The 55178-nt window shown below is 51.7% G+C and overlaps 5 protein-coding genes across 7 annotated transcripts; 3 read left to right on the top strand and 2 right to left on the bottom strand.

Moving 5' to 3' along the window:
• The first annotated feature begins 715 nt into the window (after nt 1-715).
• KLHL11 (kelch like family member 11) lies at nt 716-11682 on the top strand. The gene is made up of 2 exons (XM_042917223.1): nt 716-1456; nt 6221-11682. Exons 1-2 carry the CDS (start codon nt 912-914, stop codon nt 7800-7802), a joined length of 2127 nt encoding a protein of 708 aa, XP_042773157.1. The 5' UTR covers nt 716-911; the 3' UTR covers nt 7803-11682.
• A 181-nt stretch (nt 11683-11863) lies between these two features.
• KLHL10 (kelch like family member 10) lies at nt 11864-17517 on the bottom strand. The gene is made up of 5 exons (XM_042917224.1): nt 17153-17517; nt 14514-15003; nt 13183-13800; nt 12521-12670; nt 11864-12278 (listed from the first exon to the last, which is right to left on the bottom strand). Exons 1-5 carry the CDS (start codon nt 17344-17346, stop codon nt 11904-11906), a joined length of 1827 nt encoding a protein of 608 aa, XP_042773158.1. The 5' UTR covers nt 17347-17517; the 3' UTR covers nt 11864-11903.
• NT5C3B (5'-nucleotidase, cytosolic IIIB) lies at nt 15002-26247 on the top strand. Of its 2 annotated transcripts, none has more exons than XM_042917227.1 (9): nt 15002-15104; nt 18517-18615; nt 19194-19263; nt 19350-19396; nt 21442-21527; nt 22016-22105; nt 23038-23200; nt 24323-24523; nt 25640-26246. In XM_042917227.1, the coding sequence occupies exons 2-9, from the start codon at nt 18529-18531 to the stop codon at nt 25772-25774; spliced, it is 879 nt and encodes a 292-aa protein (XP_042773161.1). In that variant the 5' UTR covers nt 15002-15104; nt 18517-18528; the 3' UTR covers nt 25775-26246. The 2 variants fall into 2 exon arrangements, with proteins under 2 accessions (XP_042773161.1, XP_042773160.1); XM_042917226.1 differs by lacking the exon at nt 15002-15104 and adding an exon at nt 18163-18268 and having other exon boundaries at nt 25640-26247.
• A 2015-nt stretch (nt 26248-28262) lies between these two features.
• Nucleotides 28263-37640, bottom strand: FKBP10 (FKBP prolyl isomerase 10). The gene is made up of 10 exons (XM_042916592.1): nt 37321-37640; nt 33336-33481; nt 32707-32896; nt 32442-32587; nt 31862-32051; nt 31561-31706; nt 30645-30837; nt 30089-30231; nt 29725-29888; nt 28263-29363 (listed from the first exon to the last, which is right to left on the bottom strand). The coding sequence occupies exons 1-10, from the start codon at nt 37563-37565 to the stop codon at nt 29178-29180; spliced, it is 1749 nt and encodes a 582-aa protein (XP_042772526.1). The 5' UTR covers nt 37566-37640; the 3' UTR covers nt 28263-29177.
• Nucleotides 37641-38725: 1085 nt separating this feature from the next.
• P3H4 (prolyl 3-hydroxylase family member 4 (inactive)) lies at nt 38726-44994 on the top strand. Of its 2 annotated transcripts, XR_006196655.1 has the most exons (9): nt 38726-39225; nt 39581-39733; nt 39858-40029; nt 40703-40831; nt 41755-41900; nt 42546-42629; nt 44092-44236; nt 44551-44716; nt 44815-44994. XR_006196655.1 is itself a non-coding variant. In XM_042916805.1 (8 exons), exons 1-8 carry the CDS (start codon nt 38746-38748, stop codon nt 44571-44573), a joined length of 1332 nt encoding a protein of 443 aa, XP_042772739.1. In that variant the 5' UTR covers nt 38726-38745; the 3' UTR covers nt 44574-44994. The 2 variants fall into 2 exon arrangements, 1 of the variants encoding a protein (XP_042772739.1); XM_042916805.1 differs by having other exon boundaries at nt 44551-44994.
• Nucleotides 44995-55178: the final 10184 nt, after the last annotated feature.

Below are 55178 nucleotides of genomic sequence, written 5' to 3'. Positions count from 1 at the left end.
AATAAACTTCTTAAAAATGTTGGGAAAAAAACAAAAAAAACAACCCTGTCTTCTCCCTTGAATCGGTACCTCTCCATTTTCAGTAAATAGGAACAAAGCTGTAACCCGGATGCTTAAGCCAAAAGCTCAAGAGTCCTCCTCTCCTCCACTTCTGTGGTTGTCCCACCTTATGGATTCAGCCTTTCATTATCCCTCTGATCTATCTATATGCTAACTAATGCCCCTACTTCCACTTTTTCATTATTTCTTCAGCCACCAATGATATTTTAAAGCATGCATCTAATGGAGCCACTCCCTTGCTTAATAAAACCCCAAAGTGACTTTTATTCATCTTTTAAACAAGTATGTTTGGAACAGTAACTACGGACCAAACATTACGTAAAACACAAGCATCCCTAAGCGTTCTCCTAACAGATAACTATCCTATTTGTAGAAGATGAATTGGTTCCGAGATACTGAGTAACTTGCCCGCCCTCGTCCACTGAGCGGGGGCTCAGTTTCAAGGTTTTTTTTCATGTTTACTCCAAAGCCATTTTAAATCTTGAAAAATCCACTGTCGCCACCCGAGACACTAACAATGGGTGACGGGCCAGGGTGGCTTTTGTCCTACAAAATGACCACGAAGAGCGTGCCACTCTGACGGGAAGGAGACCCGACACGTGGGAGGGAGGTCGGCGGGGAGGGGGGGGGGGCAGCCCTACCCAGCCCTCTCCAGCTCTCTCCAGCTCTCTCCAGCTCTCTCCACCTCTCTCCACCGTGGCGCGGCTCCGGGCGGGAGCGGCCGCGCGTGCGCACACTAGCCGCGCCCAGCTCCGCCCTGCGCCCACTATTTATTCCCAGAATTCCTCTGTGTCGCACCAGAACGGCTGAATCGTTCCGAGACTGCGGAGGTCGGGCGCGGCGGCGTCAAGATGGCGGCGGCGGCGGTGGCGGCGGCGGCGGCGGCGGCAGCGGCCGCATCTCTTCAGGTGCTGGAGATGGAGAGCATGGAGACGGCCGCCGCCGGATCGGCAGGGCTGGCCGCCGAAGTCCGAGGCAGCGGCACGGTGGACTTCGGGTCCGGGCCCGGCATATCTGCAATGGAAGCGAGCGGGGGCGATCCGGGCCCGGAGGCCGAGGATTTCGAGTGCAGCTCTCACTGCTCGGAGCTGTCGTGGAGGCAGAACGAGCAGCGGCGCCAAGGCCTCTTCTGCGACATTACCTTGTGCTTCGGCGGCGCGGGCGGCCGAGAGTTCCGGGCCCACCGCTCGGTGCTGGCCGCCGCCACCGAATACTTCACGCCCCTGCTCTCGGGCCAGTTCTCGGAGTCCCGCTCGGGCAGGGTGGAGATGCGCAAGTGGAGCTCGGAGCCCGGGCCCGAGCCCGACACGGTGGAAGCCGTTATCGAATACATGTACACCGGGCGCATCCGCGTCAGCACGGGCAGCGTGCACGAGGTGCTGGAGTTGGCCGACAGGTAGGCGGGATGCGGGGGGCCGCGCGCGGGGCGGCGGAGAGGCTCGCCCACCGAGGGCCGCATCCCGGGAGGGGGCGGGGGAGGCGGGGAGGCAGGGCCTGCGGGTGGGACTCGAGGGAGCCCGTACGAGATGCGTTTGTTTGCGGCTTGTTGAGCGTCTACTGTGTGCGGTGGGGCGGCCACTGCGCTGGGCACCGAGGATGCGGCCGGTCTGACGAGGGCGCCCTGCGCTTAGGGAGCTCAGATTCCAGGTGGAGGGACAAAGGCAATGAAAAAGAAAGTCTGCCTGTAATCAGCGCTGTGTTGACATTTAAAAAGGATGAAAGGACAGTGATTGGTAGAGGAGAGACCTTTCTGAGGAGGTGACGTTTAGACCCATCTCTAAACGGCAAGAAAGAACTGGCCATGCAGAGATGGGGGATGAACATTCCAGGCAGAGAGCGCCAAGGCCCTCAGTCAGGATCCAGTTCGGCTTAAAGAACTAAAGGAAATACCCAATGGAGCTGGGTCTAATGGGTGAAGGGTTTGCGAAATGCGCTGGAATAAGGAATTTGGTTTTTACTGTGAGGTGGGAAGCTGAGTAAAGAAACTTCCTGATTTCATTATTTTATTTTATTTTATTTTTAATTTTTTTTAACGTTTATTTATTATTGAGAGACAGAGAGACACCAGAGTGTGAGCAGGGGAGGGGTAGAGAGAGGAGGAGACACAGAATCCGAAGCAGGCTCCAGTCTCTGAGCTGTCAGCACAGAGCCCGACGCGGGGCTGGAACTCACAAACTGCGAGATCATGACCTGAGCCGAAGTCAGATGCTGAACGGACCCAGCCACCCAGGCGCCCCTGATTTCATTATTTTAAAAGAGGATTCTGCTACAGTGGAAAATGGATTGTACGGAGCAGGAACGGATGCTTCAGAGACTGGTTAGGAGGCAGGTGAATGCCATTTTTAGAGATGTGGAGGACTCCCTTTTGGCAGTATTATATTACCAGGAACATGATTTTAACAAATACCTATTGAGTGCCTGTTAATGCATCAGATCAGACACTGGGTTCTAAGGTGCTGGGACTTCCCGGTGAACAAAACAGACAAAAGTCCCTTTCCTCGTTGCGCTCACACTGGTAGATGGGCAATAAATAATTAAAATAGATGGCATGTTGGACGATTGTTACGGCTTTGATGAGAAATTCAGCATAGAAAGTGCTCGTAGAGAGGAGCTGTGTTTTTTAATTGGGTAGATAGAGAATGCCTCATGAAGAAGACATTTTGCAAAGAACTGAAGGAGGTGAGGTAAAGAGTGCTTCAGGTTGAGGACACAGGTGGAAAGGCCTGAGGTGGGGCTTATCTGGATGTCAGAGAATAGCGGGAGGCCAGCATGGCTAGATCAAATGGGTGCAGGTTGAGAGGGGTGGGAGAGGCCCCAGGGTGGTGATGGGGGATGGATCCAGATTCCATAGGGCTTGTTGGCCTGGTGAAGGACTTGAGCTCTTATTTTGAATGAAAGAGGAAGGTTTGGGGCAGAGGAACAATGAAATGTGATTTGAAGAATTCTGCTGTGATGAATAAAGGATGGGGCAGTGAGGAAGGGGCTGCAAAGGCAGAAGCAAAAAGATTAGGGGGTTGTTGGAATGGTGACAGAGGCTTGGATTGAAGAAGGAGAAGTAAAGATGATAAGTGCTTCAGTTCTAGATATGTTTGGAAGGTAGAGGGGACAATTTTGCTGATGGATTTGATACAGAGTGTAAGGGAAAGGACTGCTGGTTTTTGATACAAGCAACTGGAAAGATGGAGTTATTTATTTATTAAGATGTGGGAGAGTGTAGGAAAGCAAGTTTGGGAAGACCAGGAGTTTGGTTTGGGTCCAGGAAATGTCTGAATAGGCAGTTGGATATAAGAACATTGGGAGGAATATGGCATATAAGATGGTAATTAAAGCCATGGGACTGGATGAAAAATTACTTAGGAAGAGAGTGTAGACAGAGAAGGGGCAGGATTGAGCCCTGGGGTTCCAAAATGTTAAAGAGGAACCAGTAGAGGAGATGGGTCTCACAGGAAGCCTTTAAAAAAAAAAAAAAGGTATAGAGGAGGGAGTAGCCTATCCTGTCAACTGTCAACCGTAAATGATCCCTGCATTTGGCAATATAGAGACCCTCGATGGCATTAGCAGGAGCCATTTAAGTTAAGTCTTCCTATAAAGAGGGTCAGAATAATGGTACACATGGAAATGTTTGGAGAAGAGTCCAGGGAGGTCTTTTTCCCCCATCTAAGATAGGAGATACTAGAGCTTGTTTGTGTGCTGAAGAAAAATGAATCAGTGGAAGAGGAGAACTTCATGTTACAGGAGTGGGGGAATTCTTGCAGGAGCAAAGTCCTTGAAATCAAGAAGGGGATAGAATCAGTATTAATAATGGAAAAGTTGGACTGGGAAGGCAGAATATAGGGTAAAGCTACAGGCACATTGGGTGGTGGTAAGATGAAGTTTCTGATTGCTTGTTTTCTCATAGCCCAAGTTTGGGTCGTTCATGAGAGGGTGGGGTAGGGTGGGGCAGGTGTAGATTTGAGAGAGAGGTTTGTTGAATGAAAATGAGTAGAGAAAGGTCATTGCACCCACTCAAGCTATCTTTGTGTCTCACGTGGGCTCATTTTTCAGATTTGCTCCTGCTTTATAGGGGAGTTGGGGGTTAGGAGAGAACATCTCAGGCAGTTGAACTTCTGTCCATCTGTCAGCTGCTTGAGCAGCTGCCTTGTGATGGGCACTAAGTGCCTGGCAACCGTCATATCTAACCTTACCCATGAGCTCTGAGGCAAGAGCTCTCTCCCTACCGCCCGACTACTCTGTCGATCATACCTACCTTCAAGGGCACTTACAAGGAAATAATAGGAAGTGCCTAGCACATGGAACATGCCTAGTATACATTAGCTCTTATTGTCATCGAGCAATGTTTCTAAACACCCTATCCAAGGGAATATGTGTCAGAATTATCTGGAGCGCCATGCCAAAGATAGGAGTTCCAGGTAGGGGGTGCGAGCAGCCTGGGAATCTAGTGACCCTGGCACCCAGACATCTTTGAGAGTCACTAGAGCTCTTACCACTCTACCTTGTCTTTGTCTTCTAAGATGGCATGTTCCCTGAAGATGGTGAAGGAAGCCTGTTGTACTCATCTTTATATCCTAGTTAGATGGGTACTAAGCGCGATAACTGTAATAACAAATGGTTGAATTGAGAGCCCTGGACTGATAAAGTCCATATTTTGTTTAAAGTTCTCAGTTCTGGGGACTTACTCTTGTTAAAGCAGTGGTCTCAAAGTGGCCATCCTTGGGACTGAGTTCTGCTAGATTTATGGATTTAGCTGAAACTTGTGGTATGTAATTTAACTTCAAATGAATTTAGGAGGGCAGACAACTTCTAGTCAGCAACATGCCAGACCCCTTCCATATGTTCGTTACTGTTGTTTGAGTTTGCCTTGCCATCCCCTCCCCCCATCATCTGCTGCCCAAGGAGAAAGCTGTAGTGAAGAGGAGATTGAAACCTTCAACACAAGGCCTCCACTGCTCTTCCTTCTGATATTTGAACAGACAGAGCCTCCCAGGAACCACAGTTCCTATACCATCTAGTCAAGGCTTAATAAAGTATCTTGCTGAGACCCTGCCTCAAAGAAAAGGCTGGTGACTGACAAGGGATTAGGACAGGAATAGCATAGACAAGTTTGGATTGGGAATTGCCTTTGCCAATAAAAGTAAAGTATGGAACTATTGTACTTTATTTTTTATTGTTTTTTTTTTTAAGTTTGTTAATTGATTTTGAGAGAGACAGAGACAGCACAAGTGGGGAAAGGGCAGAGAGACAGGGAAAATGAATCTCAAGCAGGCTCCGCACAGAGCCTGATGCAGGGCTCGAACTTGAGAAACTATGAGATCATGACCTGAGCTGAAACCAAGATTCCGACGCTTAACTGCCTGAGCCACCCAGGTGCCCTTATTAAGTTAATTTTAATTCCAGTATAGTTAACATACAGTGTTATATTAGCTTCAAGTGTATAACATGGTGATTCAACAAGTCTGTACATTACCCAGTGCTTACCATAATAAGTGTACACTCCCCAATCTCCATCACCCATTTCACCACCCCCCCACCATCAGTTTGTTCTCTGTAGGTAAGAGTCTGTTTCTTGGTTTGTCTCTCTTTTTTTCCCCTTTGCATGTTTGTTTTGTTTCTTAAATTCCACATAGGTGTGAAATCCTATGGTATTTCTTTCTCTGACTGTTGTACTTTTTATTAAAGGATATGTTCCAGAAAAACTTACATAATGAAAAGCACCACTGTGTGTATGTTACATGTATCATGTATAGTTGTATATATATTATATAATATGCATAATTTAAATATATATATATATATATATATATATATATATATATAAAGATGACTGTATATATGCTTTTAAATATACTTTTCAGCATAATGGGGCGCCTGGGTGGCTCAGTCAATTGGGCATCCGACTTCGGCTCAGGCTCAGGTCATGATCTTGTGGTTCATGAGTTTGAGGCCCGCGTTCGGCTCTCTGCTGTCAGCACAGAGCCTGCTTCAGATCCTCTGTCCCCCTGTGTCTCTGCCCCTCCCCTGCTTGTTCTCTCTCTCCTCTCTCTCAAAATAAATAAACTTTAAAAAATTATTAAAAAATAAATACGCTTTTCAGCATGTTCTCAAAATGCAGCCACATAAAATGTGCACATTTGAAAATTCTTGTTTCTTTTCTTGATTTTAGGTTCCTGTTAATTCGTTTAAAAGAATTCTGTGGAGAATTTCTCAAGAAGAAACTTCATCTCTCTAATTGTGTGGCCATTCATAGCTTAGCTCACATGTATACTCTGAGCCAACTTGCTCTGAAAGCTGCCGATATGATACGGAGAAATTTCCACAAAGTAATTCAGGATGAAGAATTTTATACTTTACCTTTCCATCTCATTCGAGACTGGCTCTCGGACTTGGAAATCACGGTTGATTCTGAAGAGGTTCTCTTTGAAACAGTGTTGAAGTGGGTTCAGAGAAATGCTGAAGAGAGAGAGAGATACTTTGAAGAACTGTTTAAATTGCTCAGATTGTCCCAGATGAAACCTACTTACCTTACTCGGCATGTCAAACCAGAGAGGCTGGTGGCCAATAATGAAGTTTGCGTCAAGTTAGTGGCCGATGCAGTGGAGAGGCATGCTCTGAGAGCTGAAAACATACAGTCTGGCACCTTCCAGCATCCTGCCTCTCATGTCTCATTATTACCTCGCTATGGGCAAAACATGGACGTGATCATGGTTATTGGAGGCGTGTCAGAAGGAGGGGATTATTTAAGTGAATGTGTGGGGTATTTTGTCGATGAGGACAGATGGGTAAACCTGCCCCATATTCATAATCACCTTGATGGACATGCCGTTGCAGTAACAGAGTCCTACGTGTATGTTGCTGGATCGATGGAACCAGGGTTTGCTAAAACTGTGGAGAGATACAACCCAAATTTGAATACGTGGGAACATGTTTGTAGTCTGATGACAAGGAAGCATTCTTTTGGGTTAACAGAAGTCAAAGGGAAGCTCTACAGCATTGGAGGACATGGCAACTTCAGCCCTGGCTTCAAAGACGTGACTGTTTATAATCCTGAGCTTGATAAATGGCACAACTTGGAATCAGCACCAAAGATCCTCCGGGATGTCAAAGCGCTAGCCATCGAAGACCGGTTTGTGTACATCGCTGCCCGCACTCCCGTGGACCGGGACACCGAAGATGGGTTAAAGGCTGTAATTACCTGCTATGATACGGAGACTCGACAGTGGCAAGATGTGGAATCTTTGCCGCTTATTGACAATTACTGCTTTTTCCAAATGTCTGTGGTCAATTCAAACTTTTACCAGACGGCATCATGCTGTCCCAAGAGTTATTCTTTAGAAAATGAAGAGGCAGTAAGAAAAATTGCCAGCCAAGTGTCCGATGAGATCCTTGAGAGCTTACCTCCCGAAGTCCTAAGCATCGAAGGAGCGGCTATCTGCTATTACAGAGATGACGTTTTCATTATTGGAGGCTGGAAAAACAGCGATGATATCGACAAACAGTACCGGAAAGAAGCCTACCGATATTGTGCTGAAAGAAAGCGGTGGATGCTTCTTCCTCCCATGCCACAGCCTCGTTGTAGAGCCACTGCTTGCCACGTGAGGATCCCGTACCGGTACTTGCATGGCACACAGAGATATCCTATGCCTCAAAACTTAATGTGGCAGAAGGACCGCATCAGACAGATGCAAGAAATACATCGGCACGCCCTGAACATGCGAAGAGTGCCAAGCTCTCAGATTGAATGCTAGGTGCTCTAATAGGTGCAGCTTAAAACAGTTGTACCTGTCTTGTGAGGCTGAAGATCCCCAGACTGTTACTTGAAAAAGTATGTCGATAACTTATTTTCTACCTAACCTGATTATTGCCCCATATAAAGGAAACACAGTTAAAAACTGAAGAATGGGAAACACGATTTAATATGTGGTAATTTTTGTTGGTGTGCAGTCTTTGTCTGTCTTCGGTTTGTGTGGATGTGCTAGCCAAGTTAGATCTTATGACAAGTGGAAGAACCAGGTATAGTTACTTGGCTGTTTTTCTGCCAACAAGCGAAAACTCCTTTGTCTTAGGGACTTGATGTTTTGAACATGCTTTAAGCAACAGTTTTATTTGCACGTTTACTTTGATACTCCTTTTAATTTTTTCCTGAATGGTTGGTGGTTTTGAAAAGAGCAGAACTTACGCATTGAGCCCTCATCTGCAGGAGGTATGTGCAATAGTGAGACTGAGATTTGAAGGGAAAAGCACAATGTTTCGGCAGGATGGTTTCTGAATATTTGCATTGATGTTTTGTTGTATGTGTTTATCTAGAAATGCTGTTTTGTTTATTTTTAGAAGAGATGACTGGTGAGAAATTTGTGATTGGCCCCATTATTTTTTGAGTATTTTCCATTTCTTCAGCAACCGTTCTAGACCGGGAGCCATCACTCTCAGATGATGGTAGTTGGCAAGAGTGTTGATCTTTAGCTCATTGATTTAATACAGAGGACGTTATGTATATGAAATCTGTTTTTCTAAGAAGAAAAGTAGTATTATTAGGTAGACTGAGCAAAGGCATTAAAACATGTAAACACTTTTTTCAGAAGTTGCAGGAGTATTTGAGGATAAGTTAATGAGTGTAAATAATGCCTATGACAATCGATACAACCATGCCTTCAGTTTTAAATTGTCCTCTAAAGTATATTGTATAGCGTCCTCTTCATTCTTTCTAAAAGAAACTTTTCTCAAAATGGGAAGGAAGTGACAATTGAGAGAAATGTTGCGTAAGAGAAGCCTTACTGTTTCTCAGCCCTGACTGTTCTAGTAGTTTATCCAGTTTCCCTAGACTTTTATTCAGACTTTACCTGAGCCTCGGATACCAAATTTAGGTGCATAATTAAGGCTCTTAAAAATTTATTGCTTTAGTTATCTTTTATTTATTTTTATGCATTCTTCTGATTCTCTAACACACTCCCAAGTTTTATGCAAGTGAGAACTCAGTTAACATAAAGGACTCCTGCTCTAATGGTTTGCAAAATGGCTCCATTATATATGTTTCTTATTTCTTTCAGAATATCATCTTCTTAGACATTCCAGGATAACTGTTTTAGGAGTTGAACTCCAAGTGCAGTGATTATTTTTTTCCCTAGACCATTATACTTAACCTTCTTACTGTATCAAACATCAAAAGGAAAAAAGCACAACCAGAAATTTTGGCTCTCAATTTACTGCAAGACTATTAATATCTAGTCCCTGGACTCTATACTAAGAGCTTTCCTGAAATTTTTAAGTTGGTATCCTTGCCTAGGACAAAGTTTTTCAATAAATGTGTCGGAAATCTGCTTTAAAACCATTTAATTTAGATTGGAGTGGGGGTCGTAAACTTCAAGTCCTATTTCTGTATGAGGATATATTATCCTACACCACCTCTACCATTTTATCAATTTCCATTTGTAGTTATTTTAATAAAAGCCATTTCAGTCCTGAGAAGTCCTCATTCTTAGTTGTGAGAGGTCTGTGCACGTGAGGCAGAAAAGCTTGTTGAGTGATGTTCTCATCTCTGATAGACTATGCCGCCTAGCAAACTTCCTCTTCTTAGTGGTGAAGTAACTCAGCAGCTCACTAAAATGGCAGTTTCTGTCCAGGAGGTGTGATGTAAGGTTTTTGGATCTTATCTCTGAGTTGTCTTCTAAGACTGTCACTACCAAGTTTTTGGAGGGTGGCCTTTTTTCACATGATGCGACAAATTGTAACTCATAAGATTTAGGTATAATCTGGTTCTGAAAACTTGATTGAAACTGTTGTTTTTTAACTCAGCAGGCAGCGTAGGCCATGGCTGAAAAGAAGGGGTAAGTCCTTCCTTGCATGATGATGTGTGCAGGTTTTCCTGATTACTGAATTTCTAATTTTCATATTTGAATTCACACGTGTGACTTCACATCAATAACTTGTGTCTCTGAAATATCCTAACTAACTTGTTAATAGGAAAGGAAACCAGATTTGCTTAAATCTGTTCAAGGCTGACATTCTGAAATTCTAAACTGGAAATAACTTCCAGAGTATTTGGAAAGGTTTTGATTATGACAACCAGCCTAAAGTGGCTCTTTGGGAAAGAAATTTCCTTTCTGATGAAAAATTTAAAGAATGTGTTTGGTCATTTAAACTTCTAAAAAGACAGCTTCACACGTATTCAAGCGAACCTTTTGTTGTTGTTGCTTTTGTTTTTGTTTTGTGGAAGGATAAAAGAGGACCAAAAAGTAATACCTTTACCTAATCCCTAGCGTGACTTGTATCTTGGAATGGAGGTCCTCCACCTCCACCTACCCCACCGTGGTTTTTAAAAAAACAAACCCGTGGTGTATATTGAGAATGTCAGTCATGAGCTTAGTGTGTAAGTAGTACATCTCACTTGCAGACGTTTGCATGATGTCTTGTAGATCTTGTATATCCAACTTTGCTTTTGCTGTGCCAACTCAAAAATATTTTGCTAAAAAAAAATCTCAAAATTGATTGACATCAGTTTTGCTTTTATCACTTAGTTTTATATAGTATTGCTGGGACCAAAAACTTTTAAAATACATAGAACAGAAGTTTGAAGTTGGAAAGATAGTGTTGATCGAAGACTTGTGTGCTTTTGCTCTTTAAACTCTTCAGGCTACTGGTAAGGCAGTTTCTAGGGCACTCTTTTTTCTCTGTTTCTTGACTAGCGTAGCATGTCATATGTTTAAAATACTTCATTCTCTGCTTCATAATTCTAATGAGACACTGTACTGTAGGTAGACAAGTAAACTAAACATACATTTTAGTTACTTGGCCTAATCAAACATAGATAAAGGGACTTTTTTGTACTTTCCTCAAATTAAGCTTAAATTAAAAGGGTGTGTTGGCCACATTTCCTGTCTTTTGAAAGTCTACAGAATTGTGAAGTAGGTTCCCTGCCTCCATTAGCAAAATAGGGTATTTCTAGGTTGCCATTTAACTGTAGAATACTTGAGAAATGCTTTGGTCTCTCCTTTAATTATCAAACATTTTGGCACAGTCCATCACTCCAGTTTGTTGCTTTCTTGAGAATAGTCCATTTTTGTTGTTATAATGCTTACATTATAACGTGCTCTGGTCATTGGAAACCAAACAGCTCATAGTTGAGTGACATAATACAATAACATAATATAGTAGCCATCTCGCTTCAAGGAATTTAATTAGATAGCCAAATAACTGCTCTTTGTTGATTACCTTCGTAGGGCTTTTGTCTTACTCTCTGAGCATCACTACGAATGTCTGACACTGAAGCACATACAGTAGAGCACTTGTTCACTTAATCCTCCTGCATAATGCACTTGTGAAAAATTAAGCTTGCTAGATGTTTGAAGACTATGGTCCATGTGCTAGGGCTCACTGAGTTATTTGTAAAATACATATTTAGTTCAAGCTGATACACAGTGACTTTTGGGGGCTATCAGTATCCAAGCCCCTACTCTACTCAAAGTATAATCTTGGCTATCTCCCTTTAAGTCAGAGGAGATGTAGAATTTAGGACGCTTTTGAGACATCACATTGTAAAATAGCCTGTTTTATGTTCCTAAAACTATCTTGTTCTGTGTTGAAGCTATCAGTTGTCTCAATGTAAGTTTTAAATAAACATATTTCTTTAGAGCTGGTTTGTACCGTGTGACTTTTCCCTTTTAATGATACACTGTTGGATACAAATGCTTGCTTCCTTCCCTCTTACTCCCTCATTCATCCAACCTTTGGCTCCCTTAAGTTGAACATTTTCCAGTACTCTTACAAGTTTAAACACTGCATTTATTTAAAAAAAAAAAAAAAAAAGAGGTAATTCTTATTGCTTAGACTCTTTATTAGCTAAATGAAGAGGCTCATACAGGTAGGGTACTTGTCGAAGCGGAGTATTTTACTTCATCTCGCAGTGCTAATCCTGTGAAGTTGTCCCGTCTAGCCGCATATTCCCCGACGTTGGCCAGCCCCGGCACCACACAGCAGCTCAGGGCGCTGCGGTAGATGCTCATGTCATGGGCGTCATACCACTCGTCTGTCTTTTCATCATAGCATTCCACGTTAAAGGTGGTGGTAAAGCCATTAAAGCCGCCCACCACAAACAAGAGGTCGTCTACCACCTCGATGCCAAAATTGCTACGAGGATTAAACATAGTGGGTATCGTGCGCCAAGTGTTAGCTACTGGGCTGTAGGCTTCCGCACTCCTAAGTCGATTTGCTCCGTCAAAGCCACCTACCTATGGACGGCAAGGGAAACATGGTTGACTGTGAGCCATTGCTTCTGTTCACCAAGGAAGAGGCCTTCTTGGGGCGGGGGGGGGGGGGGGGGGGGGGACGACCAGTGATTTCATACCTCCCGCTTTCCATTATTCTCCATGGAAAAAAATGCTTTCCAAATGCTGGCCGATAGTAGCGTAAACCAATTTGCGAACAAAAAAATCCAGAGCTATCGTTTTTGTGTGGTACAAGATAAACTCACCGCATATACGTGTTCTCCGTAGGCAATTACGCCTATTCCACTCCTCCTGCTTCTCATGGGTGCTATGACTGTCCACTGATTGCTCTCAGTGTTGTACACTTCTGCTGTGAACAGGCACTCATTTCCATTAAAACCACCACATATGTAGACCTGTGTGACGAGCGGCCCATGGTTATTAAAATCGTTACTTCTGGGGAGCAGAAAGAAAGGGTGTACGCATGGTGGTGGCAAAGGGACCCCTCTGATACCAGTCCGTACACTCTGAGTATCTTTTTCCCACGTGTGCACGCGTCGCTTTTTTCGTTGAATGTTTATTTTGAGAGAGCGTGAGAGGGGAAGGGGCGGGGCGGGGGGGAGAGCAGTGGACAGAGGATCTGAAGCGGGCTCTGCACTGACAAGAGAGCCCAATGTGGGGCCGGAACCCATGAACCGTGAGATCATGACCATCATGACCTGAGCCGAAGTTGGACGCTTAACCGACTGAGTCACCCAGGTGCCCCGCCCCGCATGTATTGGTTTTTAGTGAGTAAAACCTAAAAGGACAGTTACAAAGGGGCACTAGTTGCGGAGTCAGTACTGCAGCGTGGGTGCTGCCACGTCTATTTTCCATCCACCCCCAAACAAGTACTTCTGGGCCTGGTCTGCCCCCTCCCAATTCTTACCTTCCCATAGAGCGTGGTGGCACTGGCGTCACTCCTCTGCTCGTGCATGGGGGCGATGAGCGTCCACTGGTTGGTCTCTGGTTCATAGCGCTCAGCAGTGTTGAGACGCACGTAGCCGTCAAATCCTCCCATGGCATAAATAAAATTGCTGAGGACTGTCACACTGACGTAACAACGACGGGAGTGCATCGGGGCCACCTGGTGCCACGTTTTCTTGACTGGGTCAAAACGCTTTACGCTATTGAAATAGTCTACACTGTCAAACCCCCCAATGATATAAACGTAACCTTTCAAATAGGCTGCCCCATGGTAGGCACGGGGACTCTCTTCCTCACAAGTGACATTCACCCATCTGTCTGCCCGAGCATCATATGCCTCAATGGCATTGGTGGGGCTCCCACCACTCCAGCCACCAATTGCAAATAGGATGGCGTAGGGCAGGCGGGGCCTGGTGAGTGGGTTGGTGAAGTCAGAATTGGAGGGTCCATTCATGTTTAGATCATACATGGCCTTTAGGGCATTAATGATGACTGGCTTGCATTCCTCGCTGTCTTTGACGTAGTCGTTCATCTTAACGTTGTTCATGAAGTACTCAGCATGCATTAGGGCCAGGCGAACCTGAGAAGGAAACACAGAAAGTCAGATGAGGTGAAGGTACCTGGAAAACCCATGTCCTTAACTCCCTGTTTACAGTCTGCCTTTGAATTGCAGCAGGGTCCTATTTTACTTTGTGTTTGTTTACTTGTGTTTACTTTGTGTTTACAGCTCACAGTTTTAAATATTTGTTTTTCAGATGTGGTATACATTTGGATGCTGACAATGAGCTAGATAGAAGGTCACAGAGCTAGCCCCTTCCTTGGCCACTGGGCAGTACTATTAGACCATAAAAGGCTGTGGCAATTGTTCAGTCATTGAATATTTACGTTTCTCTGTATAAGTAACCCAAATTAGCCCCGGATGGCTACAATTGTGTATGACACTCGTGGTTTGGTGTCTAGTCCCACTTCTGCCTGGGGTTTGGGGAAACTCACAATAAAAAAGGGTGAAAAGAAGGCCCTTTAGAATTCTTTTGAAGGCCTTGCCGTCTCTTTCCCCCACTACCAGGGAGAATTTTGGTCAAAGAATATAACAGAAGGAACTAGCAATGCCAAGAGCAAAGAAAATTGCACAATTCCGCAGAATAGTAGGAGATGGCCTTCTATGTAAGTGTGTGTAAATACAGCCCCGGAATCTGCCAAACATCTGAACGCGGCTCTTTGCACAGTCCCTCCGGGATAAATGAACCAAACATGAGCAAGTAAGCATCCCACAAAAAAATAACTAAACTTGACCTTGGGAAGCAAAACTGAAATATGCTGCTTCCTGTTTTGGGGGTCATGAGAAATCCATTTTAAAATGGCCTCAAATACAGCATCTTCTTGTTTGACGTTGAGCTCGTCTTTCTCAATGATATCCTTCAGTTCACTGACTGAGAGCTCTAAAAACTCGGCCGAGACTTTCACCATCTCCTCAAAGTTGTGCAGTATGAACATGTAGGCCTTCTGCCTCAGCTCGGGGCAGTAGTAGTAGTCTGTGAACTTGCAGATGCCGATACAGTTATCCAAACACAGCTCCGACTTGAGGAACTCACAGCAACCCCTAACAATACCCATGATGTTGAATTGGTCTGCAGCAGCCAGCAGTTTCTCCACATTGTCCGGCGTGATAGGGATGGTCCGGGTGTATGCATATTCAATAATTAGCTTCATCATGTCCGGGGAAATGCCAGGAATGTTGTATACCTTCTTTTCAGTGTTGTTCCAGCCACTTGTAAACAAAGCTCTGGAAAGAAGAAAGAAACTAGTAGCCACTGAAACATTTCTCTCCAGTTTCTCTCCCACCTTTGTTTGTTGAGAGTTTGGAAATTTCTCAGCTAGTGCACAGTGAGTATGCTGGAAACAAATTGGTGTGAAGAAGGGGAAGGGGAGGGTAGAGTGCGTGCTTTATACAGTGGGCAAGAGAACCTTGCCAAGAACTTTGACTTCGGTCACTCTTCTTCTCCTCATGGTAACTAAAACTTTCCCCCATTTTGTGGATGGAAAAATTGGGCTCTAGACCTGGAGGTAAGACCTAGGTCTCTTCTATCCCAACTGAAGTCTACCTTCCTTCAGGAAATTAAACTTGAGCAGTAACGCTTTTTTAATGAGCACTGTTAAATTGACACATAACCCAGAATCTGATCACACCTCTTACTGCTATCTCCTGGGTCCAAGCCACCACCATCTCTCACCTAGATGATTGGGAGTAACCTCCTAACTGATCCCCGTGCTTCTGCCGTTGATGCCTCTGGAGTTTACAGTTCTACCCCAACCTCCTTACGAGTTTATGTTCCTCTTCCACTCAGAACCTTCCACTGAGATCCCTTCTGGCTCAGAGTATTATTATACAAAGCGCTTCTCAGGGAACACAGAAGTCCTCTGAGATCTGGACCAGTAATACCTCTGGCCACTTCCTCCCACCTTCCCCCTTATTCCATTCCAGTCCCACTCGCCTTGCTTTCCTTGAATGCACCCAGAGGTGCTTCATTTTTGGTCCTTTGTACATGCTGTTGCCTCTTCCTGGAAGGCTCCCCCTGTGCAGACCTCATTTCTCACTCCCACGTCCCCTTAAAGTCTTTGCTCAAATGTCATTTTGTCCGCAAAGAGATCATCCTATTTAAAATCTCCACCCTCCTCTCCATACCTTCCTTTTTTCCCCCAGCACTTAATCTGCTTTGTGTTTTATTTATTGAACGCCTGTTCCTCCTACTAGAAGGTAAGCTTCATGAGAACAGAAATATTTCTCTCTTTATTCATCATTTCCAGTACCCAGAATAGTGCCCGTCACAAAATAAGCACTCAATAAATAATTATCGAATGAACAAATGACTACGATCCCAAAACTATGTATTGGGCTCCTACTGTATAGCTAGGTACTTTTTAAGTTGTTGAACAAGACAGAAGTCCCTACCCTGATAAATTTTTGCTTCCTTTTTCTAGGTGGTTTAAAGAAATATGGATCAGATTCTTCTCTAGAGCAGGGGTCTACAAACCTATAGCCTCTGGGCCAGATTCGATCCGCCTCTTTTTTTTGTACCGCCCATAAGCTAAGAATGTTTTTCACATTTTTAAATGGGGGGAACAGAATACAAAGATTCTGTGACACCTGGAAATTGTAATAAATTCAAATTTCTGTGTCCGTAAATAATTTTTTTGGAACACAGCCATGCCCTTTCATTTAGTATTGTCTATGGCTGCCCTCCCACTATAAAGGCAAAGTATAGTCATTGTGACAGAGGCCGTATGGCCTGCAAGCCTTAAAATATTCACTCTCCGGTCTTTTTGTAGACCCTGTTGTAGGTCTAGATGAATGAGCATTTTTAGCAACAGATGGGACACATTTATCATATGTTCATCGGAATAGATTACTCAAACATTTTCGGCTCATGAACAAAATAGCTCTGCCATTTCCTGGGTGACAGTGGTTGTGGCCTAAACTCCCTTTATCTTCTGGTAAATATTTCCTTGATGCTTTCCCGCATCCTCCTTCCCATGTCCTCAATCCTTGTTAATTTATCACCCTGTTTGAGATGGTCTCTACTGGGATAGGGGCACACGGGGCAGCTGAAGGGGCACTGTCCTCTAGGTTTAAGTAGGAAATCCAGTATGGTTGCCTTCCCAAAGGTATGCTAGGGTGAGAATCAAAGGGAAAAAAGCACCTGGCCCACCAATAGTTGGTTGGAATCCAGTTGAAAACCAGAGAGAAGAGGCCCCAGCCCCAGTTGTGTCTCTTCAGAAGAGACACAGGAAGACAAAGGAACCAGGCTACAGGAGCCCAGGGTTTTGACAGTGTCCCTCATGTAAGGTGACAGGTTGGGAAACATGAAATGAACCAAAATGTCTCAGAATAAGCCCAAGCACCCCTTCGGCTTAGTTTGGCAACCCTGTTATACCTAAAGTAGGAACTGCAGCTACAGAGGATGTTCTTGTGGGCATTGAACTCAAAGCCATTGACCTTGATGACCACGTCGCAGAGCTTGCCCTCCAGTCTAAGCTCGTTAAAGATCTCACAGGTCATCGCGCTCATCTTCCTCTCCATGTGAGGCTGGTGGAAACGTGTGGAGGCCACCGCGCTCTCCATCTCCATGGCACCCTGGGACCAGCGGAGAGAGACTGCTCTCCTAGGGTGTCGGGAGGGTTGTGGGGGGCCCCTTTAGCCTGCTGTCACTCCTTTTCCCTACTACATCTTTCATATAGGGCCCATCAGGCAGCCCAAGTTCCAGGATCCTGGGCTCGCAGTGAGCTCACTCTCAGGATTGTGCTCTCAGATTCTGGAACTCTCTCCTGTCCCTGTCTTCCTTCCTTCTCCCCTCCCCCACCATTCAGGCTGAAGGCCACCCCACACCTTCCGAGCCCTTGAATCCAGTACAGGACTGTGATCACCCGCACCATAGAAGAGTTTTTATTTATTCTAGTTCCTGTTGCCCACTTCAGTTGTCCAGTTCTGGATGAGTGTAGCATCAAGCTACCCTCTTCCACTGCTGAGCACTTGTCTCCCCAGACCCTCAATTCCAGGAAACCAAGTCAGAGGAGGCAGAAGGGAGTAAAGCTGATTAGAGTTAACGCTGGCCCAGCTGTCCAGGGCCTTCCTGCCCTGCGGACTTGTGTCAGCCGCGCGTTTTCTTCTGTGATGAGGAGTGGGGCCGGTTAAGGACCTTCTGGATGTTTTCCAGAAATCACTCTATGGCTCCTTCAGATCCGCTCCTTTCCTGCGGCTTTTTTGTCATGCAAACTTTAAGTCGGGAAACGACCTCTCCGGCCAGGGGTTTTGCTCTAGGCAGTGGTACCCGGTAACCCCAGCTCTTGGGACCCTCACCCGCCTCAACACAGAGCCCTCAGCCGGGGTGCTCCCCGGCGCGGGCGCCTCCCGCCCCCGGCCCCGCCTGCCGCCCGGCCCTCGGCCCGCGGTCCCTCGGCCACCGGCGGCCGGCGACGCCTGCGCAGTGCGGCGGCGGGGCGGTCGTTGTCCCGGCGCCGTCGTCCCGGCAGCGAGCGCCATGGCAGAGGAGGTGAGGCGGGAGGTAGCGTCCGGCGTGGGGCGTGGGGCGGGCCCCGACCCCCGGGGCGCTCCGAGGCCCCCAGCGGGCCGCCTGGGCCGCGCCGCGCCACCCCGGCCAGTAGGCGCCGCGGGCCAGGCCGAGCCCCTCCTCCGCTCCCCGCACCCCGCCCGGCCTCGCAGGCCTGTCGAGCCGGCCCCGGGCTCCCCCTGGGCCCAGCGCGGTGCGGGGGTCAGCGCTTCTCTCGGGTCTCGGGACAGGTGAGCACCTTGATGAAGGCCACGGTCCTGATGCGGCAGCCCGGGCGGGTGCAGGAGATCGTGGGCGCCCTCCGCAAGGGCGGGGGAGACCGCTTACAGGTACGGCCCGGGGGCGAGGTGGGGCGGCTGGGGAGGTGACCTGCCCAGGGGGCCTGCCGGCGCTGCGGTGGACACTGCATGCCCTCATCCCCTAGAAATGGCCAGCGGCCTGGGGGGCAAGCAGGCTGCCCCGCCCGATTTGCCCTGGGTTAGAGCCCACCTGCCCGAAAACCTAGATTTCAAATTTGTCAGTCATGCCCTGCTGCCGCTTCCTCTAATTAGGTCGAAAGCACCCAGCACCAGGCCCAAAGGCCTTATTTCCACACTAGCCCGGCCAAAGGGCTCCCCAGGAAGCTGCAGATATGGAGATGGGTCACCTTGGGAAGGACCCAGGGCATAGAGATGGCAAGGCAAGAGTCAGAGTCCTGTCAGCCTCCAGCAAGAGGCTGGGCCTCCTCAGGCTTAGCAGGCTACTACCTAGGATTAGTTCTCCCTTCCCCCCTCTGGCCTTTCCTAGCTCCTGCAGGGCTTTGCCCACTGGCAGGGCCCTGAGCTGTTTTGCCTTGCATAATCTTCCCCCACCAGACAGGGCTACACTGGAAGGAGCCTGTGTAGACAGCATCTCTTTTGCATTTTAGGTTATTTCTGATTTTGACATGACCTTGAGCAGGTTTGCATATAACGGAAAGCGATGCCCTTCTTCTTACAGTAAGTCACATACTAGCTTGCTTTGTGGGGCTTAACAAGATGGTGGCTCCTAAGTGGCAAATAAAAGGAGTTCTGTGTTTTTGCAGACATTCTGGATAACAGCAAGATCATCAGTGAGGAGTGCCAGAATGAGGTACGTCACCCCCCTTTGTTCAGAGACGGCTATCAGGTGCTACTGCAGATGGTTCTTGGTGGCTCTGGTGGACCTTGTGTCATACACTGGGGTAGTGTTTCCTTTATGTCCAACACATGTGATGATTGGTGGTTAGAATATGGATGTGATGCCAGTTGCTAGCTGTGGAGTTTACAAGGGACTTCAACATTTTCTATTTAATCCTCCCGCAACTCCGAGGGGTGGATAGAACCATTATTACCTCCATTTAGCAGATGAGAAAACAGGGGCGCCTGGGTGGCTCAGTCGGTTAAGCGGCCGATTTCGGCTCAGGTCATGATCTCGCGGTCCGTGGGTTCGAACCCCGCGTCGGGCTCTGTGCTGACAGCTCAGAGCCTGGAGCCCGTTTCAGATTCTGTGTCTCCCTCTCTCTGACCCTCCCCCGTTCATGCTCTGTCTCTCTCTGTCTCAAAATGAATAAATGTTAAAAAGAAATTTTGAAAACAGAGGCTTGGAAAGGAGAAGCATGTCATTCAAGGATCATATGGCAAGACATGGAGAGCCTGGTTTTCCCATAGATCCGATTCTGTCCCAAACTCACTTGACTGCATTGTGCTATTTCTTTGATGATATAAAGAATAGAGCCAGGCCCGCTGTGCGTTTCTCTGCTGAGCTCTTGCTGCCGAGCTCATTTCGTTTAGCTTCATTTCGTTAGGAAATTCACTAAGTTATATACTAAGTGGTCTTTCGGTCTGTCATATTGGTCAGCTTTTCCAATACTCACAGATTGCTTGCTGTTAAGATAGGCAACAAATTCTAGATAACTCTTCCTTTTCTAAAACCTGTCTCTCTGAGATACACTTTTAGCTTTACACAAGTTCTCACACCGATTACCTTCAGCAAGTCACTTTTTGTGGCTCCTCATGTGTCTCATCTTATCAGCTTCCAGAAAGCTGTATCCACAAATAAGACAGCAGGTTTGGGTCCCCTCTTTAGGATAATGAGGCTAGGGAAAACTAAGATTCTGGGTGTTGGTGAGCTCCTGAAAAAAGTCATAAAGCAAAGCTTATGGATGAAATCTTTTTTCTTTTTTAAAAATGCTATTCTTCTGTTGAATTCTCTTATGCTTTTAGAAGACTGTTCTCACACCCCCAAAAACACACACATTGAGAACCTCAATACATTTCGGGAGCTTTCTCCCCTTGTCTGTGATCTTTGTACTTAACTCTCTTTTCGAACTGTGGTCAGGGACTCCACATTAGCTCTCATAATATTCTGAGATTGTGCCTGTATTAAAATTAAAATCCTTTACCCAATCGGTTCCCGTTTTTATTGGGTGCTGTTATTGACGGACTCTGTGTGACACACGGCTCCCGACGTGGCCTCCCTAGCCAAAGTTCCTGGCCTGTGGAAGGAAATCTTAGTAAGAAGTACATGTACCTACTCGCAAGGTGGTTCGCCCGATGTTGGTGTTGTGTTGGTTATCCACTAACACGCTGGGTCCCAAACTTGACTTCTATGATTTTTCTACTTCCATTTCCATGACTTTTGCCATATCTTAGTGATTTTTACTACATAGTTTACTTTAAATTGGCCTATTATTAAAAATCTGAATGCAGTTCACTTAGAAAAGAAACAACCTTTGTGAAAGCATGAGTTTGATGTGCTAGGGTGTTTTTTTTTTCTTTTTTCCTTAATATGCACTAGAATGAATCTAAAACTACGAAAATGAAAACTGTTTATCCACGTACCCCCTAAAGTCACCTCGCCTCCCCCCTGAGAAAGTGTATCCCGTTTGGGGAAATATAGCATTAATCCCTTCTTACTGGTTAAACCCTGCTGACTGAGCTAGTGAGAACAACAAAATCCTAGTAACTTCTCACCTGATGGCGAAAGGTCTTCGTTGATTCTTAGACCTCATGGGATGACCAGCTGTGCAGATCGGTCACTCCCTTACACAGAGTTGCATCTTCTAGGTGATTCTTTTTCTCAGGCTAATCGGTGGGACTTTGCTGGGGAAAACTTGATGCAGACTAACGGCTTTTGTCTTCATTGGGATGTTCCAGCTCAAAGCGCTCCTTCACCACTATTACCCAATTGAGATTGACCCACACCGGACCGTCAAAGAGAAGTTACCTCATATGGTAGAATGGTAAGTGACGGTGGTGTTGAGCCGCTCCTGGCCCTCATGGTGGACTGGTCCACCTATTAGAACAAACTGTCCAGCCACCGTGGGGCGACCTGTGGCCACTGCTAGAGTGGGGCCCCACTAAGAGTCTTTGGAATGAGGTAGAAGCCCCTTGGTTTGGGGGGGCGGATAAGTGCTTTGGGAGATAACTGTCCTATTGGAACCAGTATTGCTGGACGGAGCCCCAGTTCCCCAGAACGTGGGGGTCACCGAGGGAGGGATTCAGAAGAGTTCTGACTTCAGCAGTTAGCTCACCCAACCCTTGTTCCTGTGGCTGTGGTGTGGCTTTCTTACCCTCTTCCTTTTAAGGACAGCCAGAGTCTTCAGGAAGTGGCATGGTGGATGAGGCCTCCCTTAATCCTTCCAGAAGGGGACTTGGCCCTGAAAAGAGAAAGGACACTTTACTTACTTAGTGATTTGAATTTGGTCTTTGGTGGGGTGTCCGTTTCTAGGTGGACCAAAGCTCACGATCTCCTGTGCCAGCAGAAGATTCAGAAGTTTCAGATAGCCCAGGTGGTTAGAGAGTCCAATGCAATGCTGAGGTAAGCTTCTTGCTCTGGAAACCATTTGAAACTGGTTTGCTCCCCAAAAAAAGAGTCTGGGAAAGAGTAGAGGGGAGTTAGTTGCTGGGGGAGCCAGAAGAGACATAGCACCATGAGTGGCTGTTGCAAAGAAGGTCTTGCTTTTCCTCTCCGGATACAGCTGAAGGATTTCCCGCGTTGGGTGCATCCTAGGAAGCTGTCTATTGCCAGTGGATATATTATGAATATGACCAAGCCTTGCTCTCCTAGAACAAACAGCATCTAGCTCATTTTCTCCAATGGTAAAAAGACACTGGGGTCACCATGGTGGCTGGCGTTCTTAATCTAGACATGGGAGTTGGCTGGCCTGGGATTCTTGATCATTAGTGGCCTTCCCAGTGCAGCTCTCTCTGCTGGCATGTTTACTGGAGGAGGGGTGAGGGCACAGAGAGGGAAGAGCCTGCTCTCGAGGATTGGGTGTCCTAACTGGGGAGAGCCATGAAAAGCCAAGAGAGTAGAGACACATGCAGATCCAGTAAGTGCCTGGGTGGGGTTCGGGTGTTTCCTCAATGAAGCTGCCCCAGAGAGCTGCCTGGTTGTATTTTGCTGGAACAAAATAAGGCAGAAACAAACCAACCAACCAAAAGCCCATTTATATGAAGTTCAAGGATAGGCACAGCTAATCAGCGGTGATATGAAGGGAGAATGAGAGGGGATGGCGTTGGTTGGGAAGGGACAGAAGGGAACCTTGATCTGGTTAGTAAGTACATGGGTGTATACATATGTAATATTAGTTGAGTCGAACACTTAAGATTAGTGCACGTTAACCATTTACTGTATGTATTTTATGCCGCAATCTAAAATGTTTTTAAAAAGAAAAAACTTAAAAATATATCACCCAAGGAGAAAAGAAAGACTGGTGGAAGAGGCAGAATCCATTCATCTCTTTTCAGGGAGGGATACAAGACGTTCTTCAACACCCTGTACCAGAACAACATTCCCCTGTTCATCTTTTCTGCGGGCATTGGTGATATCCTGGAGGAGATTATCCGACAGATGAAAGTGTTCCACCCCAACATCCACATTGTGTCTAACTACATGGACTTTGATGAAGACGTGAGCCAGATCTTCTTTAGGCTGGGGATGGAGAGGGATGGGGACCGCCAGCCCTGGGGGCAGCACCCGCAACGTTAGCCCTGACCTGGGGAGGGAAGGGAGGGAAGGCATGCTGGCTTCTTGCTTCAGGCAGTTATTTCTTTCTTTATGCCAGCTAGAGACAGTTATTTCCTCTTTATTTTTGTTTTTGTTTATTTTTTAGAAAGAGAGCACGCGCATGCGCGTGCACAAGTCGGGGAGGGGCAGAGAGAGAGAGAGGGGGCCCGAAGCAGGCTCCAGGCTCTGAGCTGTCAGCACAGAGCCGGACGCGGGGCCCAAACCCACGAACCCGTGAGATCATGACCTGAGCTGAAGTTGGATGCTTAAGCCACTGAGCCATCCTGGCGCCCCCTAGAGACAGTTACTTCTGAAGGACCTACCTTTTGGTGTTTGGCTGACAGCTCTCTGCCCCGGGGTTCAGCCAGGCCCCATGTCACTGCCCTAGGTCCTATGCCATCCTAGGTACTCAAGGGCTTAGACTTTGACTTGTTTTCCTAGAGCCAGAGGTCAGCTGCTCCAACTCACCCTTGCTCTGACTTCTTCCCCTTAAAACCAATGGCTGGAATTTTCGTCCCTTAAACCTGTGGCAAGGACGTGGCCCGCAGCTGGGGTTAGCACACATGTAGCCTGAACAGCGCCTGTTTCATGGGTTTCATGCTTCCACCAGAGTAGGTGATCAATACTATTTGGTGGTCCTTGTTTGTTGGAATCAGGGGTAACAACTTCTTTTTTTGTAAAAGGCCAGGTAGTAAATATCTTGGGCTTTGTGGGGTGGACTTTATGATCTGTCACAACTACACAACGTAAATTTACGCAATGTCAATTCACTCTGCTGTGAAAGAACAAGCAGCCACAGACAAGATGGAAACAAATGAGCCTGGCTGTATTCCAGTAAAACGTAATTTAGAAAAATAGGCCCAGTCTGGCCTATAGGACCCAGTTTGCCGACCCCTGGTTTAGACTACAGCGAGGTTTTGGCATTTCTGTGGCTCGCAGGACTCCCCTTTCTCTGCGACAGAGACGGTGGAACACTGGCTCTAGCTGGGTCCCTATAGCCCTTCTGTCTGTCTCCTGATTATTTAGGGTTTCCTACAGGGATTCAAGGGCCAGCTCATACACACATACAACAAGAACAGCTCCATTTGTGAGAACTCCGGGTACTTCCAGCAGCTTCAGGGCAAAACCAACATCCTCCTGCTGGGGGACTCCATGGGGGACCTCACTATGGCCGATGGGGTTCCTGGCGTGGAGAACATTCTCAAGATTGGCTTCTTAAATGACAAGGTGGGTATGGGACCAGACCCTATCTTAGTGGCTTGCTTCTTTCTCTTTTTTATTTTTCTTTTAAAGTTTATTTTGGGAGAGAGAGAGAGAGAGAGAGAGAGAGAGACAGTGCACACATGTGAGCCCCTGAGCATGAGCAGGGGAGGGGCAGGGAGAGAATCCCAAGCAGGCTCCGCCGTGTCAGCACAGAGCCCAGTGCAGGTCGATCTCAACCCAACCATGAGATCGTGACCTGAGCCGAAATCAAGAATCAGATGCTAAAACCAGCTGAGCCACACAGGAGCCCTGGCTTGTTCCTTTTTCAATCCCTGTTAACTAATGCCTAGCGAACACCTTCTGTGTGCTAGTCACTGTTAAGTATTAGAGGTACTAAGGTGAGCTACGAGCCATGTTCGCAGGAAAACAAAAGAGATACCCCGTGATGACAGCTGGGTTCGGCACATGGCATGACAGTGGGACTCAGAGACAGGGTCACTGGAGCCTGCACTTACTATTTGGTGCCACCATGTTCCAGGCATCTTAACCCATTTAATCCCTACAGCAACTTTTTGAGGTAGAGACTAATATGCCTTGTTTTACAGATGGGGAAACTGAGGCAAGGAGGTTAATCTGCCCACGGTGACATAGTTTAGGAACTGGTAGAGCTGATTAAAGTCCTCCTAAGTCATACCTGTAAAATATGATTGAAATAGGAGATGTCAGTATTCAGGAGGTGGGTTTGCAGTTCAGAGAACAAAAACACAAGGACAGACCAGAGGCTGACAGGGGGCGAAATGGTCAAAAGGGGGCACAGTATGGTGTCAGGCTAGAAGGCCACCAGTCCTCCCCTCAGCCAGCAGGGGCTGAAGACCTCCAGAGTGCTTGAGCCTTGGGAAAACTCAATCCAGCTGGGTTAGAAGTACATCTGGTTTTTAAATTTCAATCCTTGTGCTGTCCTTTGGACATTGACCCAAGGGTCAATTGTGGCACCCTGTACCCACTGCCATCCAAAGGGCAGGTCCCTGTAACGTCGAGCTGCAGCTCGGATGCCCTCCCTCCCCTGCCCTAGGTGCCAGGGAGGCAGAGGCAGAAGTCAGGGCATTCTGGGGCTTCTCGATCTTCCCTTCCCCGGGGCAGGTGGCAGAGCGGCGGGAACGCTACATGGACTCCTATGACATCGTGCTGGAGAAGGACGAGACGCTAGACGTGGTCAACGGGCTCCTGCAGCACATCCTGCACCGCGGGGACTGGATAGAGATGCAGGGCTCCTGAGTGCAGGCCAGGGTCAGGCGCGGGGGGCTGTGGAGAGGTGGGAGCCTCGCCAAGAGGCCGTCCTGCCGAGGGTACTGCTTCTCCCAGGGCGGGCAGTGAACAGTCCAGGGTGGTGCAGCTGGGGAGCCCGTGCCCCTCCCTCCCTTCCCAGCACCCAGGCTCCAGGCTCCGGGAAGCCCTGCCCGGCAGTGGGAGGGTCCACCAGGTGAACATGGGACCTGCAGGGTGTTAGCACTCTAACTAGGGACCATCTAGCCCAGGGGTTCTTTTTTCCCCAAATTTTTAAACACGGAAAGCTGTGCTTCAAACAAATCTAATGTGTGAAACAGATCTAAATAAAAAAAGGGAAAAAAAAAACAGCTGTTCTGATTCAGGGGGTGCAGGGCAGAGCCCGTACCTCTTGGTTTTGGAGGAGCAGGAATCTCCAAGAAGCCACTAGGGCTCTATGGCACAGAATTTCAAAACCACCGAATTCACAGGCACCTGGCTGGCTCAGGCAGTGGAGCGTGTGCCTCTTTTTTTAAAAAAAATTTTTTTTTTTAATGTTTATTTATTTTTGAGACAGAGAGAGACAGAGCATGAACGGGGGAGGGTCACAGAGAGAAGGAGACACAGAATCTGAAACAGGCTCCAGGCTCTGAGCTGTCAGCACAGAGCCCGACGCGGGGCTCGAACCCACGAACCGTGAGATCATGACCTGAGCCGAAGTCGGACGCTTAACCGACTGAGCCACCCAGGCACCCCGAGCGTGTGCCTCTTGATCTCGGGGTTATGAGTTCGAATCCCACGCTGGTTGTAGAGATCACTTACGTAAATAAAATAAATAAAATATTAAATAAATAAATAAATAAATAAAATACATAAATAAAATATTAAATACATATATAATATAATACAATATAAATACATAAAATATACAATAAAATACAATATACAAAATACAAAATATTACACAATAAAATACAATATAAATACATAAATAAAATATTAAAACAACAACAGCAACAACACTGAATTCACCCACAAGACCCTCTGAGCATGAAACGTGCTTGGGGGTCAGGGTGGGCAGGCGGGGTTGGAAGGGTGTGTTTCCGACCTGGAATGGTTTGACTTTAGGCTGAGGTATCCATTAAACTTGAAATCCCACTGGGATTGGTGGGATCTGGCCAATCCTATCTGCTGAGTTCCCTCTTTATGGATCCTCAGAGGGATCCAGGACCACCAAGATGGGTGACTTGATTAAGGGGAGCCAAGACCGGGACCTGAAGGGAGAAGATGCTCTGTGACAGGTGGGAGTGATTTCTGCTCTGACATCTTGCGTCATTAGGCTTCCTTCAGAGCTCCTGTCCCGTGTCCCTTCCCTGTTGACTTGGATGGTCAAGGACTAACTGAATTCTCTAGGGTACCTTTTGAAGAGAAAATGTAAAGCAGCCAGTTTCACCCGGCATTTTTTTAGCCTGTCCTCCGAGAGACTCACCCCCTCATCCTGCTGCAGAGGATGCTGGCTGTGGGACACTTGCGTTTACCTGCAGGTCCGAAGGGACGGGTAGTGCTTGCTGTAGGTGCGTGCCATTTAATCCTTCACAAGGTCCCTGAAAGCAGGCATACTTCTCATTTCCGGATGGCTTCAAGAAGACTAGAAACTTGCCCAAACTCCATAGCTAGGAGCTAGAGCCAGGATTTGAGTGTTTCTGACCCAAGCCATACTGTTTCTTCTGCATCGTGCCTTCAAACGGGCTTCAGTTCAGGGCTGGCCTGTTAGCTTCTGGGAAGGGGGCGGTTACCATGCGAGGCCAGGTCTGTAGCCACCGTCAGATCCGGAGGTGTCTTCTGGATGCTTTGGGTCCAGGAGTGTCTATTACTGGCCACGGGAAGAGAAGTCATGTGTCTCAGGGTGCTGGATAAGAAACAGGTGCTTGTGGGGACAAGTCGGTCCAGGGAGTCCAGCACCAACTTTTTCTCTCCCAAGCTTCCCCTGCTCCCCCGTCCTCTCTTGGCTCAGGTCATTTTTGTTGCACTGGCCAGAGTCCAGCCAGGCAGGCGAGGGGCAGATGGCCTGCAGACTGCAACTCTGTTACCTTTCCTTTAGGCAGGAGGGTGGATCCGGCAGGTGGGAAAGGCTGGCCGCCAGGAGCAAGGAGAGGTGGGGATAGCTGAGTACTGGAACCAGTTTACATGGAAGAGAGGATTCTGACCTGTGAGGTTTGATCTAACCCTTGAGTCATGTCTGAGGTCAGGGACCGCCTCTTTGTTCAGCTGGGATGGTTAGGAGACCCGGATCATCTCTCCACACCTTCCTGGCAGGCCCCTTTGTAGATGCCCACTCTGCACCCTCCCTCCGGCAGACTGGGGGTCCCTTTCCTTGGGGAGGGCCCCGGTTAGGCCTCAGGAGGCAGGAGGCTGAGACCGAGGGACACAGTATCTTGAGCTGATGAGGTATGAAGAGACGGCCCGTTTGTTCCCCTTTCTTCCCCAATCTTTGGGTCTGAGGGCCTCCCCGCCATACACACAATGAAAGAGCACAGCCTGAGGTGTTTGGTTTAGTCTTTTATTTGGCACAAAGGAGAAAGGGATCTGACACCAATTTAGCCTTTTGAGTGTGCAGAGCTCTGTCCACTCCCCTCTCACCCCAAACAAGCCCCTCTTCCAAGTTTAACTCTGCCCTGAAACCAGGATTTCCCAAGGATTTCATAGCCCTAAGACCCATCCCAGTAGTTACCCTTCCTACTCTTCCGGTTCTCTGTCCCTTCGAGAAAGCAGCTTTCCTTAGGGATGAAAGGCAACGCCAAACCCAGCCCTGACTGCAGCACCCCAGGGGCCTTCAGCCGCTACTGGGTGTAGTGAGGGGGGATGGGATAGGTGTGGGGGAACAGGAAAGGGGGGAGGCCCTTCCTAGAAGCCAGCCAGAGCTGAGAGAGGAAGGCTGAGGGTCTGGACAGTCCTGGTTCATGCTCCTGGGAGCTGCTTCGACACAGAAATGGGGGCTGTAGGGGGGGTGCTTGGGGACGGCAAGGAAAAGTACAGATAAAAGGGAAGCTTGGGGAAATGAAATGGTGAGCTCGGCTGCTGGCCGTGTTCATTGTACGGTGATGCGGAGGGGAGGTATGGGTGAGGGGCCAGCAGTGGCCCATCCAGCCCCTAGACTCCACCAATCACCGGATTGGCTTTGTGACTCCAAAACTTGTAAGTGAGGGGTGTGGGGTGGGAAGAGAAAACCTGAATAGAGGTCTGTGCTGTGGATTTTACTCTCGGGCTGGTGGCAAGACCAGAGTCATCTCTGACCTCCCAGCCAACATGCCAGCACAGGGGAGGGTGACCCTTGGAAGGTCAGCCCCACTGCCCACTGTCCCCGCCCCCCACCCCGAGAAGTGGGCCTTTGCATTTGGGCCCAGGCCCCTGCCCTTCAGAGCTCCTCATGGACTCGCTCCTGGTCTTCGTCTGACTTCAGTTTGAGCTCCTCAACAGTGATCTTGCCATCCTGGTTGCGGTCCTGGTTCTGGAACATGTCTGCTATGGTCTTCTCTGGGTCCTGCCCAGGCATGAGGCGTCCTTTGCCCTCACTGACTTGAGCTTTGATGAAGGCGGAGAACTAGGAGCCAAGACAGCCAAGGGGAGAGGGGAGAGGGGAGTGAGGGTCTCGCCTGAGTGGCGGTGGGTGGCCTTGGGAAAGGCCCTGGGGCACAGGGAGGCACAGAGGAGAGAAGAGCAGGTGCTGGGGGCCCGGGTGGGGCCCAGGCAGAGGGTGGGTGTGGAGGACAGGCAGCATTGGGGGGGTGGGGTAGGTTGCATGAAGAAGAGGCAGGGACAGGGGACCTAAGGCGCAGTGACCCAGCGCAAGGGCAGAAACAGGCACAGACAGGACAACAGACGTAGACTGTGTTTGCTTCATGCCACCACACGGGGTGGTGGTTTCTGTTGGGGTGACCGCACGGAGTGAGCTCCTCACCCACCTCCTCCGGGGGGACCTCGCCATCCTTGTTGAGGTCCAGGCCTTCAAACAGGTTGACAGGAGGGTCCTCGTGCCACACAAACAGGTAGCCGGTGGGCAGCCCCTCCTCCCGAGACACCAGCTCCACCTCAAACAGCAGCACTGCGCTTCCCGGGACACCCCGGGCTGGAGGGAGGGAGGACAGAAGGAAAGCGTCCCGATCAGGCCGGGGTCTGAGCCCAGTGTGCTCCCTAGCCCACACGCCTCAGTTTCCCCTACTGGGCACACGGGATGTTTACAGAACCATTGGGAAGGCTTCCCTCACTCCTCCCACCAAGTGCCCAGGCCCAAGGCGGGCGGGGGCAAAGGACCAGTCTGCCCCTCACCTCCGCTCTCTCCGTGTGCCAGGTGCGGGGGCACCACGAGCTGCCGCCTCTCTCCCACACACATGCCCTGCAGGCCCGTGTCCAGGCCTTCGATCACCTTATTGGCCCCCAGGGTAGCCTCCTGGGGGTCCCCGTAGTCGTGGCTGGGGCGGGGGGAGAGCAGATTCCAAGTTCAGCACCCATCCTCGTCCCAGGCAGGTTCACACCCCAGCGAGCCCGGCCCTCCCCGTTTCCCAGTCACTTCTGGTGCCCGCCCCACACAGCAGAGCGTGGGACCGACAGTTCAGAGATGGGGCGCCCTCCCCGTCTTGCCGCTGCCCCTGAAGTGTAGCCTGGAGGGCTCCCCTCTCCCTGCTTTGGTTTCCCCTCCACAAACAGACCTCCAGACTGCCAGCCTCACCCTTCCAGTCCCGCCAGTAAAGAGTCTCAGCTCCTCGTGCCCCACCCCACGCTCGCTGGATGGGAACTTATGGGGGAAGCACGAGTGGAGGTGCTCGGGGACTCCCCACGCCTGGGCCCACCCACCTGCCCAGCCCTGGCCCCGCCCCGGACCCACGAGGAGAAGAGCTTGGTGCCATCCAGCAGGGAGCAGTTGTAGTGGTAGCGAACATAGTCCCCAGACTTGGCGGTCTCGTTGCAGGTCTCAGGGGGCCGGGACAGTATCTTGATTTCCACTGGATCCTCAGGGTTGTGGAAGTCAATGACGTGGACGTCAAAGATCAGCACCGCGGAGCCAGGGATCTTGTCTCCTGGGGCCAGAACGGGGAGTGGATCGGCTCAGAATCCAGGAGGGGCTGCTCAGGCCTCCACGGAGGCCCCTACACCTTCCCCGCCCTGTGTTTTCCAACGAGGATGGGATGGGGTGTTTGTCCCCAGGGTCAATTCTTCTTCAGTACCTCTTGTGGGGGCGAGGGGCAGGGGAGGGGAGGGGAGGGCCACGCCAGTTAGAAAGCCCTTTACACACATCATCTCGCAACTTCCCAGTAACTTACCCTGTTGGTCAATGTCCTTAGTCCCATTTTACAGGTGAGGACACTGAGGCTTCCAGCAGAGCTGGGTCTCAAGTCCAGGTGCTTTCTTTTTTTTTTTTTTTTTCTTTTCCTTTTTCAATCATCTTTTTCTTTCTTTTCTCTTTTTTATTAATAACTTATTTATTTTTCAATTTACATCCAAGTTAGCATAAGTCAAGTCCAGGTTTCTTTGCTTCCTAGAGCTACACTGTTTCTGTCCTCCCATAGCCACCCCCGCCTCCCCAGCTCAGGAGTCGGCTGCCCTTCTCCAGTATAGAAGGGAGAAGTGAGGGGAGGGCCCCTGGAGAAAAGGATGGAGTCTGTGTGGCAGAAGGTGGGTGGGTGATGGGTTTCGAGGCAAGAGGGGCAGAGTGGTGGCTGGACCGGCCCTGTGCTGGAGAGGTCGGGGAGCAATCTGTGGAGCTGCCGAGACGGTGACCGCGAGAACAGGGACATGCCTACCAGTCCCGTTCTCCCCATAGGCGAGGTGGGGGGGTATGGTGATCCTCCGGCGCTCCCCCATGCAGGCGCCCTGCAGCCCCTGGTCCATCCCTGGGATGATGTAGCCCCGCCCCACATAGGTGTTGTAGGTGTGGTTGCGGGAGTAGCTGCAATACAGGGCGGGGAGGGCGGGCCAGGGGGTCAAAGGAGCCCCTGCCCTTCCAGGCAGGATGGAGCCACCTCCAGCTGCGGCCCGGGTGACCCCAGATCCCGCCTCAGCTTCTTGGGCCTTCCTCCCGCCTCCCCCCCACCAACCACACACCTGGAATCAAAGAGGGTGCCGTCCATCAGTGAGCCATTGTAGTGGTAACGCATGAAGTCTCCGGCCACAGCTCTCCGGACGCAGCCAGGAGGTAGCTCCAGTGTCTCCAGCTGGACGGTGTCCTTCGGATTGTGGACATCAATCAGTAGCACGTGGAAGACCAGGGAGGCCTGTGGGGGGATCACAGTCCCTGGGGAAGGGATAGACTTGAACCATACAAGTGGTACAACTGGAGAGCAAACCAGGGCTCCTTCTTGACTCAGGAAGGCCCATGTGGGCACCCTGTAAAAAGGTGCTAATTCTGCTCTCCAGAGACGTTTCCATACCCTCAGCAGCCCTGTTTCTTGCTCTCCCTGTAAGGCGTGAGCTGGATTTTCCCCCGGGCCACCACCAGCCCATCCTAAATGATCGTGTGAATCAGAATAAAGCACCCCTTCTTAGTGAGATCACCACCAAGAGCTAGATTTCACCCCTACCCTACTTGCCTCCTTGGCTGAGTGCCTTTGTGCAGTACACAACCTGAACAACTGTATACGGCAGCCCTCTTCTGAGGAATCCCCGAGTCCCTGTCTGCCCTCACCATAGCCTTTCTCGCCATAGGCCAGGAACGGAGGGATGATGATCTTTCTTCTCTCTCCAGGACACATGCCCAGCAGCCCCTGATCCATGCCCTTGATCAGCCAGCCAGAGCCGATGTAGGTATCATAAGTGCCGCCCCTACTGTAGCTGCAGAGAATGAGGTAGAAGTGATGCTGCTGGAGATGGGAGAGGCCGGATGGGACCCGGACACCCTCCACATCACGCCACACAGTCCCCAGCCCCCCAGGACTCCCTCCGGCCCTCACCTGGTGTCAAAGGCAGTGCCATCCAGCAGCGTGCCATTGTAGTGGTAGCGGACAAAGTCGCTGTCCTGGACCGTGCGGGGACAGTGGGCTGGGTGCAGCAAGGTGCTCACCTGCACAGTGTCTGCCTTGTTCCACACATCCAGCAGGACCACATCGAAGTACAGGGTGGCATCCGGGGGAATGAGCCCCGCTGTGAGGGTCCAGCAGCCACAGCTCACGTTCGGTGCAGCTCCCCCAGACCCCTCGCCATGCCACGGTCCCTAGGGCCCCAGGACTCCCTCCGGCCCTTACCTCGTATCAGAGGCGGGACCACATTTGCTGCAGCCCCAGGGTGGTGGGTGGAATGGACATTTGAATGTCCAGCTTGGCCCCTCCCTCCACCACTCCTAGTGCCCCTTCTCCCTAGTCAAGCTTGGATCCCACCCAGGGCGCTGTCATCGCCTTTCCCCCGACTCCAGGGCCAGGGGACTGAAATTCTAGTCCCAGACCTGCCACTATCCACACTGCATATTCAGTGTGACCTTGGGCAAGTCGCTCTCCTGCTCTGCGCTTCAGTTTTCTGGCCCTGGGGTCCTCGATTCTGACTCCTGTCTCCTCCATCCCCGTGCGGGTGCCCCGACCCTTCTCACCCACACCGATGCTGCCGTAGCCCAGGTGGGGAGGCACAATGAGGCGTCGCCGCTCGTTGACACACATGCCCATGAGGCCTCGGTCCATGCCGGTGATGAGGCGCCCCACGCCCACCACGATGGCCACTAAGGTGCTTCGGTCATAGCTGGGGGAGAGCGGAAACAGATGGGAGACACTGGCCTCGGGCCTTGATCGCATACATGCACAGGCGCGCGCGCACACACACACACACACACACACACACACACACTCAAGCCCCCTCCCTATCACAGGTGTAGGTCCACATGCTCCTGTCTCGTCTTCACGCCTCCCCCTAGGTCAGCCATGACTCCCACCGTAACAAGATGGGCTGTTACACAAGAGGAGTCCCCCAGGAGGCCAGGAGCTTTTATTTGCCCGGGATAAGGGAGGGCTGTGCAGGCCTGGGAGCTACCACCATCTGCTGACAGCAAAGGGGTGCTAAGTATGGCCTAAAGGGGAAGGGAGCATTTATTGAGCATTTACGATGTGCCAGATAAATGCTTAGCCTCTTTTACAATCACCTACTTAATCCTTTCCCCTGTGAAATGGGCATTACTGTTTTCATTGTTCTGAAAAAAAATTTTACATTTATTTTTGAGAGAGAGCATGTGCAGGGGAGGGCAGAGAGGGGGAGACAGAGGATCGGAAGTGGGCTCCAGGCTGACAGACAAGTCATGACCTGAGCTGAAGTTGAACGCTTAACCAGCTGAGCCACCTGGGTGTCCCTGTTTTCATTTTTCTTATGACACAAATTGAGACAAGAGACTGAATGACTTGCCCAAGGTCACACAGCTAATATGCAGTCTGCTCAACTCCGTGTTTATGCCACTGCACCAATGGCTTTTCCAGGGAAAGGAGGGGGAAGCAGAGCTGACTGAGGGTAGGGATTGGTTTCCAATTTTGGAAAGGCCTATTCTAAAATTGCCATGGCTTTCATTTTTATTTTATTTTACTTCTATTTATTACTTTTTGTTGCAGTATAATCGATATACGAGATTTAGTTGCAGGTGTACAATAAAGTGATTTGACATTTACATACGAGATCATACTTATTGCATAATAAGTGTAGTTAACATCTGTCACTGTCCAAAGTTAATACAATACTATTTTCTATACATTATATCCCCATGACTTATTTATTTTATAATTGGAAGTTTGTATCTCTTGACTTTTATTGGCTTTTTTTTTTTTTAATTTTAGAGAGAGAGAGCTGGGGAGAGGGGGAGAGGGAGAGGGAGAGAGAGAGAGAGAGAGAGAGAGACTCTCAAACAGGTTCCATGCTCAGTGCAGAACCTGATGTGGGGCTTGATCCCACAACCCTGGAATCATGACCTGAGCCCAAATCAAGAGTCAGAGGCTCAACTAACTGAGCCACCCAGGCACGCCAGGCTCTTATTTGCTTTTAGGTACAGTTTTAAGTTTTCAGAAGTTAAGGGAGGATGGGAGATTTGTATTTAAAACAATTTTTTTAATGTTTATTTATTTTTGAGAAAGTGCGCACAGATGGGGGAGGGGCAGAGAGATTAAGGGAGACAGAATCTAAAGCAGGTTCCAGGCTCCGAGCTGTCAACATAGAGCCCAACGTGGGGCTTGAACTCATGAACCGCGAGATCATGACCTGAACCCAAGTCAGATGCTCAACGAACTGAGCCACCCAGGCGCCCCTAAAATTTGTTTCTATTATTTTATTTTTTACTGTTTTAATTGTTTATTTTTGAGAGAACATGCACACGTGAGAATGGGGGAGTGGAGAAGAGGAGGGGCAGAGAGAGAGGGAGACAGAAGATCCGCAGAGGGCTCTGCAAGAACTGAACCAAGAGGGGCGCCTGGGTGGCTCAGTCGGTTAAGCCTCTGACTTCGGCTCAGGTCATGATCTCATGATTCGTGAGTTGGAGCCCAGCCACAGCGACAGGCTCTCAGCACAGAGCCTGCTTCAAATCCTGTCTCCCTCTCTCTCTGCCCCTCCCCCGTTTGCGCTCTCTCTCTTTCTCAAAAATGAAAAAAAAGAAAAGAAAAGAAAAGAAACATTAAAAAAAAGAACTGAGGGGCGCCTGGGTGGCTCGGTCGGTTAAGCGTCCGACTTCGGCTCAGGTCATGATCTCATGGTCCGTGAGTTCGAGCCCCGCGTCGGGCTCTGTGCTGACCGCTCGGAGCCTGGAGCCTGTTTCGGATTCTGTGTCTCCCTCTCTCTCTGCCCCTCTCCTGTTCATGCTCTGTCTCTCTCTGTCTCAAAAATAAATAAACGTTAAAAAAAAAAAAAAGAACCGAACCATGAGATTATGACCTGAGCCGAAGTTGGATGTTTAACTGACCCAGGCACCCCTAAATTATTTTATTTTTTTTCAAGTTTATTTATTTATTTATTTATTTATTTATTTAGTAATCTCTACCTCCAACATGGGGCTCGAACTCATGACTCCAAGATCAAGAGATGCATGTTCTTTTGACTGAGCCAGCCAGGCACCCTGAGAGATTTTCATTTTGATCAAAGGGGTTAAGGGGTTAGGAAAGTCTTCCAAGCTCAGCACTGCACAAACTGGGGCCAGTCTGGCTCCTAGAGTCCCACCAAGGAAGTCATCCCCTGCTCCCAACCCCTCCCTGGCTTGGGCGGTGCTTCTGGCCACTGTCCACACCTCATTTTGCCCACTGAGCTGCTTCCTTCACAGTGCTCTTGTGAGGGCCCAAGCACTGCACAAAGTTCCTACCAGTTAAACATGATAAGGGCACCCAGTCCTCCCCAGAGTCAAGGCTAATGTTCCCTGAACTTGCCTTGGTATTTGCAGGCACTATGTGAAGTTCTTTCATTCATCATCTTGCTTAAGCCCTATTATCTGCCTTAGGAAGGGAGGATTTAATTTTCCAGATTGTTTTTCATCTCCATTTTTTCAGATAAGGAACATGAGGCTTAAAGAGGCCTAATTCCTTGTCCACGGTCATTGGCTGGATTTGAACCCAAGGTCTTGGACTCTGGAGTTCATGTTCTTAATACACTGCCTGCCTTCCAAAGCCATGGAAGCTAATTTCCCGTGGGCTGAGTTGTGTGCTTTGGGAAAGGGCCTAAGAGGGACTGACTTCTAAGGATGAGGTGACTGGGACCTGAGGTTTAACCGAACAGCCCTGCCCTGCCCCCACCAACAAAAGTGACTTGCCAGAGCAGACTAAAAGGCCTGATCGGATCACAACCCCATCCTTCAAACCCCAAGCCTGGCAAGATGGGTGGCAGCACTGGCCTGGTAGAGCTAAGATGGAGGGAGGTGGGGGGGCGGTGGTGCAGGGAGACCCAGAGAGGGAGGTATGAGAACCCTCCGGGAGCCCAGGGGGGCAATGCCCAGCCATGTGACACGTAGACAGATAGGGTCCCTATCTGTCCTACACGGAGCTATGCCCTACACTCCTAGATCCATCCTGCTGTCTTACAATGTTCACCCTTCTTTAACATGCTGGTTGCTTATAACCCCCACCGCCTCCAAAAAAGTTCTATTGACTCTTCTCTGGTTACAAAGGCACTGAAACCTGGGGCTGGAACCAGAAGGGATTCAGCCCGGGTGGAAAGGGAGGGGGTCCCAGGCTAAGACCACTGGAGGATTCACATGCATCAGGGACCATGCCCTTCCCCCCAACGCTGGGGACCAGAACCTCCTCCCTGCCATGTCTTTAAATAAAGCACTGTTGAGTAAATAGAGCAGTTCACCTTGATCATCAAACACTGGGGAATGTGGGGAGTTTGTCGTGAAAGAAACTGGGGTCCTTTAAGAGGTGAGGGTTTGAAATTAAGGGCAGGGAAATCTTTGGGAAGATGGATGTCTGGGAGCCCCCAGCCTCAGGGTGCTGTGTTAGGGTTTAGGAGATCATGGAGTAAGTAGGGGATGCAGACACATCCTAAAAGGGCAATTAGGGATCCCCAGGATAGAGACAGCCTGGCCCCAAGGGGAGGGGCGAGTCCGAGGGCACCCAACCCATTACCTGGAGTCAAACTTCTTGCCATCCTCGAAAGTGCCGTTGTAGTGGTAGCGAACAAAGTCCCCCATCTGCACTTCCCGGGGACAGGTCCTGGGGATGTGGTACCTTTCGATGACTACATCTTCCAGGGGGCCCCCGGCCGGGCTAGCACGGCCCAGCCCCCTCCCCACTGCCTGTACCAGCAGCAGCAACAACTGCAGCAGGGGGAGCCGGAGGAAGGTGCGGCTGGGGGGCACCGTGCGGAACATAGTGCCTGGAGCTGGGACCGCCGGCAGTGAGGGCGAGCGAGGGAGTCGCCGCCGACAACCTCCTTTCCCCCTCCTCCCGGAGCTGGCTCCCCCCCTTCCTGTCCTTGGTCCCCACCCCCGCCCTGGCTAGTCCACGTGGAATGGGGGCAGGGGAGAAAGAGCTGGCGGGGCGGAGGACGGAGGGTGGAATGGGAGGAGGGGGCAAGGCTGAGTGTGGGAGTCCAGGAATGCACCACAAAGAACTCCAGATCCAGATCCCCCACCTCCTCCCTATCTCCCGGGGCTCAGCGTCCTGGGGCCTTAGCCTGGGAGGGAGGTTCGGGAAAGCGGAGAAGTTGGAGCTGACCCCCATTAAAAGAAAAAAAAAAAAAAAAAAAAAGAAAAAAAAAAAAAGAAAAAAGTTCAGTGTCTTTTTTTCCCGAACCCCTGGGTCCTAAAGCCGGACTGAAGTATCCCTTGTTTCTTTCGTTGGCCTCCCCCCCAAATCTAGGCCTCTCGAGGTGGCTGGTGAGGCTCCAGAATCTGAGGGGGTGTCTCGGTACTCCCCCCGCCCCACATCCCCACTGTCTCAGCGATGGCCTCTCCAGGATCGAGCTGCGTGGTCCCGCAAAAGCTGGACAGTCAGGAAGATCCCGCGCGGGGACGGACATAGGTGGGCGGCAGCGAGAGTGATGTGTGCGGGGTGAAACCAGGAGTGCGCCTCCGAGTCGCGGACTGGAGCGGAGGGACACTAGAAGTGACTGCTTCAGGGCGAGGGGCGGAGAAGGAGCAGGAGGGACTCTGTAATGGAAAGAAGACCAGATGCCAAGGTTTGGGCAGAGTGGTGGAGGCGGCGCTCCCTCAATGTCTTGATCTTAAGGTGGGGGACTGTCTTTGCGTGGGGAGGGGCTTTGCGGGTCCCCTTCCCTGCGGGAAGCGTCCCTCCACCCACTTACCATCTGTCAAGGGGAAGACCCCCCCCTCAAAGGGCAGGAGGTCGGCCAACGTAGGGGCCTCAGGGCCCCGGTGGGCCCTGTGCCCCTCGGGAGAGCTGACCCAGACCTCGACTCCGCCCTCCTGCCGTCGCTGCCCGGCGCTAAGACCCAGCGGGCGCCCCCGCCCGGCCCCCTCGGTGCCCCCGCCCGCCCGCGCGGCCTGGACGCCTCCTCCGCCCGGGAGAGCCGGCCGGCGCGGCGCGGCCATGGGGCGGGCGGCGTGGGGGCTGTTGTGGCTGCTGCTGGGCAGCGCCGCGGGGCAGTACGAGAAGTACAGCTTCCGGGGCTTCCCGCCCGAGGACCTGATGCCCCTGGCCGCGGCCTACGGGCACGCGCTCGAGCAGTACGAGGGCGAGAGCTGGCGCGAGAGCGCGCGCTACCTCGAGGCGGCGCTGCGGCTGCACCGGCTGCTGCGGGACAGCGAGGCCTTCTGCCACGCCAACTGCAGCGGCCCTGCGCCGCCCGCGGCCTCCTTCCCGGGGCCCGAGCCCGGCCCCGACGGCGGCCGCGGCGACGAGTGGGCCCGCGAGCTGCGGCTCTTCGGCCACGTCCTGGAACGCGCCGCCTGTCTGCGGCGCTGCAAGAGGACGCTGCCCGCCTTCCAGGTGCCCTACCCGCCGCGGCAGCTGCTGCGCGACTTCCAGAGCCGCCTGCCCTACCAGTACCTGCACTACGCGCTGTTCAAGGTGGGTGCCTTCCCCTGCGCCCCCCACCCCCACCCCCGCGACCCACCGGCCCCACCCGGGCTCCCCCAGTCCCGGATCCTCCCGCCCTGTCTCGCCCTCCTCCAGCCCCGCCGCGCCCCCGGTCCTGGAACCACCGTCCCACCTCGCCCCCCTAGGCCGGGTGCCCCTCGCCCCTGGCGCCCCCTGCCCCTCCTCGTCTCCTGGGCGCAGCTGGGGCGCGTCTTTCGGAGCCGGCATCTGATTCCGTCCGGTCTCGGAGCAGCATCGATCGCACAACCAAGGACAGCCAAGCCCTCTTGTGCACTCAGGGCTTCGATCTCTGGCCCTTCCGACCCTCTCTGTCCCTGTCCCGCAGGCTAACCGGCTGGAGAAGGCGGCAGCCGCGGCCTACACCTTCCTCCAGAGGAACCCGAAGCACGAGCTAACCGCCAAGTATCTCAGCTACTACCGGGGGCTGCTGGACGCCGCCGAGGAGCCCTTCACGGACTTGGAGGCGCAGCCCTATGAGGTGGGCTGGAGGGGTAGGACTGGCCCTGACGCTCCTTCCTGACCACCGTCCCCCCGCCCCCGCGGGGCTTGTACCGGAGGCGAGGTGTTGGGGTCTCCCTAACCCCTCTGACGCACCCCTCTAGGCCGTGTTCCTCAGGGCCGTGAAGCTCTACAACAGCGGAGATTTCCGCAGCAGCACCGAGGACATGGAGCGGGCCCTGGCTGAGTACCTGGCCGTCTTTGCCCGGTGTCTGGCTGGCTGCGAGGGGGCCCACGAGCAGGTGGACTTCAAGGACTTCTACCCGGCCATAGCAGGTATTCCCCTCCCCCTCCAGATCCCTGTGGGTGACCCTCTCACCCACAGGGCCCTGCTTCCCAGCGCTCCTAAGGCCTCTTAAGGTGTAAGTATTCATCCCATACGCGTGTATGGAGCACCCAGGAGGTTCTTGGGAGGTGCACAGAAGTAAGGTGTTATCCCTGCCCTGGGAGCCTTCAGTCACTGAGAAAGGCTACAGTCCTGAGTGTCCAAGGTGCTAGGCGTTGGTGCAGAGAGGTGGTGACATCCCAAAATGGCCTGAGGACGTTGGTTTCACAGTCCTCAGACGGAGGGCAGTACAGGTGCAAAGGTGCCGTGGTCATGTGTACAGAAACAGCCCAGCAGGTGTGTACAGAAGGCAGTTTGTGGCCAGAAATCGCACCTGGTTAGGGATCCCTGACCATGGGGTGCCTCAGCGGGGACAGAAAGAACTCTCCTGAGCTTCTCTACCTAGGCTTCCCACCTCCAAACCTCATCTGCTTCAGAATGCCCCAACTCCCTCCGGTTTTGGGGTGGGGGTTGAGCTGCGGGGGTGGTAAGGCGGCCCAGGCCACAGTAGTTGCCCTCAGCACTGCCCTTTGTATCCTGAGCCAAGTCTTTACTGGCATTATCTCCTGTGGTGGCATCGGCTGGGCAGGCACCAGCTCCTCACCACTGCCTCCCACCCCCTAGATCTCTTTGCAGAGTCCCTGCAGTGCAAGGTGGACTGTGAGGCCAACTTGACCCCCAACGTGGGCGGCTATTTCGTGGAGAAGTTCGTGGCCACTATGTATCATTACCTGCAGTTTGCCTACTACAAGTGTGAGCATCCTGGTGGGCTTGGGATGGGGGGGGGGGCGGGGGAAGAGAAAGCATTGCCCTGAGAGTGTTACAGGGTCGTGGGGAGCCGTCCCTCATATGTGAGGACCCTGCGTGACGGCAGGGAAGGCTGGGGATGGCAAACAGGTGAGAGGAGTGGAAGGAACAAAGAGCAACCTTAGGAGAATTCAGAAACCTTTTGGGTAAATGGGTAGCCAACGACTCCACCACAGTTGACAGGTTACAAAGGTCTACCACATCTGTTGATCTCACTTGGTGCTTTCACCCATCCCCTGCAGCTGACATTACGGGACCCATTTTTCAGATGAGGAAACTGAGGCTCATAGAGCTCAAGGGGCCATTAGTCACATGGCCAATGAAAAGTAGCACCAGGATTTATGGCTCTCCTCGTCTGGGGGAAAGCCTGGCATCCACGGGGGCCGGGATTGACAAACTCCAGAGTTCTTGCCATGCAGAGCTGCCAAAATTCAGATGGAGGCTGGAGTGGGAGTGGAGGAGCTAAGGACCAAGGGGCCAGGAGACCATTCATGGGTCCGATGGTGAAGAGGTTGAGGGCAAGGCTGCTGGGCTCTCATTCTCAAGTGCCATTATTCTCCAGCTGTGTGAGCTTGAGCAGTTTACCTAACCTCTCTGTGCCTCAGATTTCTTGTCTGTATATTGGGGATGATGATAATGGTGAGGCTTAAATGAGTTACACGGGCTTGGCACGTGGTAAGTGCCCAGTACATTCTAGCTTGCATTATCATTTGGGTGGGGTGAAGAGGCCAAAAGATACTGTGGTGGGGGGGACAGCTGGGGAGCCAGGAGCACTGGACTGAATTGGGAAAGGGGGACAGTCTAGGAAGGGCTTGTCCCTGAAGGCGGGGAAGTGCGGGGGCTACTCCTTACTCCTGTCCTGCCCGCAGTGAATGACGTGCGCCAGGCCGCCCGCAGCGCCGCCAGCTACATGCTCTTCGACCCTGACGACAGTGTCATGCAGCAGAACCTGGTGTATTACCGCTTCCACCGGGCTCGCTGGGGCCTGGAGGAAGAGGACTTCCAGCCCCGGGAGGTGGGCACTGCCTTTGGAGGCACTCTTGGGACAGGTGGTTTTAAAAAAAAAAAATCCTGGCTTCTTTGGAAGGCAGGGTGGGAAGTGAAAAGAAAGACTATGGGTGGTGATTGGAGTCCTGGGTTCAAAGCCAGCCCCACCCGCTGAACGGGCCTGGGAACATTACTGATCCTTGCTGAATACGTTGCCTCACCTACAGAATGGTAGCACAGCGCCCAGGCTGTGGGAGGTGCAAAAATACCCGTCCATTACCACCTGCTCCCCTCCCCACCCTCACCACTCTCACTGCTGGCTTTTGCCCTCCTTCCCAGGGACTCCCTAGCTTGGACCCACTAAGGAAACCCCCCGGGAATCTAGGGCAAGACTGGCAGCCATGGGGCACATGGTGCCACCCTCGATTTCCTTACTAGTGGCAGACATTGCTAATCGATTAAGGAGCTCTTTCTAACAGAGCCCTCCCAATCCTCCCTAACCTCTCCAAACAGCTATGATTTTTCAGTCAGCATGTGACTGATACCTGTTCCTCGCTCCTTGAGCTGAAAAAGCGGGCGGGGCGGGGGGGGGGGGGACCCAGATCCCAACTTGGCTCCTCTACCATCTGGCGGCAGGCTCTGGCTTACCTCACTTTCCCCCCCTTCCTCTCAGGAAGCCACGCTCTACCACAATCAGACAGCGGAGCTTCGGGAACTGCTGGAGTTCGCACATATGTACCTGCAGCCAGACGATGAGGTAAGTGGCCACCTGCTCTCTAGGCTGGGCCATGGTGGGGACCCTTGATCTCTTCCTGGAGGGCCTCTGTGCCAAAGCTCGGCCCTACCTCCGGGCAGTCAGCTGCCCCTTATCTATACCTGCTCTTTGCTCCCCACTCAGTGTTCTCATGCTCTGCTTCTCTGCGTGTCTGAATGTTGCCACATAACTCCCCCAGCCCAGCTCAAGTGGGAGCTCCTCCGGGAAGCCCTCCCTGCATGTCCTGGCTCTGCCTTCTGGGCTTGCAACACCAACTGTGACCCTCTGTGCCTCCCTGGCCCCGGAGTTACTTGCAGCCCTGATCCATCCCTTCTCCAGCCAGTCTCTCAGAGGCTTGTGCTTTGGGATGGGGGGCCAGGTTATTCCCAGCTTTTCCACAGCGCCTGCTGGCACCGGGAAACTGAGTTTGAATGAACCAGTGAATGAATGAATGCCGGTGCCAGGAAGGAAGGACTGAAGTGTGATCCCTTGATCCTGAATGAGGGTTTGGGAGTCCCGAATTTCTGTGAGGTGTGGCTGCTCGCCGCTTATTTATTTATCCATCCCCCACTTTGTTCACTCACCCGTGCCCCCACTCATCACGCATAGGGGGAGGGGCTACGCTGTTTGCACCCCGGCTTTGGTGACAACCAGACTTGGCCCCTCTGCTTACCAGCTGGGCAGCCTCCAGGCAAGTCTTAGGTAGCTCTTGAACTTCGGTTCCTGCATCTCGAATGGGGAGGGTGATGCCGGTGTCGCAGCATTGTGGTGACTGTGAAATGAGATCAAGTATGGAAAGCATCTTCCCCAGAGCTGGCCCAGAGCAGGTGCTCGGTGAATGGTGGCCATTTTGATTACACTTATTTGTGGCCTGCTGTTTGCCAGACAGTGTGTGGGGCTGGGGTAAGTTGATGAAAAGGTACAGTCCCCTTCTCAAGCAGCTCACAGTCTAGTTGGGGAGGCACAAACAGTGCTCGGGAGAGGTCAGCACGGGGCACCAGAGGAGGGCTCCAGATCCAGCCAGGGTCATCGGCCAGGGCTGAATCCTGGAGCTGATGCCTGGCATTGGTGAGTCAACGAGAGTGATCCAGGCACGGGGTGGGGGTGGGGGGGCAACCGTGTTTCTGGCCAAGAAATTGCATGAGCAGACAGCATGCAGGGAGTAGCAGCATCCGCTATGGCTATGGAATTTATGCTTAAAAGGATGGCCTTGGAGAAAGCAGTGCTCACGCTAACATTGACTCTCTGTCGGGGAGCCCCATACATCGGCGCAGGGAGTGGCAGTTTGGGAATGGGACCTTGTGGGAGAAACCCTCAGATCAGTCCTGTGTGGGATCTTGAGACTGGGGAAGGAGGGGCTTTGGGGGCTGAGATGGGATGGGGGGCCCCTCGGCCAGGAAGGGAGCCAGTCTGGGTTTGTGCCTGCTGTGACCTCCTTTCTTTCCCTACCCTGGGGCTGCTGTAGATGGAGCTGGAAGAGACAGTGCCGCCTGTGGAGCCCAAGGACCCCCCATCCGATGCCGAGTTCGAGGGGGAGGGGGACTACGAAGAGGGCATCTATGCTGACTGGTGGCAGGAACCGGATGCCAAGGGTGATGAGGCGGAGGCCGGTCAGTGACTCGAGTCGGGGTGGAGGGTGGGGATGCGACCTGGGATGGAGGTTGGCCACAGAAGGATCCACATACTGGGCTGCAGAGGCAGTCGGAGCGCCAGGACCTCCCACCTCGGGGGGCTTCTAGCCTGTTAGCCAACCCTGTCCCACTTTATGTGTGAGGGGGTGGCATCCTTCTCAGAGCCGGGACCAGCTGAGACCTGTCCTAGGGAGCCTCATTCCTGCCTGCCCCCTTGCCCCTAGGACAGCCCCCAGATGCTCCTTGGGAGTGGGTGGGGGGACTAACCTGGTGCTCCCTCCTTTCCTTTTCAGAGCTGGAGCCTGAACTAGCATGAGAAGAGAGCTACCCTTGCACCCTTGAATTGCTGGGGAAGCCTGGGCCCAATGGGACCACCCTCACCAGCCTGGGCAGCAGCAAGAACTATTTATTAAAAATGTAAAATGGACATAGCTGACCAGGCCCCATCCGGTCCCACCTGTGAGCGCTGCTCCCCGGGTCCCTCCTGTCTCCTCTCTGGGTCTCTGGACCCCAAGTTGGTGGTGCTACAGCTGCTGATGGCCCTTCCTCCTCCCCAGGGCTCTCCTCACCCGGACAGTCTCCTGAAGAAGGTTCCTGCTCCTCCAAGTTGGGGTCTCAGCCTGAATTTCAGAGACAGCAGAGGGGCAGCCAGTGTCACGAAGAGCACTGGACCAGGAGTCCAGCGGTTTCTGGCACGCTGGCAGTGGGTGCTCAATAAAAGTTTCTTGTTGAATGAATTGCAGCACCTGGGTTCCAGTTTCCCCTGGGCTGAGGGTGCAGATCCTTCCTTGCCTCCCTCTGCGTCCATCTCCCCTCATCTGTAAATAAGTGGTGGGCGAGGGGGCCAAAGGCACAGTTTTGGCCTCGGGGGGACCCTGGGTGGTTGTGAGAGCAGAGTGCAATTGCAGATCTGCCACCAGGGGGCGTGAGCACACAGTTCCTTTCCTGATCCCTGGAAGATGGTTTCAGATTTCTAACATGGGTTGTGCTGTATTTTCCTAGTCCAGCCTTACTTCCCCTCAGGGAGTGTGGTGAGCATTGGGAGGGGGCTAAGGACATTTACTTCCCGTTTTTACTTTCAGGCATTTACTGACCCAGGTTCTCTAGGGTCTGAGCGAGCAAGCCCTGCCTTGCTGTGTGCCCATTCTCCCATTCCTCAGCAGAGGTTGAGGCTCCATCGGAACAGCCAGAGGGGCCCTAAGGACACAGTCTGATAACATGAGACCTAACGGTGGCATTGGGACTGCCAGATCCTCTTGCCCAATCTTGCTTCAGCTCCAGGGGGGCAGAGAGTCCTGAGGTGCAGAGGTAAGGATGATTTCAGGTGGCTGTTCGGTGCTGTGACTCACCAGCGTCCTCCCCATGTTCCACAGTGGGAAGGTGGGGGCAAAAAGGGCCTCTCTGGAGAGGGACCCTGGGCCAGGACAAGGCAGGTAACAGTTCTGCCCGATTCCCCATGTTTTCAGGCTGCCCCGGGGGGCAGGGTGCTGTAGGAGGCTTCTTTTGCTACTGGAGGGTGGAGCTGATGCTGGGAAGGCCCAGTTCTCACTGCCCACACCCCTGCCTTCCCTACTGATGGGCCAGGGGACCTGTTCTGGGCCCTGCCCATCTCTGTTCCCGGGAGGACTCTCTGCCTCACCCCAAACCCCTCCCCTGGGTCTTTGGTGGAGACAAAGACAGGAAGGCCAGAGTCGGGCTGGAGCAGGGCTGGGTCAAGGCTGAGGGCACCGGTGACCTCACTCCCTTCTCTCCACGTAGGTGGGTCTAAAGTGGCAGCGTCTCCTCAGAGCTCCCGGGTGCCAGGGTGGCCCTGCCCCGCCCCACCCCTTTCTAGCTGCTGTGCTGTCAGCTTCCACCGAGGCCCCGCCCCCTGGTTCTGGGAGGGGCTGCCCTTGGGGCTGGCACTGCGGAGGAGGGGAGCTGGGATGCGCTGGAGCGTGCCTGCTGTGAGTAGGCCCTTTGGAATCTGGACAGCTGGGTGTGAGTCTGAAAGGGTGTGTGTTGGGGAGCGAGAAGGTCTGTGTCTGGTGTGCTGCGTGGACGTGTGGGTCTGGGTGTGAGCCTGTGAGCCTGTGTACCTGTGTCTGAGAATGTGGCAGTTTGGGGGGTGACTATTTCTGCACATGAGCGTGCGCATTCATGAATGTGTTTCTAGAGGGGTTTGCTCACTCAGCACACGTTTATTTGCTTTAAGTTTATTTATTTTGAGAGAGAGAGCACGCACAAGTGGGGTAGGGGCGGAGAGAGGGAGAGAGAATTCCAAGCAGACTCCACACTGTCAGCACAGAGCCCAACACGGGGCTCGATCTCATAAACCATGAGATCATGATCTGAGCCGAAATCAGGAATTGGACGCTCAACCGACTGAGCCACCCAGGCGCCCCTCAGCACATATTTATTGAGCACCTAGTATGTGCTAAGCCCACTGTAGGTTGCTGGGCATGCAAGAGTGGGCCAAGCAGGCCAAGCACCCTGGCTTCATGGAGCTTGTGTTCCAGCAGGGAGCTATGCAATAAGCAATAGGTGTTATAATAAATAAGTTACATGATTAGTCTGATAAATCAAGACAGGAAAATAGAGCTGGGTAGGAGGGAAGGGGAGACCTGAGAGGTGGCCATTTAAGACGTGTGTTGTGTGTGTCGAAGTGTGCGTCTGAGAGTGGCTTCTCTGAGCGTGTGGTGGCGAGACAGAGTGCGTGTGTGACGGGGATGTCCCCAGCTCCTGCCTAGGTGCTCCCCCCACGTCCAGGCTGTTGCCCAGGCCCTGTAGCCCCGTGTCCCTTACTCAGCTCTCCTTTCCTAGGCAGCCACCAGCCCCTCCCGCCTCTCCCTGATGCCAGCGTCTCCCCATTGCCAGGCCAGCTCCCCAAACCGGTGAGACCGAGTCCCAGCGTGGGCCCTCCAGCCCATTCTCCCAACCCCACCCCGTGGGGATGCCCTCGCCTCCTCCACATCTGTCTCACCTGTTCCCTCCTTACCCTACCCCCCACCACCCCACCCAGCACCTCATCAGTCATAGCATCTGTAGTATAATGGGTAGAAGCTTAGGGAAGGCCAAAAAGGCACGGGGGATGATGACCTCACACAGTAGGGCCAGACAGATGCCACAGAGGTGCCCAGACCCGGAAAGACCCCATCCTAAGGTGAGCATCACTGCAACGATGTAGCAAGTGCCCACCACGTGCTGGGCACTCGGCAGGTACTCAAAACAGTCTTGTGACATAGATAGCAATTCCCTTGTGCTACAGGTGAGGCTGAGGAATGAGAAGCAACTTGTCCAAGGTTCCTCAAGTTGAGTGGTGGCTGAGCTGGGTTTGAAACTGTTCTCCCCCAAATCAGTGCTGCTCAGAGAAAGAGAAAGGTGTCGGCTTTGGGGCGAGATGTGTGGACAAAGCCCCCACATTGCCGCAGCCCACGGAGGGAGGCGAGGGCTTCCGGGAGGGAGGGGGAAGGAAGAGCAGGCGGTCAGGTTCTGTGTCCCAGCCTGGATTCCTGAGCCTGCCCCCTCCCCCACCATTGTCAGCTCCCGGTAATTGGGCCCATGTTAGGGAGCCCGGGTACAGACTCTTGGGGGTCTTGAATGCTGAGAAGTCACGGCCAATGCAGGGGGAAAGTCCCAAGGCTCTTCCAAAATTCCAGTGAATTCCAATGGAAAAAATTCCCCCCTTAGGTTTGAGAAAGTTTTTTTTTTTTAATTAAAAAAAAAATGCTTTTATTTGTTTTTGAGAGGCAGAGAGACAGAGCGTGAGCAGGGGAGGGGCAGAGAGAGGGAGACAGAATCCGAAGCAGGCTCCAGGCTCTGAGCTGTCCACACAGAGCCCGATATGGGGCTTGAACCGATGAACCAGGAGATCATGACCTGAGCCGAAGTCGGATGCTTAAGTGACTGAGCCCTCCAGGTGCCCCGAGAATCAGCTCTTAAAGTCTCACCCTGGTGTTCCCCTTTCTCTGGGAGAGTAGGGTCCCCCTGGGGACAGAGAGTGACTCCCTGTGGCGGAAGCCGTGTCCAGTTGGCACTGGTACCAACAGCATAACCTGACAGAAGTCCCGGCAGCCGCGGGGCCCGAGCGCCCCCACCTCCCTGCAGCTTCCCTATTCTGGGCTCTTCATCCAGGTCTTGCAGCTCCTCTCCAAGGACAGCCCTGGCAGATGGCCCTACCTTCATGGATGGGGAAACCGAGGCCCACTGAGGCTAGAAGGCTGGCTTGGCCCCAAGATGGCTCGAGGATGAGGTGGGAATATGTTGGGGCCCCAGGCTACCCACCAGAGCCAGCCCCGGCCCAAACCCCGGGCCGACCTGTGGACACGTCACCTGTAACCACCACCTGCCTGGGTCCCACTTGGCGCCAGGGCACCTGGATAGCATCTCTTCTGTCCCCTAAACAGCCCTTGGGGTGGGAGCGCCTCTCATACCCATGACTCAGGTGGGGAAACTGAGGTAAGGGGGAGGACATACCTGCTTTTTCATACACACCCCACCTTAATCCTCTGAATCTGGGAAGAACTCACTAAGGTAAGTCACTCCCAAAGTCCAAGAGAACTTAACATTTTCTATTTGGGGTCACCTTTTTCAACTTTCCTATTATTTATTTATATATCTATTTTTATTTTTATTTTTTGAGAGTGTGTGCACTAGCAAGGGAGGGGCAGAGGGGGAGGGAAAGGGAGACTCTTAAGCAGGCTCCAGCACAGGGTTTGATACCAGGACCGGGAAATCATGACCTGAAAGGAAATCAAGAGTCAGAGGCTTAACCACTGAGCTACCCAGGCGCCCCTTATCTTTTCTTTTAGAAGAATGGGATGCTCTGTTCCTGGAGCAAAGTAAGGAGTGGCCACATGAGATGCCCTCCTTTTCCCTTGACCACTTGGTCAAATCCTGGTGGCCTTCCTGGAGGAAGCCGGGAAGGAGCAAGGTTCAGCCAGTCTTAGTGGTGAGTCTGGTCTCTCTCCCTGGCCGTGGTGGTATGGAGAGCAGGGGGCCTTTTAGAGGCCTCGTGGCCATGAAGGACATCCCATTAAAAGCTTTTGAGGTGCACCTGTCTGGCTCAGTCGGTAGAGCATGTGACTCTTTATCTTGGGGTTGTAAGTTTGAGCCCCCACATTGGGTGTAGAGACTACTTAAAAATAAAATCTTTAAAAAAAAAAAAAGGTTTTGGTATCTCCAAATGAGGTTATGCTCATAGTTACAGAGACACAGGGAAACGAATGAAGTCAGAAAATGCTTGTCGTATGACTTTAACCTTTAGCACAATTATTTTGACAAACCTGGTTGGTGGTGGTGGTTGGTTTTGTTTTGTTTTGTTTTGTTTTTGTAATACATTAGAATCCTCAAAAATTGAAATGTCCCTGGCCTCGGAGCAGCCACCCCCCCCCCCCACACACTTTGGATGGATCTGGCTTCTGTCCGGCACCCTCCGCATAGTGCAGTCCAGGCCTCACCCGCCCCCACGCTCCCGCCCCTCCCTCCCACCACTTCCAGACTCTCTTCTGGGGCCATAAATTATCCATGGGCTGTAAGTTGGCTGCGTCTTCAACGGGAGGCTGAAGTGCTAATGAAATATTCAGAGATCTCAACTCTCAAATTCCCTGGTGGCCACAGGATGGGACTGGGGAAGACAGCATTACAGTACAGGGTCAGGGGCCTCTAAGCCCTGGCCCCAGTTCCCACCCTGCCGGCGTCTGGGGCAGGGAGACTAGGGAGGTGGGGGAAAGGTCTCAGCACCGCCCTCAGCTGTGCCTCTGGGTGGCACCCTCTCCCTCAGAGGCTTCAGCGCCAGTGAGCAGAGGTTACTGATTTTGACCCCTGGGGTCAGCAAGTCCCCACTAACCGCACCCCACCCCCCAGCCCTGGCTCTTGAATCTGCAAGTTTTTCCCCTCAAGTCCCACTTCGAGCTGACGTCCCACAAAATTGGTCTTCATCTCCTCCCAACACACACACACACACACTGCACCCCACCTTGTTTGGGATGGAAAAGACCTAAGTTGGTGGGCTGGTGGGCAGGAAACCAGGTTTGTTGGAGTCCCAGGCCTGCCAGGAATTTGCTTGTGTGACTTGGGGAAGTTCCTCTCCTGGCTCTAGCCTCAGTTTCCCCATATATACAAAGAAGGGGGCTCTGATTGTTTCTCCTTCCTCTTCCCAAGGACTCTCTACAGGTGTGGGAGAAATTCCTGCCATCAGGGTGTGTGTGTGTGTGTGTGTGTGTGTGTGTGTGTGCGCATGTGTGTGTGTGTGTACTCGTACTCGTGTGTGCCAGGGGAGGGGTGGCCTGTCCGTGGGAAGGGCGCCTGTCAGGGCAAGCATCTCTCCTGGCTTGTTGGGAGAGGGAGGGGCAGGCAGGCTGGCAGGCGGGTGGGGCCTCAGCTGTGTCAGCCTGTTCCAGGAGTCGCCCAGACAAGGAACAGCAAAGGGGTGACTCAGGTGGCAAGGTCCCCCCCCCTGCCAACCCAAACTCTCAGAAGGGGGAGGGGTTACTCAGAGAGCCAGGGAGACACAACTCTAGAATACAATCCCAATGCTTGGAGCCCACTCTGTTGAGTCCCTGAAATACTGGAATTGTAAATTGTTGAAGGGTGGGGGGTTAGTGTAGGTGAGGGGGTACCTGCCCAGATATAGTCATTCCCTGGAGAGGTGCTGACCCTCTCTCTTCCACCTCCTCTCCCTCCACCGCCCCCTCCAGCCCCTGGTATCTCACCCTGGCCTGGGCTATTTCTAGCCACCCTATCTCTGTTTTCTTGTCTCCCTGTTTTCCCTTTGACATTCCATCCCCGCCCACACGCCTTCCAGTGAAGTGTCTTGGGAGCTACCTCTATAATTAAGAGCCCTCCCCTGGGCTGGCTGGGCACACACCCTCAGGACCAGGCAGTAGGCAGTCTCTGGCCTCCAGGCTCCTCCCCTGGACAAAGGGCAGCACAAAAAAAACCCGTGATCACGATCACTTCCCCCACCCCAGGCGCCATGCACCATTCTATGTGCTCTTGCTTTCAGGATGCCTGGGCCCCCTCCAGCCAGAAGAGCTTGGGAGCTAGAGGCTCTTTTGCCACCAGTGTTCTCTCCCCAGCCCTGAAGCGATCACAGTGAGCAAGTCCCCCCACCCCAACACCAGCAGGCAGGGGCCGGAGGGCAAATGGAGGCCCACAAACAGAGATCTCAATTAGTTACAGACCAAGCTGCCACACTGTTAAGTAAGATGTACCTTGACAAGTATAGCCCCACGATGATCTGAAAGGCCGGGATGGAATTGAGAGTTCTGACTCCTTCTCAGAATGGGAATGCAGCGGCCTGGGGAGAAGGTCCCCTGGCCCTGAGCCCCTGGGTCATCTGCTCTTCCGTCCCACACCCAGCAGGCTACAAAGGGCTTCCAGCACATGTGTGTTGATACCCCAGCTGCATGTCCATGCTGTGTCCATCCCTCCCCCATAACTGCCCTGTCACCCCTTTGCCTAAGTGTGCACATAACACGCATGCTCCTGCTGCCCATTGTCGGGAGAAGGAGCCAGAATGAGAGAAGTGCAGGCTCCCAAAGCAGGGTCAGCTGTGGGTAGGGAATTCCTTTCTGGTCCGGAGTGTGGTCTCAGAGGGGAGAGGGACGAATGCCGTGTAGGCTCCAACCCCTCTGTGGCGGAGGCGGGGGGCATCCCTGGGAGGACCAGAGCAGAGGCAGGACCCAGGGCAGAGGTGCCTTCCCTGTGGCTATGGATGGCTCTGCCCCAAGGCTGAGAAAAGGCCCAGGCTCAAGATACCGCTGGCTCTTGGCATTGCCTTTGATTCCAGTCTGGCCCACCAGGAATAACTTCCAGCAGCTTCTTTCCTGCCGTGGGAAGGCAACATCATCAACCTGAAGCTTAGCTACCCATCTGTTCACCCCATCCTCATTTATAGAGGTGGCCATCCCTGAGACCACCGTAGGCGGAAGAGGAGGGAAGAAGGATGTATGTGAGTGCATGTGTGTGCACGCTGAGGAGACAGCACTGACATGCCTGGTGTTTGTGTGTCTGAATCTGTGCCCATCAATGCATACCCCTGAGGTGTGAGGACAGAAGATTGTGTGTCCAGATCTAAGCCCCTGCCTGTCTCCGTGTGGGGAAGGGGCCCCGCAGAGACAGGGCGAAGAAGACAACGGCATCCCTTCTACCTCCTTCTGTAGCCCCGGAGGTCTGTGGAGGACGAACTGAGGAGGGTGGCCTTGCTGTTGTCCTTTACCTTCCCCCAGGGAAGCCCCTCCCATCCCCCACCAGCTCCCTTGCCCCAACACTGGACCCTCATCAGACCCTTCTTTGCCAGTAACTTCCGTCTCTGGGGAAACTTGGGATGAGTCACTGGGTGCCCCTTCCTTCTTTACTTGGAGAACCCAGGGAGCTGCAAGGTTGAATTAACCATTTGTGTTCTTAGCGGCTCAAGAAGTCTGCTTCCACTGAGCTCTGGGCAAGAGAAATGAGTTTAAAATTCAGGAATAAGTCGGGGCGCCTGGGTGGCTCAGTCGGTTAAGCGTCCAACTTCAGCTCAGGTCATGATCTGGCCGTCTGTGGGTTCCAGCCCCGTGTCAGGCTCTGTGCTGACAGCTCAGAGCCTGGAGCCTGCTTGGGATTCTGTGTCTCTCTCTCTCTGCCCCTCCCCCACTCGTGCTCTGCCTCTCTCTCTCAAAAATAAATAAACATTAAAAAAAAATTAAAAGAGGGGTGCCTGGGTGGCTCAGTCGGTTAAGCGTCTGACTTTGGCTCAGGTCATGATCTCACAGCTCGTGAGTTCGAGCCCCGCGTCAGGCTCTGTGCTGACAGCTCAGAGCCTGGAGCCTGTTTCGGATTCTGTGTCTCCCTCTCTCTCTCTGACCCTCCCCCGTTCATCCTCTGTCTCTCTCTGTCTCAAAAGTAAATAAACGTTAAAAAAAATTTAAAAAAAAAATTAAAAGAAAAACACAAAATTCAGGAATACAAAGTGAAGCTAGCCATAAGAAGGAGCTTAGAATAAGGAGACAAGGGTATTCATGTAAGGGAGGCTGGAGAATCTCCCTTCCTGGAGATGTGTCAGAGAAATCCCTGCCTTTAAAGGCTGGGAGGCAGGGGACTGGGTAGGATGTTCTTGTGGCCTTTCCTTCAAGTTCAAGCTACTGAGGAGACAGTGGTTGCAGTGATTCTCATCCCTGTCCCTTGGCTCCTCCTCCCCCCTTGAGACCAAATCCCCTAGACAGACAGCTCATTGGAGTAAACATCATTTTCGGATTCTTTTCTGTATCCTACAGATGATTCCTCAGTGCCTGGTGGGCACACAGTAGGTGCTTAATAAATGTGCAGAAAATCCCTTGATCTGGGAGGAGACACAGCTCTTATTCCAGTCTTTCCTGCTGCTATGGGTGTTACCTCCACCCGGTCCCACCCTGAGTGCTTAGCTTTGGGGCCAGCGTGTTGCAGCATGTTCCAGGCTGACATTAGGGAACATTCTGGGAATACACACACACACACACAGAGGCTTTATTCTGAAGCCCTATTTGTGGCTCTCTATTCCACCAGGCTCTTCCACCCCTCTGTAGTCAACCAGTCCTCCCAGCCTGTATGCTGAAGGGGGAAGAAAGGACTTAAGCCAGGCTTGGGTCTGGGGAGTGTGTGTGTGTGTCTGTGTGCAGGGGTGGGTGTGGGGAGGTGGGTAGGGGATGGGGAGAGGTGGGAGAGGAAGGAAGTGAATCCCTAAGGTTGGGAGCTCTATTCTGAGCTGAGGGCTGGCCACTACTGCCTGGCTGGAGCAGGGGAGGGAGAGAGCAGGTGGGGCAGGGGTAAGGTAGGGAGGAAGACACTTAGAAAAGCAAGAGGAGGGGGAGTCAAGGAAACTAAGCAAAGGGGAGTGACCCTGGCATGTGGGATGGTATCTGGTTAAGGATGTTGATGGTCTCCCTGGCCTCCTCCAGGAAGGCTTCTTGGATGGCACGGCCTCAGAAGTGAGACCGTTTTGGCCTTCATTCCTTTCTTTGGTGGGAAAGTGGTCAAGGATACTGCTGGGGTGCCTTGACCCAGACCACCCTGGGTGCTGACTTTGGGGCTATAGAAGTTGTCTGAAGGAGGACCTTTTCCTGGACACCCCCACCTCCATCCCCGCCCCGGCCTGCAAATTCCCACACAATCCATGTGGCTAAGGGGACCTGTTTCCACTTAGCTCTCTGGGAGCCCTTTGAGGGTTGGGATCGTTTTGGTTTTCTGTGTTACCAGGGTCTAATTCGGTGCCTGGCATATGGTTGGTGCTCAAGACTTCAGTGTTGATGAATGAATGTTTATGGTACACTCAGCATGCTGTACATCCACCGGCAGGCATTCATCTCATTAACCACAGAAAGGAAAGACCCTCATCTTCCTAACTTCCTGTGGGGAAGTTCTTTCTGATACCCAGCCCACAATCTTCTACCACGGAGGGGGCTGTGAGATCTACTGCCTGAGTTTTTCCAAATCCACCAATACTTTATCTTTGTCCCAAATCATTGTTCTCTGTCTCTGCCCAGATTTTTTGCTTTTGCCTTTCCCCCCACCCCTCCCTGCTGCTTTCGCATTTTATGTCTATGCTATTATTTCACCAGGAGACCATGTGTTTGGTGGGCCTTGAAATGAGAAGAATGGGGTTCTTGGCCACTTTTTTGTTTCCTGAGTTCTCTGAACCTCACTTTCCTTATCTTTGAAATGAGGTTCATTTAGATGTCCTAATTTTTTTTTTTCCAGAATTGTCATGAAAATTTAAAAACACCCAACTCTTGGTTTTGGCTCAGGTCATGATCTTATGGTTCAGGTTCATGGATTCGAGCCCCGAGTCCGGCTCCTTGCTGTCAGGGTGAAGCCTGCTTGGGATTCTCTCTCCCTCCCTCTCTCTCTCTGCCTCCCCCCCCCCACTCTTTCTCTAAAAATAAATAAACAAACTTAAAAAATTAAAAAAAAAACAACCATATCA

The sequence above is a fragment of the Panthera leo genome, chromosome E1 (genome assembly GCF_018350215.1).
Source record: "Panthera leo isolate Ple1 chromosome E1, P.leo_Ple1_pat1.1, whole genome shotgun sequence".
Classification (NCBI taxonomy): Eukaryota; Metazoa; Chordata; class Mammalia; order Carnivora; family Felidae; genus Panthera; species Panthera leo.
The sequence above is the reverse complement of the archived record's forward strand: the minus strand, read 5'-3'. Positions and strand labels throughout refer to the sequence as shown.

What these genes read in the sequence shown, in the direction of transcription:
- KLHL11 (XM_042917223.1), top strand. Translation starts at nt 912, where the DNA reads ATGGCGGCGGCGGCGGTGGCGGCGGCGGCGGCGGCGGCAGCGGCCGCA. An exon ending in GTGCTGGAGTTGGCCGACAG is followed by an intron (nt 1,457 to 6,220) that starts GTAGGCGGGATG and finishes TCTTGATTTTAG; the next exon opens with GTTCCTGTTAATTCGTTTAA.
- KLHL10 (XM_042917224.1), bottom strand. Translation starts at nt 17,346, where the DNA reads ATGGAGATGGAGAGCGCGGTGGCCTCCACACGTTTCCACCAGCCTCAC. An exon ending in AGCTGCAGTTCCTACTTTAG is followed by an intron (nt 15,004 to 17,152) that starts GTATAACAGGGT and finishes TCTTCTTTCCAG; the next exon opens with AGCTTTGTTTACAAGTGGCT. An exon ending in CCACCACGCTCTATGGGAAG is followed by an intron (nt 12,671 to 13,182) that starts GTAAGAATTGGG and finishes CTCGTCACACAG; the next exon opens with GTCTACATATGTGGTGGTTT.
- NT5C3B (XM_042917226.1), top strand. An exon ending in GCGATGCCCTTCTTCTTACA is followed by an intron (nt 19,264 to 19,349) that starts GTAAGTCACATA and finishes GTGTTTTTGCAG; the next exon opens with ACATTCTGGATAACAGCAAG. An exon ending in TTACCTCATATGGTAGAATG is followed by an intron (nt 21,528 to 22,015) that starts GTAAGTGACGGT and finishes GTCCGTTTCTAG; the next exon opens with GTGGACCAAAGCTCACGATC.
- FKBP10 (XM_042916592.1), bottom strand. Translation starts at nt 37,565, where the DNA reads ATGTTCCGCACGGTGCCCCCCAGCCGCACCTTCCTCCGGCTCCCCCTG. An exon ending in GGCAAGAAGTTTGACTCCAG is followed by an intron (nt 33,482 to 37,320) that starts GTAATGGGTTGG and finishes GCTCTCCCCCAG; the next exon opens with CTATGACCGAAGCACCTTAG. An exon ending in CTATGGGGAGAACGGGACTG is followed by an intron (nt 30,838 to 31,560) that starts GTAGGCATGTCC and finishes TTCTGGCCCCAG; the next exon opens with GAGACAAGATCCCTGGCTCC.
- P3H4 (XM_042916805.1), top strand. Translation starts at nt 38,746, where the DNA reads ATGGGGCGGGCGGCGTGGGGGCTGTTGTGGCTGCTGCTGGGCAGCGCC. An exon ending in TGGAGGCGCAGCCCTATGAG is followed by an intron (nt 39,734 to 39,857) that starts GTGGGCTGGAGG and finishes GCACCCCTCTAG; the next exon opens with GCCGTGTTCCTCAGGGCCGT. An exon ending in GCAGTTTGCCTACTACAAGT is followed by an intron (nt 40,832 to 41,754) that starts GTGAGCATCCTG and finishes TCCTGCCCGCAG; the next exon opens with TGAATGACGTGCGCCAGGCC.